The sequence below is a fragment of the Aotus nancymaae genome, unplaced genomic scaffold (assembly GCF_030222135.1).
Source record: "Aotus nancymaae isolate 86718 unplaced genomic scaffold, 86718_ANA_hifiasm-v0.15.2.pri h1tg000684l, whole genome shotgun sequence".
Taxonomy (NCBI): domain Eukaryota; kingdom Metazoa; phylum Chordata; class Mammalia; order Primates; family Aotidae; genus Aotus; species Aotus nancymaae.
In genome coordinates, this window is record NW_026989100.1 from 30,590 (window position 1) to 102,498 (window position 71,909).

The 71,909-nt window shown below is 47.6% G+C and overlaps 1 protein-coding gene and 1 long non-coding RNA gene across 5 annotated transcripts; both read right to left on the minus strand.

Moving 5' to 3' along the window:
* Positions 1–10,827: 10,827 nt before the first annotated feature.
* On the minus strand, positions 10,828–52,883 carry LOC110568547 (WASH complex subunit 2-like). 4 transcript variants are annotated; one of them, XM_064372138.1, is made up of 14 exons: positions 52,764–52,883; positions 51,779–51,947; positions 49,682–49,832; positions 41,015–41,089; positions 38,965–38,996; positions 32,865–32,953; positions 29,022–29,057; positions 28,426–28,477; positions 27,226–27,345; positions 23,440–23,606; positions 19,166–19,325; positions 16,063–16,215; positions 13,757–13,939; positions 10,828–11,493 (listed from the first exon to the last, which is right to left on the minus strand). In XM_064372138.1, exons 4-14 carry the CDS (start codon positions 41,085–41,087, stop codon positions 10,843–10,845), a joined length of 1,716 nt encoding a protein of 571 aa, XP_064228208.1. In that variant the 5' UTR covers positions 41,088–41,089; positions 49,682–49,832; positions 51,779–51,947; positions 52,764–52,883; the 3' UTR covers positions 10,828–10,842. The 4 variants fall into 4 exon arrangements, with proteins under 4 accessions (XP_064228208.1, XP_064228207.1, XP_064228206.1 ...); XM_064372137.1 differs by having other exon boundaries at positions 38,965–38,999; XM_064372136.1 differs by lacking the exons at positions 49,682–49,832; positions 51,779–51,947; positions 52,764–52,883 and adding an exon at positions 43,313–43,536.
* A 12,958-nt stretch (positions 52,884–65,841) lies between these two features.
* LOC135273262 (uncharacterized) lies at positions 65,842–71,774 on the minus strand. Its single transcript, XR_010341056.1, has 2 exons — positions 66,357–71,774; positions 65,842–66,215 (listed from the first exon to the last, which is right to left on the minus strand). It is a non-coding gene; the product is annotated as an uncharacterized LOC135273262 (long non-coding RNA).
* Between the last annotated feature and the right edge of the window lie 135 nt (positions 71,775–71,909).

Here is a 71,909-nt window from a genome sequence, read left to right on the forward strand (position 1 = left end):
CGAACTTGTGTATGCTGTATGCGTGTCACCGTGTGGCATGCCTGAGAGGCTAATTACAAAATTCTATAAAAAAACCAAAACTACAAAAACTAGCGCTGTATCAATGATTACGGTCAGCCGAGAAATACCCTTTACGTGACAAAACCACCTTTACAAAATACCCTTTACAAAACAGAAAAACACTTCTGAGTCAATGTTAAACTTACCAGTAAAAGAGCCTAATTATAATTACTAAGCTATGGGACATGCACGCAAAAAGCTAAACATAATCTGTGGCTCAAATGAGCCAATCAGATACCTTCCTTAACCTCAACACAAAAACATGTTGAGTCCCGTTACCTCAAAAATGTCATCTGTTGTTGATACGACATCGGGCCGACTATCGCGTCTTGACTCGTTCTTCCCGACTTTCTGATCTGTAGAGAGATCCTCCTCCTCTTCCAGGAGAGGAAAGGGACTTGTTTCCTTTGCCGGTTTTGGTTTAGCAGACTGAAAGAGATGGCCGTCACTGCTGGCCTCCCTCAGGGCAGGAAACGTGGGGCTCTCTTCTTCACCTCCCCCTGGAGGGCTGGCAGGATTCTCTGCTACCTCTGCCTTGGGTTTTGATCTCTCCACGGACTGAGATCCAGTGCCCGTGGAAAAGGTGTCCCTAGAGGCGCGAAGCTCGGCCTCCCCTCTGGAATGACCCAGAGACTTCGCAAAGGGGCTTCCGTCCACTCCAGGCACAGGACCACCTTCCCAGGGTGCAGTTGCAGCTTCCAGGGCCTCCTCAGTGCTGTCTTCTCCACTGGCCGCTCTGAGCTGTGGCCGATGGCCATTTGGGGAGATGGTACCATCAGCCCACTGCGCGGTGGGTCCCCCGGGGAGGCCCGTGGCCTCAGCCTCGCTTGACTCCTGGGCAGCCAGCCGCCTAGCCGCACGAGTCCGTCGTCTACGCCTCCTCCTCGTCTTGACACGGCCCTGCAATGGCAAAAAAACAACACGCTGATCTGGTGATACAGTGTTCAAACCTACCATGGCAAAGCATCAGTGACTCAAAATCCTGTAAGGTTATCCGGCCTACTTCAGTCAAGATACTATCTAAGAATACACAAGAGGTTATTTCTTAATGATTCCCAAGGAATGAGTTTAATAGCTCCTAGCACTCTGTAAGACTAAGTCATTCTTAATCCTTTAGCGTCCGCCTCCCAGATTCAAGCGATTGCCCTGCCTTAGCCTCCCCAAGTAGCTGGGACTACAGGCGTGCACCACGACACCCAGATAATTTTTGTATTTTTAGTAGAGACGGGGTTATACCACATTGACCAGGCTGGTCTCGAACTTGTGTATGCTGTATGCGTGTCACCGTGTGGCATGCCTGAGAGGCTAATTACAAAATTCTATAAAAAAACCAAAACTACAAAAACTAGCGCTGTATCAATGATTACGGTCAGCCGAGAAATACCCTTTACGTGACAAAACCACCTTTACAAAATACCCTTTACAAAACAGAAAAACACTTCTGAGTCAATGTTAAACTTACCAGTAAAAGAGCCTAATTATAATTACTAAGCTATGGGACATGCACGCAAAAAGCTAAACATAATCTGTGGCTCAAATGAGCCAATCAGATACCTTCCTTAACCTCAACACAAAAACATGTTGAGTCCCGTTACCTCAAAAATGTCGTCTGTTGTTGATACGACATCGGGCCGACTATCGCGTCTTGACTCGTTCTTCCCGACTTTCTGATCTGTAGAGAGATCCTCCTCCTCTTCCAGGAGAGGAAAGGGACTTGTTTCCTTTGCCGGTTTTGGTTTAGCAGACTGAAAGAGATGGCCGTCACTGCTGGCCTCCCTCAGGGCAGGAAACGTGGGGCTCTCTTCTTCACCTCCCCCTGGAGGGCTGGCAGGATTCTCTGCTACCTCTGCCTTGGGTTTTGATCTCTCCACGGACTGAGATCCAGTGCCCGTGGAAAAGGTGTCCCTAGAGGCGCGAAGCTCGGCCTCCCCTCTGGAATGACCCAGAGACTTCGCAAAGGGGCTTCCGTCCACTCCAGGCACAGGACCACCTTCCCAGGGTGCAGTTGCAGCTTCCAGGGCCTCCTCAGTGCTGTCTTCTCCACTGGCCGCTCTGAGCTGTGGCCGATGGCCATTTGGGGAGATGGTACCATCAGCCCACTGCGCGGTGGGTCCCCCGGGGAGGCCCGTGGCCTCAGCCTCGCTTGACTCCTGGGCAGCCAGCCGCCTAGCCGCACGAGTCCGTCGTCTACGCCTCCTCCTCGTCTTGACACGGCCCTGCAATGGCAAAAAAACAACACGCTGATCTGGTGATACAGTGTTCAAACCTACCATGGCAAAGCATCAGTGACTCAAAATCCTGTAAGGTTATCCGGCCTACTTCAGTCAAGATACTATCTAAGAATACACAAGAGGTTATTTCTTAATGATTCCCAAGGAATGAGTTTAACAGCTCCTAGCACTCTGTAAGACTAAGTCATTCTTAATCCTTTAGCGTCCGCCTCCCAGATTCAAGCGATTGCCCTGCCTTAGCCTCCCCAAGTAGCTGGGACTACAGGCGTGCACCACGACACCCAGCTAATTTTTGTAGTTTTAGTAGAGACGGGGTTATACCACATTGACCAGGCTGGTCTCGAACTTGTGTATGCTGTATGCGTGTCACCGTGTGGCATGCCTGAGAGGCTAATTACAAAATTCTATAAAAAAAACCAAAACTACAAAAACTAGCGCTGTATCAATGATTACGGTCAGCCGAGAAATACCCTTTACGTGACAAAACCACCTTTACAAAATACCCTTTACAAAACAGAAAAACACTTCTGAGTCAATGTTAAACTTACCAGTAAAAGAGCCTAATTATAATTACTAAGCTATGGGACATGCACGCAAAAAGCTAAACATAATCTGTGGCTCAAATGAGCCAATCAGATACCTTCCTTAACCTCAACACAAAAACATGTTGAGTCCCGTTACCTCAAAAATGTCGTCTGTTGTTGATACGACATCGGGCCGACTATCGCGTCTTGACTCGTTCTTCCCGACTTTCTGATCTGTAGAGAGATCCTCCTCCTCTTCCAGGAGAGGAAAGGGACTTGTTTCCTTTGCCGGTTTTGGTTTAGCAGACTGAAAGAGATGGCCGTCACTGCTGGCCTCCCTCAGGGCAGGAAACGTGGGGCTCTCTTCTTCACCTCCCCCTGGAGGGCTGGCAGGATTCTCTGCTACCTCTGCCTTGGGTTTTGATCTCTCCACGGACTGAGATCCAGTGCCCGTGGAAAAGGTGTCCCTAGAGGCGCGAAGCTCGGCCTCCCCTCTGGAATGACCCAGAGACTTCGCAAAGGGGCTTCCGTCCACTCCAGGCACAGGACCACCTTCCCAGGGTGCAGTTGCAGCTTCCAGGGCCTCCTCAGTGCTGTCTTCTCCACTGGCCGCTCTGAGCTGTGGCCGATGGCCATTTGGGGAGATGGTACCATCAGCCCACTGCGCGGTGGGTCCCCCGGGGAGGCCCGTGGCCTCAGCCTCGCTTGACTCCTGGGCAGCCAGCCGCCTAGCCGCACGAGTCCGTCGTCTACGCCTCCTCCTCGTCTTGACACGGCCCTGCAATGGCAAAAAAACAACACGCTGATCTGGTGATACAGTGTTCAAACCTACCATGGCAAAGCATCAGTGACTCAAAATCCTGTAAGGTTATCCGGCCTACTTCAGTCAAGATACTATCTAAGAATACACAAGAGGTTATTTCTTAATGATTCCCAAGGAATGAGTTTAACAGCTCCTAGCACTCTGTAAGACTAAGTCATTCTTAATCCTTTAGCGTCCGCCTCCCAGATTCAAGCGATTGCCCTGCCTTAGCCTCCCCAAGTAGCTGGGACTACAGGCGTGCACCACGACACCCAGCTAATTTTTGTAGTTTTAGTAGAGACGGGGTTATACCACATTGACCAGGCTGGTCTCGAACTTGTGTATGCTGTATGCGTGTCACCGTGTGGCATGCCTGAGAGGCTAATTACAAAATTCTATAAAAAAAACCAAAACTACAAAAACTAGCGCTGTATCAATGATTACGGTCAGCCGAGAAATACCCTTTACGTGACAAAACCACCTTTACAAAATACCCTTTACAAAACAGAAAAACACTTCTGAGTCAATGTTAAACTTACCAGTAAAAGAGCCTAATTATAATTACTAAGCTATGGGACATGCACGCAAAAAGCTAAACATAATCTGTGGCTCAAATGAGCCAATCAGATACCTTCCTTAACCTCAACACAAAAACATGTTGAGTCCCGTTACCTCAAAAATGTCGTCTGTTGTTGATACGACATCGGGCCGACTATCGCGTCTTGACTCGTTCTTCCCGACTTTCTGATCTGTAGAGAGATCCTCCTCCTCTTCCAGGAGAGGAAAGGGACTTGTTTCCTTTGCCGGTTTTGGTTTAGCAGACTGAAAGAGATGGCCGTCACTGCTGGCCTCCCTCAGGGCAGGAAACGTGGGGCTCTCTTCTTCACCTCCCCCTGGAGGGCTGGCAGGATTCTCTGCTACCTCTGCCTTGGGTTTTGATCTCTCCACGGACTGAGATCCAGTGCCCGTGGAAAAGGTGTCCCTAGAGGCGCGAAGCTCGGCCTCCCCTCTGGAATGACCCAGAGACTTCGCAAAGGGGCGTCCGTCCACTCCAGGCACAGGACCACCTTCCCAGGGTGCAGTTGCAGCTTCCAGGGCCTCCTCAGTGCTGTCTTCTCCACTGGCCGCTCTGAGCTGTGGCCGATGGCCATTTGGGGAGATGGTACCATCAGCCCACTGCGCGGTGGGTCCCCCGGGGAGGCCCGTGGCCTCAGCCTCGCTTGACTCCTGGGCAGCCAGCCGCCTAGCCGCACGAGTCCGTCGTCTACGCCTCCTCCTCGTCTTGACACGGCCCTGCAATGGCAAAAAAACAACACGCTGATCTGGTGATACAGTGTTCAAACCTACCATGGCAAAGCATCAGTGACTCAAAATCCTGTAAGGTTATCCGGCCTACTTCAGTCAAGATACTATCTAAGAATACACAAGAGGTTATTTCTTAATGATTCCCAAGGAATGAGTTTAATAGCTCCTAGCACTCTGTAAGACTAAGTCATTCTTAATCCTTTAGCGTCCGCCTCCCAGATTCAAGCGATTGCCCTGCCTTAGCCTCCCCAAGTAGCTGGGACTACAGGCGTGCACCACGACACCCAGATAATTTTTGTATTTTTAGTAGAGACGGGGTTATACCACATTGACCAGGCTGGTCTCGAACTTGTGTATGCTGTATGCGTGTCACCGTGTGGCATGCCTGAGAGGCTAATTACAAAATTCTATAAAAAAACCAAAACTACAAAAACTAGCGCTGTATCAATGATTACGGTCAGCCGAGAAATACCCTTTACGTGACAAAACCACCTTTACAAAATACCCTTTACAAAACAGAAAAACACTTCTGAGTCAATGTTAAACTTACCAGTAAAAGAGCCTAATTATAATTACTAAGCTATGGGACATGCACGCAAAAAGCTAAACATAATCTGTGGCTCAAATGAGCCAATCAGATACCTTCCTTAACCTCAACACAAAAACATGTTGAGTCCCGTTACCTCAAAAATGTCATCTGTTGTTGATACGACATCGGGCCGACTATCGCGTCTTGACTCGTTCTTCCCGACTTTCTGATCTGTAGAGAGATCCTCCTCCTCTTCCAGGAGAGGAAAGGGACTTGTTTCCTTTGCCGGTTTTGGTTTAGCAGACTGAAAGAGATGGCCGTCACTGCTGGCCTCCCTCAGGGCAGGAAACGTGGGGCTCTCTTCTTCACCTCCCCCTGGAGGGCTGACAGGATTCTCTGCTACCTCTGCCTTGGGTTTTGATCTCTCCACGGACTGAGATCCAGTGCCCGTGGAAAAGGTGTCCCTAGAGGCGCGAAGCTCGGCCTCCCCTCTGGAATGACCCAGAGACTTCGCAAAGGGGCTTCCGTCCACTCCAGGCACAGGACCACCTTCCCAGGGTGCAGTTGCAGCTTCCAGGGCCTCCTCAGTGCTGTCTTCTCCACTGGCCGCTCTGAGCTGTGGCCGATGGCCATTTGGGGAGATGGTACCATCAGCCCACTGCGCGGTGGGTCCCCCGGGGAGGCCCGTGGCCTCAGCCTCGCTTGACTCCTGGGCAGCCAGCCGCCTAGCCGCACGAGTCCGTCGTCTACGCCTCCTCCTCGTCTTGACACGGCCCTGCAATGGCAAAAAAACAACACGCTGATCTGGTGATACAGTGTTCAAACCTACCATGGCAAAGCATCAGTGACTCAAAATCCTGTAAGGTTATCCGGCCTACTTCAGTCAAGATACTATCTAAGAATACACAAGAGGTTATTTCTTAATGATTCCCAAGGAATGAGTTTAATAGCTCCTAGCACTCTGTAAGACTAAGTCATTCTTAATCCTTTAGCGTCCGCCTCCCAGATTCAAGCGATTGCCCTGCCTTAGCCTCCCCAAGTAGCTGGGACTACAGGCGTGCACCACGACACCCAGATAATTTTTGTATTTTTAGTAGAGACGGGGTTATACCACATTGACCAGGCTGGTCTCGAACTTGTGTATGCTGTATGCGTGTCACCGTGTGGCATGCCTGAGAGGCTAATTACAAAATTCTATAAAAAAACCAAAACTACAAAAACTAGCGCTGTATCAATGATTACGGTCAGCCGAGAAATACCCTTTACGTGACAAAACCACCTTTACAAAATACCCTTTACAAAACAGAAAAACACTTCTGAGTCAATGTTAAACTTACCAGTAAAAGAGCCTAATTATAATTACTAAGCTATGGGACATGCACGCAAAAAGCTAAACATAATCTGTGGCTCAAATGAGCCAATCAGATACCTTCCTTAACCTCAACACAAAAACATGTTGAGTCCCGTTACCTCAAAAATGTCATCTGTTGTTGATACGACATCGGGCCGACTATCGCGTCTTGACTCGTTCTTCCCGACTTTCTGATCTGTAGAGAGATCCTCCTCCTCTTCCAGGAGAGGAAAGGGACTTGTTTCCTTTGCCGGTTTTGGTTTAGCAGACTGAAAGAGATGGCCGTCACTGCTGGCCTCCCTCAGGGCAGGAAACGTGGGGCTCTCTTCTTCACCTCCCCCTGGAGGGCTGGCAGGATTCTCTGCTACCTCTGCCTTGGGTTTTGATCTCTCCACGGACTGAGATCCAGTGCCCGTGGAAAAGGTGTCCCTAGAGGCGCGAAGCTCGGCCTCCCCTCTGGAATGACCCAGAGACTTCGCAAAGGGGCTTCCGTCCACTCCAGGCACAGGACCACCTTCCCAGGGTGCAGTTGCAGCTTCCAGGGCCTCCTCAGTGCTGTCTTCTCCACTGGCCGCTCTGAGCTGTGGCCGATGGCCATTTGGGGAGATGGTACCATCAGCCCACTGCGCGGTGGGTCCCCCGGGGAGGCCCGTGGCCTCAGCCTCGCTTGACTCCTGGGCAGCCAGCCGCCTAGCCGCACGAGTCCGTCGTCTACGCCTCCTCCTCGTCTTGACACGGCCCTGCAATGGCAAAAAAACAACACGCTGATCTGGTGATACAGTGTTCAAACCTACCATGGCAAAGCATCAGTGACTCAAAATCCTGTAAGGTTATCCGGCCTACTTCAGTCAAGATACTATCTAAGAATACACAAGAGGTTATTTCTTAATGATTCCCAAGGAATGAGTTTAACAGCTCCTAGCACTCTGTAAGACTAAGTCATTCTTAATCCTTTAGCGTCCGCCTCCCAGATTCAAGCGATTGCCCTGCCTTAGCCTCCCCAAGTAGCTGGGACTACAGGCGTGCACCACGACACCCAGCTAATTTTTGTATTTTTAGTAGAGACGGGGTTATACCACATTGACCAGGCTGGTCTCGAACTTGTGTATGCTGTATGCGTGTCACCGTGTGGCATGCCTGAGAGGCTAATTACAAAATTCTATAAAAAAAACCAAAACTACAAAAACTAGCGCTGTATCAATGATTACGGTCAGCCGAGAAATACCCTTTACGTGACAAAACCACCTTTACAAAATACCCTTTACAAAACAGAAAAACACTTCTGAGTCAATGTTAAACTTACCAGTAAAAGAGCCTAATTATAATTACTAAGCTATGGGACATGCACGCAAAAAGCTAAACATAATCTGTGGCTCAAATGAGCCAATCAGATACCTTCCTTAACCTCAACACAAAAACATGTTGAGTCCCGTTACCTCAAAAATGTCGTCTGTTGTTGATACGACATCGGGCCGACTATCGCGTCTTGACTCGTTCTTCCCGACTTTCTGATCTGTAGAGAGATCCTCCTCCTCTTCCAGGAGAGGAAAGGGACTTGTTTCCTTTGCCGGTTTTGGTTTAGCAGACTGAAAGAGATGGCCGTCACTGCTGGCCTCCCTCAGGGCAGGAAACGTGGGGCTCTCTTCTTCACCTCCCCCTGGAGGGCTGGCAGGATTCTCTGCTACCTCTGCCTTGGGTTTTGATCTCTCCACGGACTGAGATCCAGTGCCCGTGGAAAAGGTGTCCCTAGAGGCGCGAAGCTCGGCCTCCCCTCTGGAATGACCCAGAGACTTCGCAAAGGGGCGTCCGTCCACTCCAGGCACAGGACCACCTTCCCAGGGTGCAGTTGCAGCTTCCAGGGCCTCCTCAGTGCTGTCTTCTCCACTGGCCGCTCTGAGCTGTGGCCGATGGCCATTTGGGGAGATGGTACCATCAGCCCACTGCGCGGTGGGTCCCCCGGGGAGGCCCGTGGCCTCAGCCTCGCTTGACTCCTGGGCAGCCAGCCGCCTAGCCGCACGAGTCCGTCGTCTACGCCTCCTCCTCGTCTTGACACGGCCCTGCAATGGCAAAAAAACAACACGCTGATCTGGTGATACAGTGTTCAAACCTACCATGGCAAAGCATCAGTGACTCAAAATCCTGTAAGGTTATCCGGCCTACTTCAGTCAAGATACTATCTAAGAATACACAAGAGGTTATTTCTTAATGATTCCCAAGGAATGAGTTTAACAGCTCCTAGCACTCTGTAAGACTAAGTCATTCTTAATCCTTTAGCGTCCGCCTCCCAGATTCAAGCGATTGCCCTGCCTTAGCCTCCCCAAGTAGCTGGGACTACAGGCGTGCACCACGACACCCAGCTAATTTTTGTATTTTTAGTAGAGACGGGGTTATACCACATTGACCAGGCTGGTCTCGAACTTGTGTATGCTGTATGCGTGTCACCGTGTGGCATGCCTGAGAGGCTAATTACAAAATTCTATAAAAAAAACCAAAACTACAAAAACTAGCGCTGTATCAATGATTACGGTCAGCCGAGAAATACCCTTTACGTGACAAAACCACCTTTACAAAATACCCTTTACAAAACAGAAAAACACTTCTGAGTCAATGTTAAACTTACCAGTAAAAGAGCCTAATTATAATTACTAAGCTATGGGACATGCACGCAAAAAGCTAAACATAATCTGTGGCTCAAATGAGCCAATCAGATACCTTCCTTAACCTCAACACAAAAACATGTTGAGTCCCGTTACCTCAAAAATGTCGTCTGTTGTTGATACGACATCGGGCCGACTATCGCGTCTTGACTCGTTCTTCCCGACTTTCTGATCTGTAGAGAGATCCTCCTCCTCTTCCAGGAGAGGAAAGGGACTTGTTTCCTTTGCCGGTTTTGGTTTAGCAGACTGAAAGAGATGGCCGTCACTGCTGGCCTCCCTCAGGGCAGGAAACGTGGGGCTCTCTTCTTCACCTCCCCCTGGAGGGCTGGCAGGATTCTCTGCTACCTCTGCCTTGGGTTTTGATCTCTCCACGGACTGAGATCCAGTGCCCGTGGAAAAGGTGTCCCTAGAGGCGCGAAGCTCGGCCTCCCCTCTGGAATGACCCAGAGACTTCGCAAAGGGGCTTCCGTCCACTCCAGGCACAGGACCACCTTCCCAGGGTGCAGTTGCAGCTTCCAGGGCCTCCTCAGTGCTGTCTTCTCCACTGGCCGCTCTGAGCTGTGGCCGATGGCCATTTGGGGAGATGGTACCATCAGCCCACTGCGCGGTGGGTCCCCCGGGGAGGCCCGTGGCCTCAGCCTCGCTTGACTCCTGGGCAGCCAGCCGCCTAGCCGCACGAGTCCGTCGTCTACGCCTCCTCCTCGTCTTGACACGGCCCTGCAATGGCAAAAAAACAACACGCTGATCTGGTGATACAGTGTTCAAACCTACCATGGCAAAGCATCAGTGACTCAAAATCCTGTAAGGTTATCCGGCCTACTTCAGTCAAGATACTATCTAAGAATACACAAGAGGTTATTTCTTAATGATTCCCAAGGAATGAGTTTAACAGCTCCTAGCACTCTGTAAGACTAAGTCATTCTTAATCCTTTAGCGTCCGCCTCCCAGATTCAAGCGATTGCCCTGCCTTAGCCTCCCCAAGTAGCTGGGACTACAGGCGTGCACCACGACACCCAGCTAATTTTTGTAGTTTTAGTAGAGACGGGGTTATACCACATTGACCAGGCTGGTCTCGAACTTGTGTATGCTGTATGCGTGTCACTGTGTGGCATGCCTGAGAGGCTAATTACAAAATTCTATAAAAAAAACCAAAACTACAAAAACTAGCGCTGTATCAATGATTACGGTCAGCCGAGAAATACCCTTTACGTGACAAAACCACCTTTACAAAATACCCTTTACAAAACAGAAAAACACTTCTGAGTCAATGTTAAACTTACCAGTAAAAGAGCCTAATTATAATTACTAAGCTATGGGACATGCACGCAAAAAGCTAAACATAATCTGTGGCTCAAATGAGCCAATCAGATACCTTCCTTAACCTCAACACAAAAACATGTTGAGTCCCGTTACCTCAAAAATGTCGTCTGTTGTTGATACGACATCGGGCCGACTATCGCGTCTTGACTCGTTCTTCCCGACTTTCTGATCTGTAGAGAGATCCTCCTCCTCTTCCAGGAGAGGAAAGGGACTTGTTTCCTTTGCCGGTTTTGGTTTAGCAGACTGAAAGAGATGGCCGTCACTGCTGGCCTCCCTCAGGGCAGGAAACGTGGGGCTCTCTTCTTCACCTCCCCCTGGAGGGCTGGCAGGATTCTCTGCTACCTCTGCCTTGGGTTTTGATCTCTCCACGGACTGAGATCCAGTGCCCGTGGAAAAGGTGTCCCTAGAGGCGCGAAGCTCGGCCTCCCCTCTGGAATGACCCAGAGACTTCGCAAAGGGGCGTCCGTCCACTCCAGGCACAGGACCACCTTCCCAGGGTGCAGTTGCAGCTTCCAGGGCCTCCTCAGTGCTGTCTTCTCCACTGGCCGCTCTGAGCTGTGGCCGATGGCCATTTGGGGAGATGGTACCATCAGCCCACTGCGCGGTGGGTCCCCCGGGGAGGCCCGTGGCCTCAGCCTCGCTTGACTCCTGGGCAGCCAGCCGCCTAGCCGCACGAGTCCGTCGTCTACGCCTCCTCCTCGTCTTGACACGGCCCTGCAATGGCAAAAATACAACACGCTGATCTGGTGATACAGTGTTCAAACCTACCATGGCAAAGCATCAGTGACTCAAAATATCGTAAGATTATCTGGCCTACTTCAGTCAAGATACTATCTAAGAATACACAAGAGGTTATTTCTTAATGATTCCCAAGGAATGAGTTTAACAGCTCCTAGCACTCTAAGATTAAGTCATTCTTAATCCTTTAGCTTTCGCCATTTTTTAATCTTTCCAGGGCAGTTTCAGTTCAGTTTCACAGAAAAAGCTTCATCTGTTGCTGGAAACCTGGAGAGTAGGCATGTTGCTGCTATGTTTCTCAGAACCCCTCCCTTTGCCCCTACTGAGCCCTCAATATAAACCTGGGTATCTTTCAAAACAAGAAAGAATCAGGGGGAATTCTGGTGCTAACTTTTGCTGGGGGGCTAGTCTAAATTCAGCCTCCAGGAGCAGGGAGAAATGTAAGACAATAAAAACAGGTAATCTAAGGTGCTGTTTTCTTCAAGTCATTAAATTCAAATGTTAAATATTCCACATAAGAAATATGGCTTAGAAATCAGAACTTTTAATATAGTCTCAAAACATGAATCACTTAGTAGCAATGACGCAGCGATAGTTTATGATATTTTCCAAAATACATAAACAAGTAGAATTATGAGAAGCTACGATCCACTTTTAGTAAAGTATGATTATGTTTGCCAACTTCAGGGGAATTTCATAATTTCATTTGCCAATTGAAACTTGACCACAAAAAAAAAAAAAAGCCAATAAAAAATGTAATAAAAGGAAGGATGTTGTATTTTCTACAAGGAAACAGATCTGGAAACATCTGAAATGAATCTGTTTGCCAGGGTTAGGTCATTCTGTCCTGTCACTTACTTGGAGATCAGCTAAGGATTTCGAGAGAAGGGAGAAAGAAAAAAAAAGGTTACTACTAGTAAAAAAAACTCTGTCTCAAGAAAAAAAATGTTACTACTAGTAACTTTCATAAGCTAGTTAACTGTTCATTACTAGCTTACAGAACTACGATTGATTTTCACATACTGATCTTACATCCTGCAATCTTAATGAATTTAGTTAGTTCCAATAGTCTTTTTGTAGATTCCTTAAGATGTTCTATATAAAAGATCACACCATCTGCAGATACAGATTGCTTTACTTTACTTCTTCTTTCCAATCTGAATGCCTTTTCTTCATTTTCTCACCTAAGTGCCCTGCTTAGAATCCCCAGTACGAGGTTGACTAGAATTGCCTAGAGTGGACATCATTGTGTAATTCATGATCTTAGGATTGAAAAGCATGCACTCTCTCACCATTAAGTATGATATCAGCTGTGTGATTTTACAGATGCCCTTTATCGAGTTCATTAATTTCCCTCCTATGCCTAATTTACTGAGTGCTTTTTATCATGAAAAGGTTTGGATTTTATTAAATGCTTTTTCTGCATCTGTTGAGATGATCATGTACCTTTTAATTCTGTATTTTATTGATTCATCTGTATTGATATAACATCAATTGATTTTTAGACGTCACTTCTCATGGTGTGCAATCCTTTTTACATTTTTGCCGGAATGGGTTTAGTAGTATTTTGTTGAGGATTTCGGCATCTACATTCATAAAGGGTATCTGTAGTTTTCTGGTAATGTCTCTGCCTAGTTTTAATATCAGGGTCATACTAATCTCACAGAATGACCATCACCTATTTTTATTAATACAATTTATTGGAACACAGTCATGCCCAACCATCTTCATCTTTCCTAGGGCTGCTTTCATGCTATCAATGGCAGAGCTAGGCAGTTATGAGAGAGCCCATATGATCTACAAAAGCTAAAATAGTCATTATGAGACCCTTTACAGAAAGAGTTTGTTGACATCCGATCAGTATGAAACGTCCATCTACAACACATATTTCTTAAAGTGAATGTTAGAAATACTTAACTGTACAGATTCAGCCTAATTTCTTTTTCCTGTTGCTTATATCCCATAACTGGTCAAGGGGCAAAGCTTTGCTAGAAGGAACAACAAGGTCTGTAAATTCCAGAAGAGGTGGGTAAAATTCTAATCCCCTATCCTAACATTGCTACTTGAGGTAAGAGTTCTTGATTAAGATTCCCAAATACATAAATGACTGCAGAGAATCATTAACATGCTGCACTGAAGGCTAAGATTCCTTTAGTAACTCACATGACAGAATGATCACCATGAGATGAGAGTCTTTTATCTCGTCTAGAGATTTGAACCACTACTGCTTTTTGCTCACCTTTCCTACTTCTTTCTGTGGAGCTTGGATAGTGTTTTGATCTTCCATTTTATCATCTTCCTCATCAAACAAGCTAAGAACAGCTCTGGTTCTAGCCTTGGTTCCTTTGTCCAATGGGGATGATGAAGAAAATAAATCAGAATGTTTGACTGCTTCCTGAGCAGATGTAGTCAAAAATCCTTCCTGAAAATGAAAATAATAAGGGAAAGAAAATAAGTAACACTTGGAAATGCAAATCCTACATGGAGCCTGCCAAGCTTCTCATTAATTCAGTAACTGCCACATTTGCATGATTCAAGGCACAGTCAATCACATTTGCTCCCAAGTAACAAAACACTGAGGTCAGTTCTTGATTGGCTGCTCCAAGAGACAGTTTTATACAATCATCCATAGCCAAAGATCATTTTTCCAAGCAGTTTAAGACCATGGGTCCCTCTCTGCTACCAAGTGACAGGACAGCTATAATCCTGATGCACATTGGTTGCTCTGGAGCTAGGAAGAACTTCTAAGTGGCAAAGATAACACAAATGCCAATCATTGGGAGTGGACCATGAATTCCTAGTATTTAATACATAAGCTCCAAGGAGGAAATCTAAAGGGCAAAATCAGACCCTTGAATTGCAGAAGGCTTTACACTGTATATGCAATTCAAGAAGAACCTCTCAAGTAATTCTAAAAGGCAACATTCATTCATTCAACAGGTAGCACATTTCAGGTAAGAAACGATTGATTATGAGGTACATTCCGATTTCAGAGTACCCAAACTATTCAAAAAATGCTCCTTTGAAGAAATACATAATTTATAACATAGTGCGTACCATGTGCAAGGTAATATGCCAAGTACTACAGATAAAATGGTGAGCAAAACAAACCTGGCCCAATCTGCAAGGGGCTTACACTCAGTGGGGGAGAAGGCAGTACAGCAACCAGCCAGTCAAGTGTGGACCACAATCGGAATAGGACTGGGGTCCTCACACAGCCACTGGGAAGAGAATGTCATGCAGGAACACAAGTACAAATAAAATGCTCGTATCACTGTAGCTCCAAGGAGCCTCAGCAGGAAATGCAAATGCAACGCTCTTCACACAGGCTCTGGGAGATACTAGACCTAAGCAGCTGGACACACAGCATATAAGAAAAGTTAGAGAAAGAGAGGAGGCCTATAGAGACTGCAGGAAACCACACGGCTGAATGGCCAAGCATGGCCAGCAGCATTACCCACAGGCTTCCTGCAAAAGATGGCAGACTGTCCAGGACACAAAAGCTAGTGTTTTAGAAAGAGTACAAATTTTAGTCTACTCTGTAATTCCTTGCCAACACCATCTGAAAGTAAAAGGATGCTGGGCCAGGCATGGTGGCTCACACCTGCAATCCCAGCACTCTGGGAGGCGGATCACAAGGTCAAGAGATCGAGACCATCCTGGCCAAAATGGTGAAACCCCGTGTCTACTAAAAACATGAAAATTAGCAGGTCATGGTGGCGCACACCTGTAGTCCCAGCTACTCAGGAGGCTGAGACAGGAGAATCTCAAACCCGGGAGGTAGAGGTTGCAGTGAGCCCAGATCTCATCACTGCACTCCGGCCTAGTGACAGAGTGAGACTTCCTCTCAAAAAACAAAAGAAGTAAAAGGATGCTAACTAACAACTCCTTAAAACTGACTGACTTTTTTTTTTTGAGACGGAGTCTTGCTCTTTTGCCAGGCCGGAGTGCAGTGGCATGATCTCGGCTCACTGCAACTTCCGTCTCCCGGATTCAAGCGATTCTCCTGCCTCAGCCTCCTGAGTAGCTGCGACTACAGGTGTGCGCCACCACACCTGGCTAATTTTTTGTATTTCAGTACACATGGGGTTTCACCATGGCCAGCATGGTCTCAATATCCTGACCTCATGATCTGCCTGCCTCAGCCTCCCATAGTGCTGGGATTACAGGCGTGAGCCACCAAGCCCAGCCTAAAACTGACATTTAAATTCAAGTACAGCTGGGGACCAAAGGAGAACCAAGGGTAACAGGAACGCTGCACAGAAGAGAACAAGTTAGAAAGGCAATGATGCCATGACATGACAGTAACTGCAGAGACAGTGGCAGGCACACCGCAGCGTACATGTGTCCTGTAGAAGGACCAGGAGGAAAGGCCCTGCAGAGGCTTCCTGCACTGTGGGGACACAGACTCCTTGTCTGTGTTTTCAAATCTGCCTACAAATATGCCATTTATTTTCTGTGGTCAAAAAACTTAAGGGGTTGTGTGTGTTTAAAACAACACATGAGAGACAAATGTATTCAAGTATACGAGAGAAAAAAGTCCACCTTTTCTGACTCGGCCACATCAGTTCTCCCAAATTCTGATGATTCCTTGGCACTCTCAACCTTCTTATCCACAGGCTTCCCTCCAAGTGGTGCCTCCTTCTCTTCTTCATTGCTAAACAGCAAAGGTGGTGCCTCAGAGACGATCTCTTTTTTCTACCAAAAGAAGAGCACACAACATCCACAACAATAAAAAAGTGTGTCTGATGAGCATGGCCATATTCAGAACAAGCCCAAACCATCCTCTTAGGGCTTCAGCTAAATGTGGTGGTGGAAGAGAAGACAGGATAGTGAAGACGGCACCAAAAGGGAGAAGCAACAAATATCACCACCCGGGACTTATGGACAGGGTACTTCATGCATCACCTGCATCGGTCTACTTGTATCTGTCAACCCCTACGCCTCCCTCACTCACATCCTTACCTCTGCCATCAGACGATTATGAGTCTCTCTCTCTGTCTCACTCCTGTGATATTTCAACTAGAAGACATCATCCAGAGTTGTCTTGATAAAACACAACTACTGGATCATGTCCTCTCCCACCCGAAACCTGCACTCCTTGAAGCAAATGACACTCAGCAGACACCCCATTCTTCCCTCTACTCATGTGCTTGCTATTCCTTAAAGTCACTGCAAACTTTCAAACTTCCATACCACACTGCCCTCGATGTCCGTAGAAACAAATCTTCCTCATCCTTCAAGCCCTGCTCAGACATCACGCACGGTCTTTCTGTTCCCATCAGTTGCTTTGTTGAATAAACATGGTATTTATCTCTCCACCTGACCCTTCCTTGACTTTCTTCCTAACTAACTGCTAGCACACATCTGTTTATCCGTTCATTTGAAAGGACTACAAACTGTATTTCCGTGGCCACTCCCAGCGTTTTACACCAACTGAGTGCTCAGTACAAGTCTGCAAGCACTTGAGCCCATTTCTCATCTCATCTTATCAGGGAGGCAGGAATTTGAGGGACTAGGAAACTGAGGTTCATGACTGACCTGGAATTCATGGCATCTTTGGGGCAAGTGACTTATCAACAAGTTCTTGAGAAAAAAAACTAAAGCTCTACTATAGTATAGTATAGATACAAATCTTACCATATGACACGAGAAAGTGTGCTTTGAGGCAATGCCTAAATCAAGTTCGGAAGGCAGATTTGGGAAACTAAGGAAGGGCATTGCTCATCATGATTTTAAAATGTGATGAAAGAAGAATGAACAGAGCAAGGGGATTTTCAGTTATTGTCAGGAAGAGATCATTAAAGTGCAAAACCATTTGAACTGGAAGATCATGAAGAATTTCAGAAGAGATCAGGCAACACTGAAGTGATTGAAGGAAAAGGCTTTTGTGGAACACGCTGCACTCACTGAAAACTATATAAAAATTCAATACAACTAGTTGATAAGGGAGATTTTTTAAAAAGAGACTTAAGTACGGCATATCATATTCTTCCTTCATGTATAACTAAGGTCCTAAAGCACAGAAAATGCTACCCAAAATACTAGTTTTAATTTTCTTGAAAACAAGCTAACTCCTCATCCTTGTCATGAAGTTTATTTTCTGTTTTTCTTTTTTTTTGAGACGGAGTCTCGCCCTGTTCCCCAGGCTGGAGTGCAGTGGCACAATCTCGGCTCATTGCAACCTCCATCTCCCAGGTTCAAGCAATTCTGCTGCCTCAGCCCCCCCGGTAGCTGGGATTACAGGCGTGCATCACCACACCCAGCTAATTTTTGTATTTTTAGTAGAGATGGAGTTTCACTATGTTGGCCAGTCTGATCTCACACTCCTGACCTCAGGTGATCCATCTGCCTCAGCCTCCCAAAGTGCTGGGATTACAGGTGTGAGCCACCATGCCTGCCCAAATTTACTTTCTTGATAGGTATCAGAAAATAAGTATGAAGAAAAAAAAATGTAATGGTCTAAAATGGCTGCATCTTGGCCACATGGGTAACAGAAACTGGGCCTATGAATGAAAGCTGAACCTCACCTGCAAGGCCAGAGCCTGTCCAATACCTCCCTGACATGTACCGATTACAACCTGCCTATAGGATGAAACACAAAGGCAGCACAGAATCAACCATCCCTCTCCTGACCCTGAGTCCCCCTACGTACTCATTAGGGTAAAAGGCTAATGAGTAAAATACGTTAACCACATATTTACTTTATCTTATATACAGTGTCACTGAGCACCAATCAGAACTGCTGAGGATGTCACCTTTGTTTCACTGCCCCCTTCTTCCATTTTCTATGTAACAGAAATGTATACATGCCTTGTCTTGTGTGGCCCACTCCGGGACACGTTCTCAGTTTGTGCAGATCTCATTCCTGGGCTAGCAGATCACAAGCTTGGCTCAGAACAAAACTCATATTACATTTCTTTAAGTTCTCCTGCTTCTTGTTCAGTCTTTTGGTCAACATAGGATTATAACTAAGTCACACTTAACTTACACTAAAATATCTCTAAAAAAAAATCTTTTATTTACTGTTGTCTAAAGATGATTATATTTCACAAATAATCAAAAATGTGCAGACTATTCAGCTACTTAACTTGTGTGTCTTGACCTCTTGTTTTATTTAATAATCAAAATTACCATAGGCTGAAAGAAGTTTTACAGCTCCAGAGCCTGCAAAATTTATTGCTCATTTATCCCTCCAGTATAGGTTTTTTATAATTTACAAAGAAAAACCAATCAGTTAATTTTGAAACTTTCCATTTTTTTCCTTTTTTAATCTTTTTGATTTCACTCCCGCTACTCAGGCTAAAGTGCAATAGCGCAATCTCGGCTCAACGCAACCTCCACCTCTGGGTTCAAGCAATTCTCCTGCCTCAGCCTCCTGAGTAACTGGGCTTACAGGCATGAATCACCACACCCAGCTAATTTTGTATTTTTAGTAGAGACTATTTCTTCATGTTGGTCAGCCTAGCCTCGAACTTCTGACCTCACGTGATCCACCCACCTCAGCCTCCCAAAATGCTGGGATTACAGGCATGAGCCACTGCACTGGGCGGAAGCTTTCCATTTTTCTAATCACAACTTAATATGACTTAGTCCCAGATGATGGCACTGCTGACTGCAAATCCACTTAGTAACTTCATAGTCTTACCTCCGGCTTCCGTGTTCTTTCTCTGTCAAGGAGAGAAAGAGGCAAACCCACGTGGTCCTGTGCCAAAGTGCAAAGATCAAAGTAGTATTTGGTGTAAATGCTGGCAGGAACTTGGACATTATAATCAATTAGCTTCAAGAACTGCCTTTCCAACTCATTCCTGGGGAAGGAGAAACACAACAAAACCAACACAGGACCATGTTAGTTCACTGGGCCAGCTTCAGAAACATCATTCTCATGTAAGAAATGTGGTAAAGCCATCATGTGCTCTAGTTTATTAGAACGCATGAAAGAACTCACACTGGAAAGAACGCTTTCAATCGAAGAAATACAAGAAAGCATGCAACTTTCCCAGCTCTCTTTGAAAATAGAAAAAACTTGTATTGGAAAAAAACATGGATATAAAAAAATGTGTCAATACACTTGATTTTCTATTTCTGTGAAGAATGTCATTGTTTTTGCAGACTTGTGGAGGTACTACATTGGTGGTCTCGGATAAGACCTGGAGGAATTCTCTGTATTAGCAGACAGGCTCCCTTCTTCCATTACTTTCCCACAAATGAAGTCTGTCTCTCTGTGCTACGCTGCCTGGAGCTGGGAGAGGAGCGATACAAGCACCCTTGTGGCCACGACCTCTGGAACAGCACTAGGTCTGTCCAGATGGCACTAGGTCTGAAGTCGACACAGCACTGTGACTGCACAAGGCCCACTGTAAAATCTACCTGCTGCCACTTATGTCACTCAAGGCCCCGGGGCTCTACAATTAGCAGGTAGTGAAGATAGCCAGGCTTCTGTCCTTCCCTTAAGTGCAGTAAGTTGCCCTGGTCCCTATGTGATAACCTGCTTTTCATTGGCTTATACCGACTCTCTCTTTCTTAGCTGAGAGCTGTTCAGGCTTCATGTTAGCTTCTTGAGCCAGACAGACTCCACCTTCGTGTCTTCATTTTAGTTATTCCCCTCATTAAGTAAGTAAATGCAGTATGTAGCTGGGGCAGGATGACACTGGGCACATCCCGGAGTGCATCTGCTGATAAGGGCCTGAGTTAAGCAGTTCCAGCAGAGCCTGGGAATGCAGTTGCTGTTGAGTACCCAGAGCCCCCATATGTATAAACTGGATGTCTTTTTATGACAGCTCTAGCCCTTGCACCTGGTACTGTTTTATTTCTCATGTACCAGTTTATCTTTTAACTTTTTTGCTTACTCTGCTTCTGTGAAAAAGTTGCTTCAGCTAGGTTCCCCCCTCCCTTTTCAAACTAGGGTATAAGAAACCCCTTAACTCTTTCTTGAGGGCCGAGAGAATTTTGGGTGTTAGCCACCTCTTGGTCACTGGCTAAAATAAAGGACTCATAATTCAACCTCAGAGTGTGGCTCGTTCCTTGACTCACTTGGGTATAACACCTGGATGGGTTCAAAGGTGCTGCCTGGGAGCCTAGGCTGGAGTCATGAACCTTAGACATCTACCTGGTGTTCTGTTCTACCATGGCTGAGCTGGCACTGAATCCACCAGGCAAATCCCCTTCCCGCTCTTCCCTCCTTTTTCCCTAGGCAGAGTAGTCAGTCCCCACGCACATCATTGCAGTCCCATGGAGCTTAGTGCCAGGTCACCACGGATGTTCACTTAATAATACCCCACGGATGTTCACTTAATACCCCAAGGTATTAATCGGCTTGTGAGTGCTGCCTTCCCTGGAACTCATTCTTCAGGGCTGTGGGCTCCCCTCTGGCCCAGGGTCGGTCCAGAGAGAGATGCCATCCAAGAGCCAAGGCCTGAATCGTGGACTCCTACAGCTCACCTGGTGCTCCTCTGACTCTAGCTGAGCTGGTATCTAAGCTCAAGAAAACTCCTCTTTACTCTTCCCTCAGCATTTATCAAGCAGAGGGAGTCTCTCCTTGGAGCCACCGCAGCTGACCCAGCACATCTCTGTCTCACTCCAGGCCCATGGCATGTACTACCTGGTCATCACTGATGATGCTTCAGGGCCCAAGGGCTCTTTCATCAGAAAGAGATGAATCTTGCCATTACTGAGTCCTAGCAGGTTCCCTTCTGGCCCAGAGTTTGTCTAGAGATGCTATCCCAAAGCTGGGACCTCAAATGGGGGTTTCGTGACTCTGACCAGTGCCCTCTCCCACTGTGGCTGAGCTAGTATCCGAGTTGCAAGACAAAGTCCTCTTTCCTACCCTCAAGCCGAAAAAAGAGGTCTTTGTCAGAGCTGCGAGCTGCACTGTCAAGGGCTGAAGGAGGGGTGGGCAAACACTCCCTAGCTGTCCCAGCTGCTGTCTCCTAGGGTCACATCCCCCCCACCCCGACACACTGGTTCCAAGCGCAGCACGGCACTTGAACTTGCCTAAGAGTTGCAGTCCTTGTGACCTAGACAGGCTTTCAGGTTTATTAAGGACCCCAGAGTACTTTATCCCACAGCAGCCAGGCTTTCACAACTCAAGTTCCATCCACTGGGATGAACAACTCCCCTATGGCTGGCGCTAGTCTAAATGTTTTTTTTTTTCGGTGGGTGGGCATTGGGTGAGTTCAGCCTTGTTGTGCTTTCTGCTATGACAAGGGAGCACTGAGTTCAGGAAAAGTCCCACAGCTGCTGTGCTCTCCCTGCCCCAAGCATGTAGCCTCTCTCCTTGCCACAGGTTCACAGGGTGGCATCGGCAATTCAAGACTGTCTTTTCTACCCTGTTCAGTGCCTCTTTCAGTGATATGAAGTTAAACCCAAGTACTACGATCACTTACCTGATTTCTAGTTCTTATGAAGGTGCTTTTTTATTTAGACAGTTGCTAAATTTGTTATTCCTATGGGGAGCACAATTGGCACCGATTTCTACTCAGCCACCAGGCTCCACCTCTGTGACTGCATACATTCTGAATGACAGTCTTATCTGGAGTAATAGGCAAATGTGAAAAAAAAAAGAAAACCAAAAACCCAAAACCTCTTGCCGGTGCCTGTCATAATCTTGATTTTCATATGCTGCTAAATGTCACCAAGAGGTGTTTTTTCAGATTTTTCTAAGTGTCACCCACAAAGCCATTCTCTCTGTCTAGTGGACACTGTGAGAGCCTCTGCTGGAAATGCCTCCCTGGCTCACCCTGCCAACTAGCTCCAAGGCCCTTCCCTTTACAGCACTCAGGAGGCCAGAGTGGAAGAAAGACCCATGAAGCTTTTCTTTCAGTGTCATGTTGGTGCCATCTGGTGCCAACTCCATGACTCAGCAAGATTTCTTGCACTCGCATGGATAACTTGCCCCCCCACCCGCCGCAAATGCTGCTGTGGTTGCACGAGTGCCCTGGGAACCTCCTGAGTGTGGCGAGCATTGGGTGATGCTCCAGCAATGTTTCTCAGACTGCCTGAGGGGAACACTGGAACTTCTAACTCATCAGCCCAATGATGCGACACTCTGAAGAGGGAGGGGACAGGGACACAGGGATCTGTGGCTATTCTGTATCTCAAGGTTTCTATAAAACAGATCTTCAGATAAAAGCAGGGAGAACACCAGCAAAAGCAAGTACACAATGTATGACTCAGGGTGAAGCTATACATTTTCCCCAGTCCACAGGCCCCAGACCTGTCAATGGCCAAACAATTATTGCAAAGGCCAGACATGTGCTCCTTACAAAGAGACTGGAACTTGCAGACAGCTTGTAAAAAGCCATAAGGATATTTACTGTACTATTATTTTCTGGTAGTACACTGGTAAAATGTTTGCCAAAAATATCCACAGAAAAATATTTTTCAATTTATGAGCAGATTATTACAATAACAATTTACCAAGAACTACCAATGAGCAATGAAAATATGAACAGTTGTTCTAAAATGTGATGTTTATGCCCATTTCCATTATCAGTACAATGTAAACTTTTAAAATAGTTCTTAAAGTGTTAAGTTTATGGGACCAAAAAGTACTGAAAAATGATTAGAAAGTTCACAAAGACAGCTGGGCATAGTTGCTCATGCCTGTAATCCCAGCACTTTGGGAGGCCAAGGCAGGTGGATCACGTGAGGCCAGGAGTTTGAGACCCGCCTGGCCAAAATGGTGAGACCCCGTCTCTACTAAAAATACAAAAAGTTAGCTGGATGTGGTGGTGGATGCCTGTAATCCCAGCTACTCGGGAGGTTGAACCGCTTGAATCTGGGAGGCGGAGGTTGCAGTGAGCCGAGATCATGCCATTGCACCACAGCCTGGACAACAAGAGTGAAACTCCATCTCAAAAAAAAAAAAAAAAAAAAAAAAAAAGAAAGGAAACAAAGTTCACAAAAACCATACGAACTCACATTTCTTCAACTGTAACACTGTCGAAGAGCGTGCAGTAGTCCGCATTCCTCAAAGCTGCATCATTCCAAGCCTTGGCGGCAATAAGAATGGCTCCCGTGACAATCCTCCTCCAGTTGGTTGGACAAATGTCGATATAATTGTAACTCACGAGTCTTTCTATGTAAATCTGCAAAACATAGCAAACACTGGCCTTTGATTTAACTCCGTTTAAGTGCTGTGATAAGAACTCTTATGAATGACAGATTCCTTGTGGTCTTGACCAGAAAGTAAGTGCCTTTTATTCTTATGTTCTACAGAGACTTGATCAGGCCAGGCAAGCGGCCATATCGCAATCATAGGTCAGATACTTCTGCTACTTACTCTGCCCATAGAAATTTACAGCCCAATTTTGGTCACAAGAATGACTGTACGTCTCAGCCAAGGGCATCATAAAAAGAGGCAGTGTTGTCACCTTCACACTCATGAGAGAGAGCACACACACACACATGCCCAGTGTGGATTAAAGTTGTTCAATAAATCCTCAAGTGCCTATCAAATATAAGATCTCACATCTAGCTAGTAGGCAGATGGGAATTTTACAAATATGTCAAACTTGAATATGTAAAACCTATGTGATAGCAAATATTAACCTCCTTATCACAAAAACTCACCCTTCTGGGGCACTAGCTTAAAAAACTGCTGGTCAAGAGAGCCTCCCAGTGGCTGCTGTGCAGAGCAGCATGGCGGACACAAGTCTCGGGGGTTGCAAAACATTCCACATATGCAATTGCTCACTTGATAAGAAACACACATGTACAAAGGAGAGTCCTTCCCACAGCCCCTATTTTTCACCTCTTCATGATCACTTCATGCAAATTTATTATGTCTTACATCATCTGCAACTTAAACAATTCTGTTGGTTTTAAAGTGGAAAAAGCTGCCAATCTCAGTATCCCTGGGATTCCTCTAAACCTGCTGCCCAGCAGTTTGTGAAACAATTTCATGAATTACTTTACATCTATCAAACATCGGTCCTACAAAGAATTGGGCAAAGTGAACAGCTGAGTAAAGATTAAAGGTGAGCTGTGAGGTGTTGTTACCTCAGAGGGTGCTCTGCGGAACAGTATGTCTGTGAGCTACTTGAACTCTTTACATCTTAACAAAAGGATGAAACTTTATTTATTTATTTTTTAAAAACAGGTGAGTTTATTTCTTGTATGCAGGTTATCCAATTGGAAAACACTGCCAGATCTGAGCTGCCAAACTCAAGTATGTTTTCAAAAACAAATGGCTATTGAACATGACATGTTTTAAAGATTCTGCTCCCTTTCTCCCAAACTGCACTCTCAAGTATTTCAAGAATGAATCTCCCTCCCTGGGTTCAACTGCATAGGAATCAGAGAGCACTGAAACATGGCAAGGCTTCAACTTCCCATCCCCTTTCCTGCTGAGCCGCTGAGCTGCTGAGCTGCTGACACTCATTCATGCCACAAGCCCTCCTAGGTGAGTTTGAGAAAAATTCTTTATTCCCACTGACGTCAACTCTTCCCTCAGCGCAGTTGACCCCATCTCACTTTTGCAGAATACTCTTCCCACAGTCACCTCTTTCTGAAGATTTTCTTCCTCTCTACCAGAGACTTCTCCCAAATGGTGTTTCCTTTGTCCCCATTCCACTCCTCACTGCTCTCCAACTATGTCCTCTCACTGGTGCGCACAACACCATAACCTCATGCCAGTTCATCTTCCAACTCTCCTTCACCTACGCTGCCTGCCCTGACAATCCTGCTTCCTGTAATGTCAGCACTCTTTCTCGTCATACATTTAGTTGGGTCCGTTCCAATGTCAGCTCTCTAGAGAGGCTCTTCTTACCATTCTACCTCAAATAGCCCCCAATCACTCTGTGTCCCTTTATCCTGCTTTCTCTTTCTGCTGTTTCATACTACCTAAAAAAATACTTAAGTTCAATCCACCTAGAACACAAGCTCATAAAAACAACAACTGTGTTCCACCTGTCCTCTCCTCTACCCCAGCACTTAGAAGAGCAGCACAGAGTCAGCATCCAGTGAGTGTTCACGAATTAAGCACCGCTCGGCAGCATTCAGCACTGTGACCACAGATGCTCCTATCTTGAATTCTTTCTCCTTTTATTATCCTCTTCTGCTTTTCCTCCTCCCACGCTAGTAGCCGTTCTTCTGGGGGCTTGTCCCTTAAATCATAACAGTCCTTACTGACCTATTTTCTGTCTGCTTTACTGTTTTTGAGACAAGGTCTCACTCTGTTGCCCAGGCTGGAGTACAGTGGCATAGATACAGGTCACTGCAGCCTCCACCTCCTGGGCTCGAGTGATCTTCCTGCTTCAGCCTGCCATGGACCTGAGGCCACAGGCATGTGCTACCATGTCCAGGTAATTTCTTGATTTTTTTTTTTTTTTTTTTTTTTTGGTAGAAATGGGTCTCACTTTACTGCCCAGTCTGGTCTTGAACTCCCACAGTCGAGCAATTCTTTCAACTTGGCCTCCCAAAATGCTGGGATTATAGGCATGAGATACTGTACCTGGCCTTACTTTTTCTTCTCTTAAAATACAGGGTCTCATCCTCTGGCCAAGGCTGGACTTAAACTGCTGGGCTAAAGTAATTCCGTCACCTTAGCCTCCCAAATAGCTAGGACTAAAGGCATGAAACCACCAGGCCTGGCTTGTCCAGTTTCATTCTACACACTTTCTTGGTATTTAAACAGCCACTGTTGCTCTTCTTTCTGTAGCTCTACATCAGATTCATGCTCTAGCCCTGTATATCCAAATGAGGACTAGACTCTGCCACTCTGCTCTCTCAAAGGCACATTGAGCTTATCCCATGTACAAAACTCTCCCTTTTACAATCCAGCTTTCCTTCCTACATCACCTATCTCTCTGTATCTGGAAGCACCACTCCTGCTTCCCTCCAGCACATGCCAAGAGCTCCAAATGATTTGCAGCTCCTCTAGAAGGTCTGTATTTGGTCCAGTGCCCATTGCCTTTGATTCAAGTGTACAGCAGGAACCTTCTCCCCTAGACTCTAACTAGATGCTAAAGAAGTACTGATCGAAGTATTTTTTCCTTCCTGGCCATGAAGTTGACTTTACTCTGTAGGTTTGCTGTGGGGAGGAATAAGACTAATTTTAACAATTTGAACAGAATTTATTATTTAAAATAATAGTTTCATTAAAAAAATTCTGTAGGGATGATGTAAATGTAATGACACAGCTATGACGTGGTAGACCAACTGGCAAAGCCTGTGTCCAAGTGCTACTGGAACCACATTCCTGGGCAACTTCATGAGCAGGCACAGGCGATCAGCAGGGGTGGATTAACACTCATCATCCAAGGAACAATGAATTTAGGGCAGCAGCTCACAATCACAGCAAGCATCAGAATTGCCTGGGGATATAGCCTGGGACTCAGCTTAGACCTATACTGGCCATCTATTCCTGCCCATCAACTGGATGGTTTTGTTACCACTCCCCATTCCAAGTCCTCCACGTGCCCTGGATGTGTGTGCACTGTGTATGCATGTGTGCACTGAAGTGTGCGGGGAGAAATCGAAATCCGTCCTGCTGTCTTTAATAGCAATTGTTCTGCGATTAGAAAAGCAATTGAGACATTCTAAGCCAAAATGATGATTCAACTCAATGTGTATATTTGCTCTCATAAGTTTCTCTTAACATTCTGAGATAATTTCAGAAACTTACTGTTATTTAAAAACATGACCATACCACCCTGTTTACAAGACAAATTGCTAACGATGCTTTATAAAAAGAAAATATCTTACCAGACTCACGATTGCAAATTCAGTTGTTAGCCTTAGAGCTTCAAACAGAGGTCTAACAAATCTGAAAATCACTTTGTATTCAGGATCATACTTCAAGTAGTCCTCTGGAAGCTGTTCTTGCTGAAAGAAGAAAGGATGCGATGTAAGTATCCATTGAAGAAAAAATCTCAAGTGCTCTTAAGACAGCAGTGTTCACATTGGTGCCCATGTATCACTTACAATAATTTTGACTGGTGAGATGTCTTTCAGTTTTTTTAATATGAGCAGTAGGATCTTAAAATACCATAATGATTTAACACTCACCAACATTCACTTAAAAAATAGGATGAGCTGAGGCTCAGAAAATGTTTGTTCTTTTTTGCTGTTTCCCCCACATAATTGTATCCAAATGTAAGCTACTCTTAGGCTTTAATGTCTTACTGACCATCTGCCATTCTGCTCTGCAATAAACTTTGAGAAAATAGTTTCCTGTAACCATGAGACTCTAAGCCTATGCTGTTAAATACAATAATCACTAGCCACATGTGGCTATTATGTGCCTGAGGAAGTGCATTTTTAAATTTTTACACCATGTAAAATTGATAACAACTTAAGTTTTTTAACTCTCTTCATAAAAATGCTTCTGTTAAAAGTATTTACATATTCTTACATTGCTTGATGCTACTGACAAGTATCTTTCCAAAAGATAGATTTTGTGTTACTTGGATAGTATATTTACTCACACTAGCTCACTAATTAAACAGAGCTGCAGATCAGATCTTATTCCAGCATGTTTTTATAACACTTTTGAAATAAGATGACTAGATGTAACATGAAATGGGGATCGAGACTTAAAGAAAGATGCCTTTGACTTTGGCATGAAACAGATAAAAGTCTCTGATGAAAATACAACCTCAACAAAAGTGACACTTGCTGGGCCAGGCACGGTGGGTCATGCCTGTAATCCTAGCACTTTGGGAAGCCAAGGTCAGGAATTTGAAACCAGCCTGTCCAACATGGTGAAACCCCATCTCTACCCAAAATACAAAATTAGCCAGGCATGGTGGCCGGCACCTGTAATCCCAGCTACTTGGGAGTCTGACGCAGGAGAACTGCTTGCACCTGGGAGGTGGAGGCTGCAGTAAGCCAAGATGGCACCATCGCACTCCAGCCTAGACAAGAGCTAAACTCCGTCTCAAGAAAAAACAAAGTGACACTTACTGTAAATGGATGTAACTCTTCATCAAATATGCCCAAAGATCTATCGGCATCTCTATAAAATAAGAATGTGCATTACTTCAAAAATTGTTAGTATCTTAGTATACTATCTGTTTTGTAAAAGAATGCCTCCTACGTGCTTTGGTGTTTACTGCACCAAAGCAAACAGTTTTTACAAATTCTTCTCCTGGATCCTGACCTGCAGAGGTTTTCCTGACCTCTTCTTACTCAGCACTTCATGTCCTCTACTGGAAAGTCTTTTATATGATAACCAGTCAGGACAAGGCATTATCTAGCTCATGATATCAACAGTGGTAAAGCTATGAAATCTAAACTAAAAACAGATTTTGAAAAAAATCTCAATTTTATATTTCTATCACAGTGAATACCAATATAATCAATATAAAAACATACTCAGGATTCTCAGTCATTTAAGAATCAAAAGAGGCTGAAGGATCAAAGAAAACATAAATAATTTGCTTCAATATTTCAGCAGGCACAATATAGCTTATGATATCTAGAGCTGTGACCTAACGCTGAGCTTGATAGCTTGCAAAGTAATCAGCCAGAATAACAAGACAGGATTTTAAACAGCTCACCTTCGCTTGATATGATAATGTATCGCGAAGGTCACACTGTGGAAGAAAAAACATTCGTCACAATAGATGTTATCATTTGTTAGGCCTGAAGACATTTTTTAAAAAGGGTACAGAGGAAACTCTCCTAGTGGCCCTGAAATTAAAATCTTCTAGTTCAGAACAGTACCACAAGGGCACTTTCTTGCTTTCGTTTCTTAGCTTTTAGCAAAATGCAAGGCAGTATGCTCTTAGAAGACATGTTTCTGTTGATGATTATAATATATAAATAATAACATATTTGCCTGTTATATGCCCTTCTACCTACAAAACCTTCTGTCCCACGCACTTTATTTTATGTCTTTCTCTGTTGCCCAGACTGGAGTGCAGTGGCGCAATCTTGGCTTACCACAACCTCCACCTCCTGGGTACAGGCAATTCTCATGCCTCAGCCTCCCGAGTAGCTGGAACTACAGGTTTGCACCACTATGCCCAGCTAATTTTTGTATTTTTAGTAGGGAAGGGATTTTGCCATGATGGTCAGGTTGGTCTCAAACTACTGGCCTCAAGTGATCTACCTGCCTCAGCCTCCCAAAGTGCTGGGATTACAGGCGTGAGCCACCGCATTCAGCCTCATGCAATTTATGTCTATATGCCCATATGTTTAAATTTAACCCATACAGTAGTGGTTTCTTTTTTAAGATGTTAGGCCCAGGATGGGGGAGGTGGCTCATGCCTGTAATCCTAGCACTTTGCGAGGCCAAGGTGGGCAGGTCATGAGGTCACGAGTTCGAGACCAGCCTGGCCAACATAGTGAAACCGTCTCTACTAAAAATACAAAAAAATTAGCCGGGCATGGTGGTGGGTGCCTGTAATAGCAGCTACTCAGGAGGCTGAGGCAGAAGAATTGCTTGAACCCAGGAGGTGGAGGTTGCAGTGAGCTGAGATCATGACATTGCACTCCAGCCTGGGGGAGACTCTATTTCAAAAAAAAGATGTTAGGCCCTGCATTTTAGTTTAGTTTACTATCTCCTACCCACCCAATTTGTATTATTTCCCGAAAATTATGCAAAATCACTTTTGCATAATTATTAAAAGATACATTAGTAAATATTAGCACACAGGAAATCAATGATACGTACAGTGATCCTAAAATAAGCAGTGCTAACAAGGCAGTGTAACATGACACAGTGTAATATGAATGGCAGGTACCTTCAATTAGTTTAACTGAAATACTTATGAACAGATACAGCTCTTCAGATATATGTAACTGTATTCCTAAGTTCCCCACTGATGCTGTGAATCAGAAAACAAGAGGTTCTACAGAAAGCAAGAGGTTCTCTTATGTAAGTTATGTGCTTTCATTTGCCCTCAGCATCTAGAATGAGGCTCAAAATAACTGAGGGAAGGCAAATCTCAATTTTAGTAATAGGTCTATATAATATTAGCACTTTTTAAAAAGCCTGTAACATTAGCACTTAAGATGGATATGTCTATAGTCCTTCAAGTAGTTTTCATCTCTGAAATAATTTTAAAATCACAGAATTTGAAGTTATAGGCTGGAAAGGACCAAGAAATATGGAACTGTGTAATCACATTTAATCCAATACTCATTTTACAGATCAGGAAAACAAACCTTAAAACTGACTTGCCCAGGGTCCTACCAAATAGGAGCAGTTTCTTGTCCTAAACTCAAATTAAGCAGCGGCTCTCAGACTTTGCTGCACATTAAAATCACCTGAGGAGCTTTAACAACTGCCTCATTTTCTACATAAAACATTTTAATTTACATTAGCACTGGGGATGACTTTGGGCATCAAAGTTGTTGTTAAGTTTCCCAGGTAATTTCAATGTGCAGCAAAGTTTGGAATAATGGAGTTGGGGTGAAAATCAGAATCTTCTGGGATGCTTTTCTTCACATAAAGAAGCCTCACAGCCATCCCTGTTTTTCAGCTGTGAATCCATCTGTTCCTGGGCTTTTTTGGTGACTATTAATTACTGCCTTAATTTCAGAACTTGTTACTGGTCTATTCAGGGATTCGACTTTTTCCTGGTTTATTTTTAGGAGAATGTATGTGTCTAAAAATTTATCCATTTCTTCTAGATTTTCAAGTTTATTTGTGTAGAGGTGTTTATAGTATTCTCTGATCATAGTCTGCATTTCTGTGGGATCAGTGGTGATATCCCCTTTAGCATTTTTTAGTGTGTCTATTGGATTCTTCTCTTTTTTCTCCTTTATATCAGTCTGGCTAGTGGTCTATTTTGTTAATCTTTTCCAAAAACTAGTTCCCGGATTCACTGATTTTTTGAAGGATTTTCGTGTCTCCATCTCCTTCAGTTCTGCTCCGATCTTAGTTGTTTCTTGCCTTCTGCTAGCTTTTGAATTGGTTTGCTCTTGCATCTCTAGTTGTTTTAATGGTAATCTTAGGGTGTCGATTTTAGATCTTTCCCACTTTCTGATCTGGGCATTTAGTGCTACAACTTTCCCTCTAAACACTGCTTTAGCTGTGTCTCAGAGATTCTGGTACACCGTGTCTTTGTTTTCATTGGTTTCAAAGAACTTACTTATTTCCGCCTTAATTTTGTTATTTACCAAGCAGTCATTCAGGAACCAGGTAATTCAGTTTCTGTGTAGTTGTACGGTTTTGAGTTTCTTTTTTTCTTTTTTCACATAGCACTTATTCTAAAATGGACCACATAATTGGAAGTAAAACACTCCTCACCAAATGCAAAAAACAGACTGAGAGACTGTTACGACTTTCATTCTTTTGCATTTGCTGAGGAGTGTTTCACTTCCAATTATGTGGTGCTGAAAAGAATGTATGTTCTGTTGACTTGGGGTGGAGAGTTCTGTAGATGTCTATTAGGTCTGCTTGGTCCAGAGCTAGTTCAAGTCATGAATATCCTTGTTAATTTTCTGTCTCATTGACCTAATATTGACAGTGGGGTGTTAAAGTCTCCCACTAGTATTGTGTGGGAGTCTAAGTCTCTTTGTAGGTCTCTAAGAACTTGCTTTATGAATCTGGTTGCTCCAGTATTAGGTGCATATATATTTAGGATAGTTAGCTCTGCCTGTTGCACTGATCCCTTTACCATTATGTAATACCCTTGTCTTTTTTGATCTCTGTTGTTTTTAAGTGTGGTTTATCAGAGAGAAGAACTACAAACCCTGCTTTTTTTGCTTTCCATTTGCTAGGTAAAGATTCCCTCATTCCTTTATTTTGAGCCTCTATGTGTCTTTGCACATGAGATGGGTCTCCTGAATACAGCACACCAATGGGTCTTGACTCTATCCAGTTTGTCAGTCTGTGTCTTTTAACTGGGGCATTTAGCCCATTTACATTTAAGGTTAATATTGTTCTGTGTGAATATGATCCTGTCATTAAGATGCTAGCTGGTTATTTAGCAAATTAGTTGATGCAGTTTCTTCATAGTGTCATTTGTCTTTGTATTTTGCTATGTTTTTGCAGTAGCTGGTACCGATTTTTTCTTTCAATATTTAGTGCTTCCTTCAGTAACTCTTGTAAGGCAGGCCTAGCCATGACAAAATCCCTCAGCATTTGCTTGTCTGTCAAGGATCTAATAAAGTGTCCTTTTCATTGCAGTCAACATTGTCTTAAGGCATAAAGGCACCAAAAAAACAGCTATACTTTGCTGGGATTGCTTATCTGCTAACTGATTTTTCCTTCTACCATGACATCTAAGATTTTTTAAAAGAGAAATTGATACTTAATATTTAGAATCTGTATATCAATATATAGTTGACATCACTTTCTTAAAATGACTGCTGAAGAGGACAACCAAATGGCTGAAATAATTAATTTTAGAATAAAGGAATCTGTCCCTTGACACTATGGTTGTACTCACAGCTTTAGTGCCGTTTTAAGATGACGTTGACTGGCTGTGCTGTCGTCAAGGAAAACTGTCGAACATGAACGATACAGCCTAGTAGATACCTGAAGGGGAAGGAAAGAAAGTGTAAGTTAAACTTATCAAGGTGTATTTTTTTATTGGTTAAAATGTCAAATGACAAAGCACTAGGATATTTCTTACACTCTGTGAACTGCCTGAGTGTGGCATCTTGTGCACTCTATAGAGAACTCATTGGAGGCTCTTAACTTCCAGAGATGATGTTTGAGATACAGGTTATAAAATGCTGCCCTAAATAAGGTACCTGTCATCAAACCCAACAAGGATTTTATGAATTCCCTTTAAAAATAATGAGAAAAGTTTAACATAAGATTTTATTTTTTTCTATAGTGATATAAAACAGCTGAGAATTCCTATTTCTATTATTTATTTACTACAGTAAAATGTAATGTATTAAATAGCATCGTAGAAGAACATTTTATTGCAGTGAATACAAGACTAATACATTTACTAAATTACTAATCCTAAATGTATTATTTCAGGTGACAAAACAAGTTTCAGATTCAGAGACTCTGTGTGCCAGTGTTGCTAGACCACCAACAAGTGAGGAAGCCATAGGTTTCTCTAGTCCTGTTTTCTTATGTGGAGGATAAAATTAGTAACAATTTAACATTCTCTCACACCCTGAAAACAGATGACAACTTAAAAATTTTAACTTTTGGCTGGGCGCGGTGGCTCAAGCCTGTAATCCCAGCACTTTGGGAGGCCGAGGCGGGTGGATCACGAGGTCAAGAGATCGAGACCATCCTGGTCAACATGGTGAAACCCCGTCTCTACTAATATAAAAAATTAGCTGGGCATGATGGCGCGTGCCTGTAATCCCAGCTACTCAGGAGGCTGAGGCAGGAGAATTGCCTGAACCCAGGAGGCGGAGGTTGCGGTGAGCCGAGATCGCGCCATTGCACTCCAGCCTGGGTATCAAGCGCGAAACTCCGTCTCAAAAAAACAAAACAAAACAAAACAAAACAAAAATTTAACTTTCCCTTCAAGTTTAAATAAGACAGCCATGACATGACTCAAATGAGACTCTTCGACAATACTTGCCATTAATTTCAAAACTTAATTTCATTCTATAAATCATTTGAGCTGCACCCTAGGCATTTTCCTGCTATACCCTACTCTCTGCATAGAATACCACTTTTCTCTTTCCTTGTTTCAGCAACTTTGACTACATCTACCCTCTTGGATCTGTTTGCCAGCAGCCATACCAAAACATGTTTCTTTGGTACACTAATGAGTCAGACTGACCACTGGTTACAAGAGACTAAGTATTCTCATGAGAAAGTATGCCTCTCTATAAAAGTAACAGTGGGCCCTAACTGTTCCTACATCCAGCTGCTGAGCATAGAATTCTGAATAAATCAAAAACTTCAACAAGTGTTTGACAAATTAACTGAGTCATCATTTGGACTAAACATCTTACTACATTTAATTAAAACAAAAACACTACTAACAGATCACTCTTTATAGGTATTATTTACGGTGTCACAAAATAGAAACAAATCATCTAACTTCAGTCAGCATAAATCAGAGTATGAAATGCTATGATCTTTAACAAGAAATGGAAGGGCTTACTTAGTGGTTTTAAGGTATAATAACAAAAACTAGAAAATAATCATACCTAGTAATTTAACAAGTCAAAACTAAAGCCTTACCATCAAAGGTCCAGTTCCCCTTGGATACCAGTGCCCACCCACTGACTTCTTCCATTGTACCTGCTGCCTCTCATTTTAACCCATTAAAAACACTAAAATTGTTTTCCTTGTAGAGATCTTAAACCTCCTTGGTTAGGTGTACCTTTAAGTATTTTACTTTATTTTTCAGCTATTGTAAAAGGGGTTGAGGTTCTTAGTTTGATTCTCAGCTTGGTAGCTGTTGGGGTGTAACAGACCTACTGATCTGTGTACATTAATTTTGTATCTTGAAACTTTGCTGAATTCATTTATCAGTTCTAGGAGCTTTCTGGAGGAGTCTTTAGGGTTTTCTAGGTATACGTTCATATTATCAGCAAACAATGACACTCTGACTTCCTATTTACTGATCTGGATGCCCTTTATTTCTTTCTCTTGTGTGATTACTCTGGCTAGGTCTTCCACTAACTATGCTGAATAAAAGTAGTGAGACTGGGGCATCCTTGCCTTGTTCCAGTTTTCAGGGGTAATTTCAACTTTTCGCCACTCAGTATTATGTTGGCTGTGGGTCTGTCATAAATGACTTTATTACATTGAGGTATGTCCCTTGTATGCCAGTTTTGCTGAGGGTTTTAATCATAAAAGCATGCTGTCAAACGCTTTTTAAACCTTTTAATCATAAAAGGATTTTGTCAAATGCTTTTTCTGCATCTATCGAGATGATCATGTGATTTTTGCTTTCAATTCTGTTTCTGTGATATATCACATTTATTGACTTCCATATGTTAAACCATCCCTGTATCCCTGGTATGAAATGCCTTTTTGATATGCCAATGGGAACTATAAAACATAGCTGAATGAAATCATGGATAACACAAACAAATAGAAAGACATCCCACACTCATGAATGGCTTAAATAAATATTGTAAAAATGACCACACTGCCAAAAGCAATCTAAAAATTCAATGTAATTCCTAACAAAATGCCATTATCATTCTTCACAGAAAAAAAATAATAATAATAATCCTAAAATTCATATGGAACAAACCAAGACCCTACTTAGTCAAAACAATACTAAGCAAAGCCAACAAATCTAGAGCCATCACGTTACCTGACTTCAAACTATACTATAAGGCCACAGTCACCAAAACAGCATGGTACTGGTATAAAAATAGGCAAACACACCAATGATACAGAATAGAGAACCCAGAAATAGACCCAAATACCTATAGCCAACTAAAACATAATGTGAAAAATTAAACCATATACGGTTTAATGCCTGGAATCATTGGCAAGCTACATGCAGGAAAATGAAACTGGATCCTCAATGCTCACGTATACAAAGATCAACTCAAGATGGATCAAGGATATAAATCTACAACCATAAACCATAAAAATTCTAGAAGATACCATTTGATAAACCCTTCTAGACACTGACTTAGGCAAAGACTTCATAGCCAAGAACCCAAAAGCAAATGCAACAAAAACAAAGATTAAGCAGGTGAGACTTAACGAAAAAGCTTCTGTACAGGAAAAGGAACAATCAGCAGAGCAAACAGACAACCACAGAATGGGAGAAAACCTTCACAATCTCTACATCTGATGAAGGACTAATACACAGAATCTAAAAAAAAAAAAAAAACAAATGGACAAGAGAAAAAAAAAATCCCATCAAAAAGTAGGCGGACATAAATAGACAATTCTCAAAAGAAGATATACCAATGGCCAACCAACATATGAAAACATGCTCAACATCATGAATGATCAGGAAAACGAAAATCAAAACCACAATGTCATACTACCTTACTCCTGCAAGAATGGCCATAATCAAAAAATACAAAAATAATAGATGTTGGTGTGGATGCAGTGAAAAGAAAACACTTCTCTACACTGCTGGTAACAATGGAAACTAGTACAACCACGATGGAAAGCAGTGTGGAGATTCCTTAAACAATTAAAAGTAGAAACACCATGCAATCCCGCAATCCTGCGACTGGATATCTACCCAGAGGAAAAAAAGGCATTATACAAAAACAATCCTTGCACATGTATGTTTGCAGCAATACAATTTGCAAGTATAAAAATATGGAAGCAGCCCAAATGCCCATCAATCAATGAGTGGATAAAGAAACTGTCATATGTCTATGTATAATGTGTGTGTGTATATATATAGAAACACACACACATATATATATACACACACACATACACATGTATATATCATAGAACACTACTCAGCCATGATAAGGAATAAATTAGGGGCATTCCCAGCAACCTGGATGGAACTGGAGACATTATTCTAAGTGAAGCAACTCAGGAATGGGAAACTAAACACTGTATGTTTTCATTCATACCTGGGAGCTAAGCTACGAAGATGCAAAGGCATAAGAATGATACAATGGACTCTGGGGACACAGTGGAAAGAATGGCAGTGGAATGAGGGATAAAAGACTACAAACTGGCTTCAGTGGATGCTGCTCAAGTGATGGGTACATCAAAATGTCCCAAATCACCACTAAAGAATTTACTCATATAACCACCTGTTCCCCCCAAAACCTATAGAATAAAAATATGTAAATAAATCAACGACAGCATTTTTGCCAGCAAACATAAAATAAAATGAAAACTAAAGTTTATGTTTTTCTCTCTCCTTTCTGGCAGGACAAATTTTAGATATGTTTTCTAAGAATAACATTTTTCCTTTTTCTGAGTCAGGGTCTCACTTTGTTGGCCCAGGCTGGAGGGCAGTGGTGCAATGATCGTTAACTGCAGCCTCAATCTCCTGAGCTCAAGCAATCCTCTACCTTAGCCTCCTGAGTAGGCAAAACTGAAGGCACATGCCACCATACCTGGCTAATTTGTTATTTCACCTTTTTGTAGAGATGAGGTCTCGCTATGTTGACCAGGCTAAAAATAAATAAATCTTAACTAACTTAAAATATTTCTAAGACTCTGGGCATTCATGAAAAAAACTCCATCTATAATAATAAGGTAAACTGAAAAACAGAAGGGGAAAAATTAAAAACCAATGCAGGTATACTGGTCTAAGCAGCCTAGTGTACGAATAACAAGACTATCAGAAATAAAGTAACAGAGAAAGTAAAACAAATTATCAAGCACAGACAGTCTGCAGACTTAGTAGCCTCAATAAAATGTAAAGAGTCCCACTGAGCTGTTGTTACAAAGTTTCAGAATCTCAGAGAGATAGAAGCTCCTAAAAAAGTTTCTACAGATATATAAAAGCCAACTACAAACAATGTATCACACAATGGCACCATTGTAAGAACAACATTGTAAAGCGAGCACATTGTAGAATATCTTCAGAATCATAAAATTTAGATTCAACCTAGAGGTTTACTCTCTATCAAAAAAGAGGGATTTTAAGTCTGGGCAGATCTCTCAACATCTCCACCCAGGATAACAGGACTGAAGGAAACACAGAATCTAGGACACAGGTGATCCCACACAAGACAGCAGTTATGAGAGGATCCCAAAAGACTTTAAGGAGATGTCACAGAAAGAATCAGAAAAGCAAACATCGAGCACTGTATATTGAATTACGATGACAAAAGGCCAAAGTAAGTTGTCACCCCACCCCCACAACAACGAAAAATGGAACAGATACATTTTAGCAGATGGAAAATAGTTGGAAAGGCACATGATAGATGCTACAACACTTGATGGGGAAAATGGCTGTTAGAAAACAGGCAAACGAATAGTCAGAAAATTAGTTTCATGCTAAAAATAATGGTTTTGAAAGCAAACAGACCAGCCAGGGGCTACTTACTGCATTTGGCTGGGTAAAGTAACACAGGCTAGGAAGAAAGATGATCCAGAAGAAGTGCAGAAGTGCTCAGATTTCAGAACTGGTTCAGAGAAAAAATGAAGGAATATGTAATGCAGAGGCACAATGACAACACCGTATGACTTAGCACTGAATAATATTTGCATAGTCATAATCATGTAAATATTAGATTTAATGGAAAAGTGTGCTACAATTGGAAGAAACAGAGGGAGAAAAATAAGGTCATGGTGTAGTGAGGAAGCTATGCTTGCATCTGCTATGGCAGAAAGTCAATACACAGTGCTTACAATTAACTAAAAGACAGTGCTGACAATTAACTTAGCTAAATTAAAAATATGACTCAATATTTAAGGCAGATCTTTATACCACAATCAGACTATTGAAATTTAACTTAAATGTCAGACATTCTTAAAAGGTGGACACACTAAGCTGAAGACTTTTCTGAATACATTTGATACTTAGGAAAATGTAACAGATTTAGAAAAGCCACAAAAAAGTCCATGCTATCAGCATGGGGTCCTCATTATAATTTAAAGTAATTAAGAGAGACATACTTTTATGTCAAACTATCAGTTTTTTAACTTTTTGACTGTTTACTTACATGCTTTGTATAGTTGCCTTTTCTTATTTCTTCTACTAAGAAAGAAAAAAGAACAAACAAACTGGTCACTTCTAATACAAATACCATAAAATAAAACTAGTTGTTAACGTCTTATTGATTACTCCTAAATAACATGGGAACAAATTCAATTTTAAAAAATTATTTCAACAATTCATATTTAAATTAGCTGGCATGATACATCTCATAAAGCAAAATATAAAAACTTTGTTTCACTTTTTGGACTAGTTTACTTTTTGTTTCTATTATATACAAATGAAAGAAACCTTGTATACAAAAGGAAAGGGCCAAAAAATGAGGCCAGATGAAAAAATTAGCTAATAAAAAAGTTTAACTGTTGCATATATGAGCCATGATCCATTAGCATTTTCTCATTCTGTATTTACACATAGCTTACTTTTTTACCAGAATTTAAGAGCTAACAGCTCTAGGAACTACTTCCTGGCCAGGCACCTATCTCTAGATGCACCAGAATCCCAGTAAGCATTTTGAACCACACTTAGTGGTCACCTACTAATATGTCACTAAAAACAAAACAAAACCAAAAAAGAGTCTTTACACAACAGGAAAGTAACCTTTTTAAGTTTAGATTTTAAAATGAGTATATAAACCTCATTGAACATGGTGTCTGCAGCACAAAAAGTCATTTTTTTTCCCTAAAAAAAAGGCCAGAATAACAAAAGCTCCAAGAGTGACCTAGGCCATGCTTTGTTTCCTACACTGCCTCTGCCTTTAAAGCTAAAAGGGCCTTGTAGGCAAACATTGCTATCACTGAACAGTGAGGGACACACAGTAGCTTTTTTTTTTTTTTTTTTTTTTAACTGCTTCCATGCTCTCTACGTGTGAGAAGCCCATGGCTCTAGAAGGAACTGGGGAAACAATTCTGATATGGTTTGGATATTTCCCCCTCCAAATCTCATGTTAAAACGTGATCCTGAATGTTGGAGACAAGGCCTAGTGGGAGGCATTTGGGTCATGGTGGATTCCTTATGAATGGCTTGGTGCCATCCCCATGGTAATAAGCGAATTCTCGTTCTGGTAGTTCAAAAGAGCGTGGCACCTTCCCCCTACCCCCGCCCCACCCTCTCACAGTGTGGAACCACCTGCTTCCCCTTTGCCTACCATCATGATGGTAAGCTTGCGGAGGACCCTACCAGAAGCAAATGCTGAAGCCATGCTTGTACAGCCTGAAGATCTATGAGCCAATTAAACCTCTTTTTGTTATAAAAGACTCAGCCTTAGGTATCTCTTTATAGCAATGCATAAATGAACACAAATTCTAGACAGAAATAACTGACTCAAGACAGGCAAAGTCTACTCAAACTACAAGAAACAAAGGTTACAAACTCCCATTATTTTACTGTGCTGCATCACTTCACATACGATTATAGATCCTCACTTGTATTCTTGCTGCTTAAATCAACAGGAAAACTTGGCTGTGTATGGCTTTTTAGCAAACAAACAAGGATTTAACATAACACTGAGGAAAATAAGCAGGAGTAGGGCATGTTTAAATTTACATTACATCAAATTAAAAGGTTAATAGAAGTTTTGATTAGCATAAACTTGGATGTGATAAATGCATGTGGTCGGAGGACTGTGGAAGAGGAGGCCAAAATCACAGATTCAATCCTTGTTGATGAACAACTATTTCTTTTTTTTAAATTTGTTTAAATGGAAACCAAGGTGAAGCCTAAGTTCTATCAGTCAACTTTAAAATGTACTCTCTGGAGCAAGGGAAAAGGGACAAAGAATTATTAAATAAAGATAAATCTACAACTCCTCCATCACATGACAAATGGTGTTGATAAAAAGATGGTAAACTGTACAAATAAAAAGTTTACATGTTTTCACTAACACAATAACAATTAAAGTATATCACATGGTAAAATAAGACAAGACAAGTGAATATGTGAAAAATTGAAAAATTTAAACCAATGTGAGTTTTTCTAAAATACTTTCTACAATACATTTGATCAAATAAGAAGTGTTTTCACTCTTTTTCTTGGTGGAAAACACAATGGTGTCTCACCATCTGTTCGAGATTTTCTCAGGAATATTGTGCTTGTCTCTGGATCGTCAGAAGGGTTGGGCTCCAAATCCATACCTATAGAGGGAGAAAAGAAAAAAGACGTGATCACTTTTAACAGTTTATCAACTCATTTCTTCGACTGCTGTATGTAGGCCATTTCACTACCTCTACCTTTATTCTTATCCACTGAAATGAATATGTAGACATAAGATGGAGCCAGGCAAGATGGCCCATGTCTGTAGGGCTGAGATGGGAAAATCCCTTAAGGCTAGGTCAGGAATTTGTGGCTAGCGTGAGTAACATAGTGAGACCCTCCGAAAGAAAGAAAGAAAGAGGTAAATGTTTCCTTTGAGTTGTGTAAAATCAACTACATAGAAAAAACAAGATGGCCGTACGTTTTAAAGACAGGTCTATTTTATAGGCAAAATATATTATTTATTCTGGAGCTCAAACATTTAAAAAAAAAGTAAATTTAGCATATCTGTCACTTCCATGTCACTCTGAGGACATAGAACCTTAGTTCCATTGAGTAGCTATCTTCCACAGTAGTGTAAGATCTCTAAGTCTTCATTAGCAATATATAGGGAGAACATACACAGGCCTTTGGATTGGAAAGGGATAAATGAGACATACATAAACTGTGTTGTAATCCTAAAGAATGACAATAAAGAGCCTTTTTTGGGCTCTCATCCAACACTACCAGTCTATGAACTGGTATGTAAAATCACTCACAGGCTTTCCTTACACCAGCAACCAGAGTATAAGTTTACACAAGTACTGACATATTTTGTGTATAAAAATATAATCAACTCACATATCTGTTTATTCTAAATCCTTAAACATCTTGAAAAGTGAGTATAGTACTCCAGGTTACAAAGTCACACTCATCATGAGTCTTAATTATCCTACCTCCGAAAAAAATTAAGAGCCCAACTAAATTTTTTTTGTTTTTTTGTTTTTTAAGTTCTGAGAAACATGTGCAGAACGTGCAGGTCTGTTACATACCTACACATGTGCCATGGTGGTTTGCTGCACCTATAAACGCATCATCGAGATTTCAAATCCCACATGCATTACGTATTTGTCCTAATGCTCTCTGTCCCCTTAACCCCTGGCCCCTGAAGGGCCCCAGTGTGTGATGTTCCCCTCCCTGTGTCCATGTGATCTCACTGTTCAACTCCTACTTATGAGAGAGAACATGCGGTGTTTGCTTTTTGTTCCTGTGTTAGTTTGCTGAGGATGATGACTTCCAGCTTCTTGAGCTTTAGTTTCTTATCTTTGAACAACATGCTATTGTCAGGAGAGGGAAGGACAAAGGGGAAGCCATGGCAACAGACACTCTTACACAGGCAAGGTCTGGCATTTTAACCTTCAATCTTAGTATCTTACACATTAAAAGTCTACCTTTACAGTTCATGTCTTTTGAAAGTTTTGACCACGAACCATCCCCTACCTCTCTTTTAGAACAAGAAGGTAAATAAAGTCTGTTAAGTCACCAGAATAAATCTAGAGATACATTCTGTGTTAAAGTAAGAATTTTAAAGTAATCAGAGCTTCATGGGTAAAGTACTTTGGGGGGGAAAATATCCATTTTTTTGTAACCCTGTCCATGACATTTCATACCTTTCACAATTATTTTAAGCACCTTCCATTTTCTTTCCTTTTGTGTTCAAATTACAGTTAGAAGAAACAGTGCCTATTAAGATGACTTAAAGCAACCCATTGAGAATACCCTATTATCTCTCCCATGGCAACCTTCGTTCTGATTTTAAATAAGAAATCCCCAAATATTTCAGTATGAATTGTCTTCAGATTTAGCTACTTTAACACAGGAAATAATTAGGCACTTAGCTGGTTCCTTCACTTAGGTACCATCTGGATAGGTACAAAGAAAGAATGGGATGGATACTGGAAAGTTGGAATATTTAAGTTTGTATTGAAAAAGGGAAGAGAATATTCCAAAGAAGCCTCAACAAAGTCCCACAGAATAATAAATAGAGCTACCGACAAGACGAGCCATAAATAAAAGGTCCCATGCCAGCCTGAGAGAATGAGATGAGGGAGCAAGAACTGGGTGTTTGGGAGGGGAGGAGAAAAGAAATTGACTGGACTCCGTGGAGAAAGACTGAGCGGTGGGAATGGGAATGCAAGGCAGAGCCAGCCTTTGCTCCTGGCCAGCCCTGGAAAAGCTGGTTACAGGTAAAAAGGAGCCTGAGGTTCGGGATGTCCCCCAGGGAACCTTGGGGACAGCAGCAGCCAGCGGTGTGGCCAGGGCAGATGGCACCGTCACCTCCTTACCTTCAGGCATCTCTCGGTCACGGATGTGGTGGACGTGAAGTCCTACATCAGCTTCAACAATCAATTCAGCAGGCTCTTCAACAGCAGCCATGGGCGCTGCTGCTATTGTGTCCTCAGCTGATGCCTCACAGACCTCAGATTGAGGGGGACACCCTGACCCCTCATGCTGTTCCAACTCAGGGCTGGCCTTGGGGCACACACAACAGGTCAGTATGCACCCCATTGGACTGTCTGCCGCCACCTGTGCCTCTGCTCACAGTGTTGGCCACGCACTCCCGCTGCCCTAGGCCGAGGTTATGCTGCACTTGGCAGAGATGGTATCACCGCTGCTCGCCTGCCCACCCCACAGCTCAGCCCCAGCCCCAGCCCCAGCCCCAGCCGGGGCTCGGGCCAAGGCCCGCACCCTGCCGCCTCCCTTGAGTTGACTTGCTTGGGAGAGTGAAGAACAGCCGACTTATTTAATAGGTTGTCAACCCAACGAGCGCTGGGAGACACAACAACTGCCTCAAGACAGTACAAAAGGAGCTCCTCCTCCTTCTGCAGTCACCTACAGACTGAAGCCCACTGGCCCACTGGCCTCAGAATGCCCCGCCCCATAACTCACAATGCCCCACCCTGGATTCCGCCCCTCCCCCGCAGCCTGGGCTGCCCCACCCTGTGGTTTATGATGCTGCTGCTCTCCTGGCTCCTCATGCAGTGCCAGTGGGACTAAGGTTTTCATTCATCACCAGTTTCCTGAGCTTTTTAGTCCTAAGAAAAGCACAGGGTGGTTCATTACTGGAAGCCATCTTACCCTATGAGTTCTATACAAAGTCTCAGTTAGTAGAGTGGGTCCCATTAGCAACCAAGTTGAATAACTTTTATTTGCTAACTGAATGTAGATACAACTGAATTGTTCACTGCGTTTGTAATGAAATACTCCTCTCCTGTCTTCCAAAGAGTGGTAGTTTTTGTCTGCAACTTGATCACAGCAATACCTGGGGCCCTAGCTCTACTCTCACTAAAGAGTTATGGCTGTGTGTCTTGAATGACACCTTGGGACCTATCCTGCCTCCACCTCCTTCTCCATAAAATAGAAACCTTCTGAAATGCTGAAACTTACCAACTCCCTTTTTTCCCCCCGTTTCTTCCTTCCACGTAGGGACTTTCAGATTTTCTTTTACTAACAAAGCTCTAAGTATGATTTTGTTAGACAAAATCAAGAGCCATAAAGTGGGGTACCACAGTCCTAACTCAATAAAGATGAATACTCGACATCTGGCAAGCAGTATGTGCCTGACAGTGTTCCAAGAGGGCTATGCTCATTTAGCCCTCAGAAACAATCTCACAGATTTTAGAGAAGACATTGAGATGGAGAAGGTAAGTTATCTCCCCAATGTTACATGACTCTCAGGCTGGGGCCATTATTTAATCCAAGGTAGTATGAATTCCCCAATTCCTCAAGTGTGATTATCAGAAAGTGGATTGCTTCATGTTGACACTGCTATAAAGAAATACTTGAGGTTGGGTAATTTATAAAGGAAAGAAGTTTAATTGACACATTCCACATGGCTGTGGAGGCCTCAGGAAACTTACAATCATAGCAAAAGGGGAAGCCGTCACTTCTTACATGGCAGCAGGCCACAGAGTGTGTGTAAAGGAGCAACTGTCAAACACATATAAAACCATCAGATCTCAGGAGAACTGACTATCACAAGAATAGCATTGAGGAAACTGCCCCCATGATCCAATTACCACCCACTGAGTCTCTCCCTCAACATGTGGGGATTATGGGGATTACAATTCAAGATGAGACTTAGGTGGGGACATGACCAAATCATATCAGAAAGAACAGGTAGAAGTCAAGGTTGGAGGGGAAGTGACATTATAGATTGGCATATTTTTTTAAAAAAACTTTTTTTAATGTGAATTTTAAAATGCCACTTCTTCATTCAACACCGATGAAGTCCCTTCTACATGCCAGACACCGTATGTATTAAACAGTCTCAAATCTCAGTGAGAACTAACTGAAACAGATTTACGAGAAAAAAGCAAAAGTGGTAGAAAGATACGAACAGACACTTTTCAAAAGAAGGCATATATGAGGCCAACAAACATATGAAAAAGTGCTCATCATCACTGGTCATTAGAGAAATGCAAACCGAAACCACATTGCGGGACCATCTCACGTCAGTTAGAATGGCGGTCATTACAAAATCTGGAGACAACAGACGCTGGAGAGGATGTGGAGATATAGAACACCTTTACGCTGTTGGTGGGAGTGTAAACTAGTTCAACCATTGTGGAAGACAGTGTGGCAATTCCTCAAGGACCTAGAAATAGACATTCCATTTGATCCAGCAATCCCAATACTGGGTAATATACCCAAAGGATTATAAATCACTCTATTAGAAGGACACACGCACACGTACGTTCATAACGGCGCTGTTTACGATAGCAAAGACCCGGAACCGACCCAAATGCCCATCGACGATAGACCGGACAAGGAAAATACGGCACATATGCACCATGGAATACCATGCAGCCCTAAGAAACGATGGGTTCATGTCGTTTGTAGGGACGTGGATGAATCTGGAAACCAGCATTCTCAGCAAACTGACACAAGAACAGAAAATCAAACACCACACGCTCTCACTCATAGGCAGGCGTTGAACAATGAGAACACGTGGACACAGGGAGGGGAACATCACACACTGGGGTCTGTTGCAAGGGCCGAGGGAGGGACAGTGGGGGACGGTGGGGAGGTTGGGGAGGGGTAACATGGGGAGAAATGCCAGATGTGGGTGACGGGGAGATGGAGGCAGCAAACCACATTCCCATGTGTGTACCTATGCAACAATCCTGCATGACCTGCAAATGTAACCCAGAACCTAAAGTACAATTTAAAAAAAAAAAAAAAAAAAAAGATTTGCAAGGAATCAAAAAGCATTTAAGTATCCACATGAAGATATTTATCAGCAAGACTGATACTGCAAAAAAAAGAAAATCAAATCAGTGATTTCAAGACTACGTTGGAGAAGTTCTCCAAGAACATAGAGGAAAAGGATAACTGAATCAAAGTGATGAGAAGGAGAGCTCTGTGAAACCCAATTTTAAAACTCCAATATTAATATAATAAAATTTTCAGAATAGAGTAGAACAACAAGCTAATGAAAAACAACAACAACAACAACAACAACAACAACAACAACAACAAAGAGAACACTTTTTCTTGACCTTTAAAAAAATCATGTTCTATAAAAAGAAATCCTCACATAGACATATCCTGGCAGAATATGTATTGAAATGCTGGAAAACTTTAAACCATTCCAGGATCTGAGACAAGTACCTAGAAATGAATGCAAATCAGACTGACCCTGGCTTTTCCTCTGTGATAGAAAATTCAGGGAAACACTAGAATACCATCTACATAGTTGAGGGGAAGGGTTAGAAACCCAAGTAACCAGAGATTTTGAAAACACAAAATCTCTGAGCAGACGCCCGCCTCTGCCTTCCCAAGCACAGGGTCTAGGGCTGGAGAGGGCTTTATGCTCCTGGGGGCAGTTCCAGAGACAAATGCACATGACAGAGACGTGCTGTGAGACAGCGTGGGTCTGGGAAGGGACAGTGTGCAGCCTGAAGCTGGGGGCTGGGGCTTGGGAGGTGCAGGGACTGGGTGGGAATCCCAGCTCTGCCTGAGGCGCACCCCACAGTCACGTTGTTTGCGCACTGCAGGGGTCCCCACCACAACATGCTGTGGTTGCACTGGTCCCGTGTCCAGCCTGGGCTTCCCTTGGGGGTCTGTTCAGCATCCATGGCCTGGCTGTGCCCCCCACCCCCCGGAGTCTGACTTGAGATGGATCAACATGCAATCAAAGCTATAGCTCTGTATGCTAGACAGAAGCCCAGAGGTGTGTGGGGAACGCTGAATGAAAGGGTCAAGGGGGCTTCTGCACGAGGAGGTAGGGGCTGTCCTTACTCCCCGGGCCCCAAGGCAGCTCAGGGCCAGAATTGAAAGCTGAATCCTCAGTGCAAAGAAAAACCCTCCATACGTCACGAGAAGCTACCGAAGTAAAAATTCCATTTCTAATGATCTGAGACAGTGAAGCTTAGAAGCCAACCTCCCCATTCCAAGCTAGGTCAGAAAGCTGCTTTGGAAACTTCCCCGGGCCTTGGGGACCAGTCAGCTGCTATGATCCCAGTCAGACCTCCACGAGGCGGCCAGCCTCAGGGCCACAAGTTCAACAGCACCAACGATCACAAGGCCAAAGCCATCACCTCAGGTCCCTCTGTGGGGTGTGCAGAGGGGGACCCGGGCTATGGGAGCTGTGATGACGACGACGTGTGTGTGGAGGGACCTCCCCAACACTCCAACGTATGAATGGAGGTAAATTTCATCAGCCTAGCGTTCACACGCACGGCCCAGTTCCCCTAAGTCCACTCCCCCAGGGGCGTCAAAGGTCTCAGCCTTGCACGAGAGATTTCCCGACTTCCCAAACTTTCAAGTTTGGAAAGCCTTCGAGGTTTGTCTTCCTGGGTGGGTTTCTGCTGTGCCTGAGAGGTGGCCCAGGGCCACGTGACGGGGGGAGAAACTAGCCCAGCAGGCCTGGGTTCGCCTACCACTCTGCCTCTCACCTGCTGTGTGACCTGAGGTAAGTTACCAGACCTCTCTGAATATGTTTTCCTAGCGGAGCTTTTGATAGCTGGCTGGTGTGGGGCGTGCGGTCAGGAAATGCTGTTTCCCTGCCACTTTTCAAGGTTTCCTCTTCTCGGCCAACATTTAAAACAGTTCCCACAGGCTGGGCGCAGTGGCTCACACCTGTAATCCCAGCACTTTGGGAGGCCAAGCAGTAAGTGCCCCACGGGCAACAGATGTGCTGCCTGGGGTGGGGGTGGTTTGCTGTTGGGTCTGGGAACCGGAAGAAGGGGCCAGGGAGGAAGCACCCTGGAGCTGTCTGGGAAGCAATGCTGGAGGCTGTGCCCGCCTGGGCAGATGGTCAAGATGAGGCGCCCAGCCGCAGACAAAGCTGCTGAGGCTGTCGGGCTCTGTGCCTCTGTGCCTGCCTGGCACAAGATATGGAGCCAGGACTGAGTGGGCCTCTCTGTGCTCTGGGCTAACCAAGGATGAGACTGGGGCATGCTGGAGAGAGAGCTGACTCCTGACAACTTGGGCTTTGTGTGGAGCAGGTAAGGGAGCCCCCTCCACTCGTCTCCCCATGCCAGTGGTGCAGTGCCCAGAGCCTGCAATCCTCACTCTGGGCGTGGGCCAAGAAAGAACGGACCCTTTGGCTGGTGCACTAGGCGACCTTCAGGCTATCTGGGACCAGCTCTGACAGCCTCTGCTCTGGGATCAGCTGCCGCAGCAGCCTACACATGCCATGGGGCAGCAGCGGTGGCATCCCTGGACACTGGCCCCAGTAGCATGGAACCCAGGAACAGATACTGCCACAGTCAGCCCGCAGATGCAGGAGGGCAGGAGGTGCTCAGTCACAACTCTGTGTCTACTACAGTGCCCAGCGCCTGCAAACCTGTGCTCTGGGCCAGGCCCAAGGAAAAGTGGACCCTAGGGTGGGGGATGGCGCGGTACACTCCACGGCCCTCAACGCCCTCGGGGAGCAGCCCTGCCAGAATCTGCCAGGGGCTCAGCTACAGCTCCCACCTGGAGACGGCGCAAGTCACTATCGGTGGCAACCCCTGGCCCTGTCCTCCCCCACCAGCAGCAGGAAACCCGGGACCGGATGTCACCACGGCGCCTAATCTAGGTTGTCGGCGGCACAGCTGCAAGGTGATGGAAACCGGTGCTCAGCCTCATCGTGGGTGCTGCAGTGGGCCCAGAGCCCGCGACCCCACACTCTGGGCTTGGGCCAAGGATGCACGGGTCGTAGGGTTAGGGGGAGGTGCCTTGGGCGACCCCCAGGCTGTCTGAGACCAGCCCTGCAGCCTCCCGTGCGTTCTGCTGCACCTGCCACTTATAGATGGCATTCAGCAGTGTGGTGGCAACCCAGGATCCTGCCCGCCTCCAGCAGCAACGCGGACCCAAGGGCCAGACCCTGCTGCGGTGCCTAAATCAGGCCTCGAAGCAGGAGGAGGACTGGAACTGGCATCCAGCCCCATCTCAGTGGCTGTAGGGTACGCAGCACCTGTGACCAGCACCCTGAACCAGGGTCGAAAAGGAAAAGGAGGAGGGCGGGAACAGGCACTGCCACCCTCTGCCACGGGCTCAACCGTAGCTGCCACCTGCACACGACGCGGCAGAAGCGGTGGCAGCCCCAGCTCTGCCTGCAGTAACCAGCAGGGGGAGACCCGGGGACTGAGGCCGCCTCAGAGGCTGCCACCTGGCCACCTCTGCACCCCTGTCCCTGCCCCGGTGGCAGCCAGCCACGCTCCTACCTCTCCGGCGCTCTGCAGTCTCCGTCGCTGCCACCCACCGCAGCGAGGCGAGCCGTGGTGCCACAGGCTCCAGGCTCCAGCCTCCAGCATGCAGCAGATGGATCTGCCTTCTCCTGGCATGGAGCAGCTGGGCGGGCAAAGCCAGAAAAGCCTAGAACGGGACACGGAGAGTGGTAGCGTTAGACCCCCACCTTGTCCTGCTGGCCACTGGGTGGCACGGGCCAGTTTCAGTGAAGGCACTCACACCCACCCTCCACAGTCCACAGCATCTCCTTTTGGCCCAAACTGGCTAGGGAGTGGAGACTGGAGACACGATGGGGCCTGGGCTTCCCGCTCCACAGGAACCACCGGGACCACCCAGGCTGTGCTCGGGAAGCAGGAGCAGCAGAAACTCAGACCCAGCCAGCCCTCCCCACCAATGTGCCGGTTCCCACTCCTGAGACCTCCACCCACAGGGCCCTGTCACCCCACGGTGTCTGCTACTGCATGCCTGGGCATCCCTGGCAGGCTCTGCAGCACAGAATGTGAGGGCTCAGGCCTGGGAACCATGATGGGTCTGGGTGCCCTGCTGTGATCAGGATTTTCACAGAAACATGTGCCCGCCCCGCGGGAGGAGATGGTCCTTTAGAGTTGAGAGTCCGGGGAGAGCAGGACCACTCCTCTCTCAGAGACCACCGCTGTCACCGAAACCTCCATCGCCTGCCACTGGTAGTGCAGCTTCCGACAGAGCCCCTAATCCGCTGCCACCGGCAGCGTAGCCCCAGGATAGTGTCAAAACCCCATCCCCCACCACCAGCAGTGTAGCCCCAAGACAGTGCCAACACCCCATCCCCCACCACCAGCAGTGTAGCACACGATGGCAGCCCCTAACCTGCCCCCGCCCCTGCCTTAGACACTGCAGCACTCGATGGCACCCGCAAACCAACCCCCTGCCACGGGCAGCACAGCCCGGGAGAGCGCCCCAACAGGCTCCCTGGGGTGGGCAGTGTAGCCACAGATAGGGTCCCCAAGCAGACCCCCACCGCAGGCAGTGATGCCCCCATATGGCACCCAAACCACCCCCCACTGCGGGCACTGCAACCCTGAACAGTGGGTGCCCTAACTCACTCCCCGTCGGGACCAGTGCGGCCCTGGATAGAGCCCCCAACCAACCCCCTGCCTTGGGCAGTGCAGCCACAGACAGCACTCCAAACTCCCTCTCCACCTTGGGAAGTACCACCATGGATAGCTCAGGTAGCCCGACAGTGCACCCAACCTGCCCCTGTCACAACCCACGCAGCCTGAAATAGCACACTCACCCACTCTTTGCCAGGCAGTGCAGATCCCTGGGAGCACCTGACCCACCCGCCGCCTCTCCACCACTCGGGCTGTGTATCCGGCCCCCACAGTTCCCCCACCAACCCTCTACCCCCCTCCACAGGCAGTCCAACCCTGTGTAGCTCTCCCAACAAGCCCCCCAACCTCTGTCTCAGTGTAGTCCCCATGGCGCCTTTAACACCACCCCTCCACCCCACCGGAACCCTAACCCATCCTCCACCGCCAGCACTGCGGCCCCGGATAGTGCCCCCAACCTGCTCCCCGTGTGGGCAATGCAGCCTTGGATGGTGCCCCCAAACAGCTCCCAGACACAGGCAACGATGTCCTGGATAGCACACCCCCCACCCACTGGGGGCAATGTAACACCTGATAACACCCCCAACCCATCCCTCACCGCTGGCAGTGTTGCACCCCACAGTGCCACCAACCCATCCCAGACGAGGGCATTGCAGCACCTGATAGCTCCTCCAACTCACCCCCTACCTAGGGCAGTACATCCCTGGACAGTGCCCACAAGATACCCCATTGCTGCTGACAGTACCGCTTGGGACAGGCCCCACCCCAGCCCCCAGCAATGGGCAGCACATCCCAGGAAAGGGCCCCCAACCCTCTCCCCTATGCGGGCAGTGGCGCCTCAAATAACCCCCCAACCAGCCCCCGCAACACCAGCAGCGACACCCTGGATAGTGCCCACTGCCCATGGCAGGGCACCCGCAAGCCGTCCCCCATGCCTCAGGCTGTGCGGGCCAGGACGGCGAACCTATCCCACCATCTTTTTACCTTTCCAGCTGCGCTGTAGTCTCCGTCACCGCCACCAACCGCAACCGCAACAGCGAGGCGAGGCGAGGGGATACTGCAGACTCCAGGCTCCAGCCTCCAGCATGGGCAGCTACTACTCCTTCAACTCTAAGCCGGCTCGGAGCAGGTAGGCCCACGTACTCAGAAGGATCTGAAACGGTGAGACCAACGTGTACACACACACAGAAAAACACTACCAAGTAGCAGAAAAATCCAATCTAGAACCTGACCAGGCAATCCTGCAGACATAAAATCGAAAAACAGGTAAGAGATTACGTCCTCAAAATGAGCTATTCATTAGGAAAACGTAATTCGCCCGGCAAGGTGGCTCACGCCTGTGATCCCAGCACTTTGGGAGGTCTAGTTGGGCGGATTATCTGAGGTCAGGAGTTTGAAACCAGCCTGACCAATATGGTGAAACCCCACCTCTACTAAAAACACAAATAGTAGCCAGGCGTCATCGTGGTGGGTGTCTGTAGTCCCAGCTACTCAGGAGGCTGAGACAGAACTGCCTGAACCCGGGAGGTGAAGCTTTCAGTGAGCTGAGATTGCGGCACTGCACTCCGGCCTGGGTGACAAGAGCCAGACTCAGTCTCTTAAAAAAAAAAAAAAAAAAAAAAAAGAGGAGGAATGCAGGTGTGGTTTTAGAAAAAAGGAACTCATACACTGTAGGTAGGATACTCCAGCTCAGAGGGCCGTGGGGCTCGGAGGGATCCAGGTCCCAGACTTCACCATGGCTCAGGGCCTGTGCACTCCTAGACACTGGATGCAGGTCTAGGATGCATGGACACAGCCTTCCCGGCAGGGTTGTGGACGCTGTCACAGCCAGTACCCTACAACCGCCCCCACACGGACGACTGGGGCCCAAATGCCCACAAAGAAGTCAGGACTGGAAAGCACGGAGCCGCGGAGAAGGAGCAGGGAGGTCGGGAGGATTCCCGGTGGGGTACAAGTCCCCGCCACTTACCGCAGAGATGTGTGTAGTCCTCAACCATCACGTGGAAGCCACCACGGCTTCTGCAAAGAAACTCGCTCTGACCGCGCCGCGGCCTCTGCTGACTACTTCTGGCCAGGCCGGGCTGCCGCCTCCGCTGACTCCCTCCGGCCGGGCCGGGCCGGGCCGGGCCGGGCCGGGCCGGACTGCCGCCTCCGCTGACTCCTTCCGGTCGGGTCGGGTTGCCGCCTCCGGTGACTCCCTCCGGCCGGGTCGGGCAAGGCTGCCGCCTCCGGTGACTCCCTCCGGCCGGGTCGGGCAAGGCTGCCGCCTCCGGTGACTCCCTCCGGCCGGGCCGGGCCGGGCCGGGCCGGGCCGCCGCCGCCTCCGCTGACTCCTTGCGGTCGGGTCGGGTCGGGTCGGGTCGCCGCCTCCGCTGACTCCCTCCGGACGGGCCGGGCCGGGCCGGGCCGGGCCGGGACACCACCTCCGCTGACTCCCTCCGGTCGGGCGCCGCCTCCTCTACTTCCGGGCGGGGCGGGGCGGGGCGGGGCGGGGCGGGGCGGGCCGCCGCCTCCACTGATTCCCTGAACCCGGAAGGCGTTCATCGCAGTGATCTGCGATTGTGCCATTGCACTCCAGCCTGGGCGACGGAGCAAGATCGTGCCTTTAAAAATAAAAGCTTTTAGGCCGGGCGCGGTGGCTCAAGCCTGTAATCCCAGCACTTTGGGAGGCCGAGGCGGGTGGATCACGAGGTCAAGAGATCGAGACCATCCTGGTCAACATTGTGAAACCCCGTCTCTACTAATACAAAAAAATTAGCTGGGCATGGTGGCGCGTGCCTGTAATCCCAGCTACTCAGGAGGCTGAGGCAGGAGAATTGCCTGAACCCAGGAGGCGGAGGTTGCGGTGAGCCGAGATCGCGCCATTGCACTCCAGCCTGGGTAACAAGAGCGAAACTCCGTCTCAAAAAAAAAAAAAAAAATAAATAAATAAATAAATAAATAAATAAAAGCTTTTAAAAAGGAAGTATGACTGTGTGTCTGTGTCACAGCATGCAAATTCGACAAGTATGTGTGTATGAGAGAGCAACACACACACACACACACACACACACACGATGGAAAGAATGAGGACAGTTAAAGGAAGGACACACACACACACACACACACACGGCCTCGGCCAGAGTGGCACTGAGAGGCCTGGCCCACCGGCTGGGGAGGCTCAGTTGTTTGAAGTGGCTTGGGTTGAACCAAATAAACAAATGTCACAGCTCTAGAACTGGCACACCCATCACCCCATTGAATTTTCATTTTTGTTTTTTTAACAAAACAGGGTCTCACTGTTTCCCAGGCTAGTCTCAAACTCCTGGGCTCAAGTGATCTAATCGCCTTGGCCTCCCAAAGTGCTGGGATTACAGGTGTGAGCCACCAAGTTTCATCCACTGAATTTTCAGAAAAGCGCCATGAGGTCGTTCTTCTAACCCATGTTACATCTGGTGGGGCTAAGGCTCGGGAGGGGAAGCCTGCTGCTCAGGGTTACTTGTGACACTTGATGAGTCACCGGTGAGCCAATTCACCCCAAGCACAAGCCCTTCTCCCAGGCACCGGCATGTCCAGGTCCCTCAGCAGCAAAGGCACATGTGGGGGCCTCTCATCTGAGGGTCTCTTCAGGCCTTTTTCACACCCCACAAGTGGCATATTCATACATTGACTCATTCCTTTGTATGTGCGTTCATTTACTAAATCCTTGGTGAGTACATTCACTCATTCATTCATTTGTGAGCATTCATTCATTCACTCTTTGTTGTGTGCATGCATTCCTTTATGTGTATTCATTCATTCCTCTGTGTGTGCATTCATTCACTCATTTCTTGGTTTGGGCATTCATTCACTCACTCCTTTGTATGCGCAGTCATTCACTGCCCCCTTCCTCCCTCCCTCCCTTCCTCCCTGCCTCCCTGCCTCCCTCTTTCCCTCCTGTGCTTCCTTCCCTCCATTCCCTCCTTTCCTCCCTCCCTCCCTCCCTTTCTTCCTCACACACTTTTGACCCCTCAGGGCTATGCTCATTCCATGTGCTTACTGGCTCCCATCTAGGTCGTACTGGGTAAGAACAGAGAGAGGACAGTTCTGCCAGGCCATCGGCTGGGACCTAGTCCAAGGCAGTGAGCTGTAAGTGGGAAAGGGCCACCATGCAAGAGCTCAGCAGGAGCTGGAGGCCTGACAAGGCTGGGGGGTGGGAGGAACACATCCTGGGTACCTTCCCCAGCCTCCCCCCCCCCCACCCCTACTCATTCACTCAACACCTACCAGGGGGCTGCTCGGGGCCTGGCCCCAACTGCCCTCCTGCAGCTCGCAGGGCCAGGGTGCCCAGAGAGAATTACAGGACCAGGTTGGGTGCGGTGGTTCATGCCTATAATCCCAGTACCTTGGGAGGCCAAAGCGGGTGAATCACTTGAGGTCAGGAGTTTGAGACCAGCCTGGCCAACATGGTAAAAACCTGTCTCTATTAAAAACACCAAAAATTAGCTTGGCGTGGTGGTGCATACCTGTACCCCAGCTACTAGGGAGGTTGAGGCAGGAGAATGACTTGAACCTGGGAGTTGGAGATTGCAGTGAGCTGAGATCATGCCACTGCATTCAAGCATGGGTGAAAGAGCAAGACTCCATCTTAAAAATAAAAGAGAGGCTGGGCGAGGTGACTCAAGCCTGTAATCCCAGCACTTTGGGAGGCTGAGGCAGGCAGATCACGAGGTCAGGAGATAGAGACCATCTTGGCTAACACAGTGAAACCCCATCTCTACTACAGACACAAAAAAATTAGTGGGTCATGGTGGCAGGCTCAGGCAGCAGAATCGCTTGAACCCAGGAGGCAGAGGTTGCAGTGAGCCGAGATCTCACCACTGCACTCCAGCCTGGCAACAGAGCAAGACTCCATCTCAAACAAACACACAAAAAAAGAATTACAAGAGCATGAAAGGACAAGCAGAGAAGCTCACTCAGGCACAGAGTCTGACACTGGGCAAAGGGGTTGCCTACATTTTACTTAAATGTTTTATTTAATTAGTTTTGGGGGAGGAGGGGCCTGACAGACAAGGCTCTCCTGAGTTGAGGACTGTTGAGGTGGATTTTGAAGAGTGAATAGGAGTTCTCTGAATACACGAGTAGAATGATAATACTGTTGTTTCCATGGAGAGAAGCAAAGGGAACAAACTTGGCTTAGAGAGACACAACCTTTGCTCTACGAGTAAAGAGAAGTTTTGGGCAGAATCAACGGAATAAAGAGGCAGCCCACAATATGGGAGAAAATATCTGCAAACAGTGTATCTCATAAGGATTAATATCCGGGATATGCAGACACCTTCTAAGAGTCAACAACAAAGACTGGCGAAGTGACTCTCACTCGTGATCGCAGCTAGTTCCCCCAGCCCTTCTATAAGGCACTAATCTGTAGGTTCATGCTCTCTTGACCTAATTACTTCCCAAATACAAGACATTAGCTAGGAGTGGTGGTGGGCACCTGTAATTCCAGCTACTCAGGAAGCAAAGACAGAAAAGTGCTTGAATCCAGGAGGCAAAGGTTGCAGTGAGCCGAGATTGTGCCACTGCGCGCCAGCCTAGGCAACAGAGCAAGATTCTGTCTCACGAAAAAGAAAAAAAGAAAAAGAAAAAAAAGAAAGAAAAATGAAATGGAAGGAGATGAAAAGGAATATATGTAACATAGGCAAGGACTTCATGACTAAAACACCAAAATCGCTGGCAACAAAAGCCAAAATACACAACTGGGACCTAATTAAACTCCAGAGCTCCTGTACAGCAAAAGAAACAATCAACAGAGTGAACCAGCAACCAACAGAATGGGACAAAATTTTGCAATCTACCCATCTGACAAAGGGCTAATAGCCAGAATCTACAAAGAACTAACTGAAACAGATTTACGAGAAAAAAGCAAAAGTGGTAGAAAGATACGAACAGACACTTTTCAAAAGAAGGCATATATGAGGCCAACAAACATATGAAAAAGTGCTCATCATCACTGGTCATTAGAGAAATGCAAACCGAAACCACATTGCGGGACCATCTCACGTCAGTTAGAATGGCGGTCATTACAAAATCTGGAGACAACAGACGCTGGAGAGGATGTGGAGATATAGAACACCTTTACGCTGTTGGTGGGAGTGTAAACTAGTTCAACCATTGTGGAAGACAGTGTGGCAATTCCTCAAGGACCTAGAAATAGACATTCCATTTGATCCAGCAATCCCAATACTGGGTAATATACCCAAAGGATTATAAATCACTCTATTAGAAGGACACACGCACACGTACGTTCATAACGGCGCTGTTTACGATAGCAAAGACCCGGAACCGACCCAAATGCCCATCGACGATAGACCGGACAAGGAAAATACGGCACATATGCACCATGGAATACCATGCAGCCCTAAGAAACGATGGGTTCATGTCGTTTGTAGGGACGTGGATGAATCTGGAAACCAGCATTCTCAGCAAACTGACACAAGAACAGAAAATCAAACACCACACGCTCTCACTCATAGGCAGGCGTTGAACAATGAGAACACGTGGACACAGGGAGGGGAACATCACACACTGGGGTCTGTTGCAAGGGCCGAGGGAGGGACAGTGGGGGACGGTGGGGAGGTTGGGGAGGGGTAACATGGGGAGAAATGCCAGATGTGGGTGACGGGGAGATGGAGGCAGCAAACCACATTCCCATGTGTGTACCTATGCAACAATCCTGCATGACCTGCAAATGTAACCCAGAACCTAAAGTACAATTTAAAAAAAAAAAAAAAAAAAAAGATTTGCAAGGAATCAAAAAGCATTTAAGTATCCACATGAAGATATTTATCAGCAAGACTGATACTGCAAAAAAAAGAAAATCAAATCAGTGATTTCAAGACTACGTTGGAGAAGTTCTCCAAGAACATAGAGGAAAAGGATAACTGAATCAAAGTGATGAGAAGGAGAGCTCTGTGAAACCCAATTTTAAAACTCCAATATTAATATAATAAAATTTTCAGAATAGAGTAGAACAACAAGCTAATGAAAAACAACAACAACAACAACAACAACAACAACAAAGAGAACACTTTTTCTTGACCTTTAAAAAAATCATGTTCTATAAAAAGAAATCCTCACATAGACATATCCTGGCAGAATATGTATTGAAATGCTGGAAAACTTTAAACCATTCCAGGATCTGAGACAAGTACCTAGAAATGAATGCAAATCAGACTGACCCTGGCTTTTCCTCTGTGATAGAAAATTCAGGGAAACACTAGAATACCATCTACATAGTTGAGGGGAAGGGTTAGAAACCCAAGTAACCAGAGATTTTGAAAACACAAAATCTCTGAGCAGACGCCCGCCTCTGCCTTCCCAAGCACAGGGTCTAGGGCTGGAGAGGGCTTTATGCTCCTGGGGGCAGTTCCAGAGACAAATGCACATGACAGAGACGTGCTGTGAGACAGCGTGGGTCTGGGAAGGGACAGTGTGCAGCCTGAAGCTGGGGGCTGGGGCTTGGGAGGTGCAGGGACTGGGTGGGAATCCCAGCTCTGCCTGAGGCGCACCCCACAGTCACGTTGTTTGCGCACTGCAGGGGTCCCCACCACAACATGCTGTGGTTGCACTGGTCCCGTGTCCAGCCTGGGCTTCCCTTGGGGGTCTGTTCAGCATCCATGGCCTGGCTGTGCCCCCCACCCCCCGGAGTCTGACTTGAGATGGATCAACATGCAATCAAAGCTATAGCTCTGTATGCTAGACAGAAGCCCAGAGGTGTGTGGGGAACTCTGAATGAAAGGGTCAAGGGGGCTTCTGCACGAGGAGGTAGGGGCTGTCCTTACTCCCCGGGCCCCAAGGCAGCTCAGGGCCAGAATTGAAAGCTGAATCCTCAGTGCAAAGAAAAACCCTCCATACGTCACGAGAAGCTACCGAAGTAAAAATTCCATTTCTAATGATCTGAGACAGTGAAGCTTAGAAGCCAACCTCCCCATTCCAAGCTAGGTCAGAAAGCTGCTTTGGAAACTTCCCCGGGCCTTGGGGACCAGTCAGCTGCTATGATCCCAGTCAGACCTCCACGAGGCGGCCAGCCTCAGGGCCACAAGTTCAACAGCACCAACGATCACAAGGCCAAAGCCATCACCTCAGGTCCCTCTGTGGGGTGTGCAGAGGGGGACCCGGGCTATGGGAGCTGTGATGACGACGACGTGTGTGTGGAGGGACCTCCCCAACACTCCAACGTATGAATGGAGGTAAATTTCATCAGCCTAGCGTTCACACGCACGGCCCAGTTCCCCTAAGTCCACTCCCCCAGGGGCGTCAAAGGTCTCAGCCTTGCACGAGAGATTTCCCGACTTCCCAAACTTTCAAGTTTGGAAAGCCTTCGAGGTTTGTCTTCCTGGGTGGGTTTCTGCTGTGCCTGAGAGGTGGCCCAGGGCCACGTGACGGGGGGAGAAACTAGCCCAGCAGGCCTGGGTTCGCCTACCACTCTGCCTCTCACCTGCTGTGTGACCTGAGGTAAGTTACCAGACCTCTCTGAATATGTTTTCCTAGCGGAGCTTTTGATAGCTGGCTGGTGTGGGGCGTGCGGTCAGGAAATGCTGTTTCCCTGCCACTTTTCAAGGTTTCCTCTTCTCGGCCAACATTTAAAACAGTTCCCACAGGCTGGGCGCAGTGGCTCACACCTGTAATCCCAGCACTTTGGGAGGCCAAGCAGTAAGTGCCCCACGGGCAACAGATGTGCTGCCTGGGGTGGGGGTGGTTTGCTGTTGGGTCTGGGAACCGGAAGAAGGGGCCAGGGAGGAAGCACCCTGGAGCTGTCTGGGAAGCAATGCTGGAGGCTGTGCCCGCCTGGGCAGATGGTCAAGATGAGGCGCCCAGCCGCAGACAAAGCTGCTGAGGCTGTCGGGCTCTGTGCCTCTGTGCCTGCCTGGCACAAGATATGGAGCCAGGACTGAGTGGGCCTCTCTGTGCTCTGGGCTAACCAAGGATGAGACTGGGGCATGCTGGAGAGAGAGCTGACTCCTGACAACTTGGGCTTTGTGTGGAGCAGGTAAGGGAGCCCCCTCCACTCGTCTCCCCATGCCAGTGGTGCAGTGCCCAGAGCCTGCAATCCTCACTCTGGGCGTGGGCCAAGAAAGAACGGACCCTTTGGCTGGTGCACTAGGCGACCTTCAGGCTATCTGGGACCAGCTCTGACAGCCTCTGCTCTGGGATCAGCTGCCGCAGCAGCCTACACATGCCATGGGGCAGCAGCGGTGGCATCCCTGGACACTGGCCCCAGTAGCATGGAACCCAGGAACAGATACTGCCACAGTCAGCCCGCAGATGCAGGAGGGCAGGAGGTGCTCAGTCACAACTCTGTGTCTACTACAGTGCCCAGCGCCTGCAAACCTGTGCTCTGGGCCAGGCCCAAGGAAAAGTGGACCCTAGGGTGGGGGATGGCGCGGTACACTCCACGGCCCTCAACGCCCTCGGGGAGCAGCCCTGCCAGAATCTGCCAGGGGCTCAGCTACAGCTCCCACCTGGAGACGGCGCAAGTCACTATCGGTGGCAACCCCTGGCCCTGTCCTCCCCCACCAGCAGCAGGAAACCCGGGACCGGATGTCACCACGGCGCCTAATCTAGGTTGTCGGCGGCACAGCTGCAAGGTGATGGAAACCGGTGCTCAGCCTCATCGTGGGTGCTGCAGTGGGCCCAGAGCCCGCGACCCCACACTCTGGGCTTGGGCCAAGGATGCACGGGTCGTAGGGTTAGGGGGAGGTGCCTTGGGCGACCCCCAGGCTGTCTGAGACCAGCCCTGCAGCCTCCCGTGCGTTCTGCTGCACCTGCCACTTATAGATGGCATTCAGCAGTGTGGTGGCAACCCAGGATCCTGCCCGCCTCCAGCAGCAACGCGGACCCAAGGGCCAGACCCTGCTGCGGTGCCTAAATCAGGCCTCGAAGCAGGAGGAGGACTGGAACTGGCATCCAGCCCCATCTCAGTGGCTGTAGGGTACGCAGCACCTGTGACCAGCACCCTGAACCAGGGTCGAAAAGGAAAAGGAGGAGGGCGGGAACAGGCACTGCCACCCTCTGCCACGGGCTCAACCGTAGCTGCCACCTGCACACGACGCGGCAGAAGCGGTGGCAGCCCCAGCTCTGCCTGCAGTAACCAGCAGGGGGAGACCCGGGGACTGAGGCCGCCTCAGAGGCTGCCACCTGGCCACCTCTGCACCCCTGTCCCTGCCCCGGTGGCAGCCAGCCACGCTCCTACCTCTCCGGCGCTCTGCAGTCTCCGTCGCTGCCACCCACCGCAGCGAGGCGAGCCGTGGTGCCACAGGCTCCAGGCTCCAGCCTCCAGCATGCAGCAGATGGATCTGCCTTCTCCTGGCATGGAGCAGCTGGGCGGGCAAAGCCAGAAAAGCCTAGAACGGGACACGGAGAGTGGTAGCGTTAGACCCCCACCTTGTCCTGCTGGCCACTGGGTGGCACGGGCCAGTTTCAGTGAAGGCACTCACACCCACCCTCCACAGTCCACAGCATCTCCTTTTGGCCCAAACTGGCTAGGGAGTGGAGACTGGAGACACGATGGGGCCTGGGCTTCCCGCTCCACAGGAACCACCGGGACCACCCAGGCTGTGCTCGGGAAGCAGGAGCAGCAGAAACTCAGACCCAGCCAGCCCTCCCCACCAATGTGCCGGTTCCCACTCCTGAGACCTCCACCCACAGGGCCCTGTCACCCCACGGTGTCTGCTACTGCATGCCTGGGCATCCCTGGCAGGCTCTGCAGCACAGAATGTGAGGGCTCAGGCCTGGGAACCATGATGGGTCTGGGTGCCCTGCTGTGATCAGGATTTTCACAGAAACATGTGCCCGCCCCGCGGGAGGAGATGGTCCTTTAGAGTTGAGAGTCCGGGGAGAGCAGGACCACTCCTCTCTCAGAGACCACCGCTGTCACCGAAACCTCCATCGCCTGCCACTGGTAGTGCAGCTTCCGACAGAGCCCCTAATCCGCTGCCACCGGCAGCGTAGCCCCAGGATAGTGTCAAAACCCCATCCCCCACCACCAGCAGTGTAGCCCCAAGACAGTGCCAACACCCCATCCCCCACCACCAGCAGTGTAGCACACGATGGCAGCCCCTAACCTGCCCCCGCCCCTGCCTTAGACACTGCAGCACTCGATGGCACCCGCAAACCAACCCCCTGCCACGGGCAGCACAGCCCGGGAGAGCGCCCCAACAGGCTCCCTGGGGTGGGCAGTGTAGCCACAGATAGGGTCCCCAAGCAGACCCCCACCGCAGGCAGTGATGCCCCCATATGGCACCCAAACCACCCCCCACTGCGGGCACTGCAACCCTGAACAGTGGGTGCCCTAACTCACTCCCCGTCGGGACCAGTGCGGCCCTGGATAGAGCCCCCAACCAACCCCCTGCCTTGGGCAGTGCAGCCACAGACAGCACTCCAAACTCCCTCTCCACCTTGGGAAGTACCACCATGGATAGCTCAGGTAGCCCGACAGTGCACCCAACCTGCCCCTGTCACAACCCACGCAGCCTGAAATAGCACACTCACCCACTCTTTGCCAGGCAGTGCAGATCCCTGGGAGCACCTGACCCACCCGCCGCCTCTCCACCACTCGGGCTGTGTATCCGGCCCCCACAGTTCCCCCACCAACCCTCTACCCCCCTCCACAGGCAGTCCAACCCTGTGTAGCTCTCCCAACAAGCCCCCCAACCTCTGTCTCAGTGTAGTCCCCATGGCGCCTTTAACACCACCCCTCCACCCCACCGGAACCCTAACCCATCCTCCACCGCCAGCACTGCGGCCCCGGATAGTGCCCCCAACCTGCTCCCCGTGTGGGCAATGCAGCCTTGGATGGTGCCCCCAAACAGCTCCCAGACACAGGCAACGATGTCCTGGATAGCACACCCCCCACCCACTGGGGGCAATGTAACACCTGATAACACCCCCAACCCATCCCTCACCGCTGGCAGTGTTGCACCCCACAGTGCCACCAACCCATCCCAGACGAGGGCATTGCAGCACCTGATAGCTCCTCCAACTCACCCCCTACCTAGGGCAGTACATCCCTGGACAGTGCCCACAAGATACCCCATTGCTGCTGACAGTACCGCTTGGGACAGGCCCCACCCCAGCCCCCAGCAATGGGCAGCACATCCCAGGAAAGGGCCCCCAACCCTCTCCCCTATGCGGGCAGTGGCGCCTCAAATAACCCCCCAACCAGCCCCCGCAACACCAGCAGCGACACCCTGGATAGTGCCCACTGCCCATGGCAGGGCACCCGCAAGCCGTCCCCCATGCCTCAGGCTGTGCGGGCCAGGACGGCGAACCTATCCCACCATCTTTTTACCTTTCCAGCTGCGCTGTAGTCTCCGTCACCGCCACCAACCGCAACCGCAACAGCGAGGCGAGGCGAGGGGATACTGCAGACTCCAGGCTCCAGCCTCCAGCATGGGCAGCTACTACTCCTTCAACTCTAAGCCGGCTCGGAGCAGGTAGGCCCACGTACTCAGAAGGATCTGAAACGGTGAGACCAACGTGTACACACACACAGAAAAACACTACCAAGTAGCAGAAAAATCCAATCTAGAACCTGACCAGGCAATCCTGCAGACATAAAATCGAAAAACAGGTAAGAGATTACGTCCTCAAAATGAGCTATTCATTAGGAAAACGTAATTCGCCCGGCAAGGTGGCTCACGCCTGTGATCCCAGCACTTTGGGAGGTCTAGTTGGGCGGATTATCTGAGGTCAGGAGTTTGAAACCAGCCTGACCAATATGGTGAAACCCCACCTCTACTAAAAACACAAATAGTAGCCAGGCGTCATCGTGGTGGGTGTCTGTAGTCCCAGCTACTCAGGAGGCTGAGACAGAACTGCCTGAACCCGGGAGGTGAAGCTTTCAGTGAGCTGAGATTGCGGCACTGCACTCCGGCCTGGGTGACAAGAGCCAGACTCAGTCTCTTAAAAAAAAAAAAAAAAAAAAAAAAGAGGAGGAATGCAGGTGTGGTTTTAGAAAAAAGGAACTCATACACTGTAGGTAGGATACTCCAGCTCAGAGGGCCGTGGGGCTCGGAGGGATCCAGGTCCCAGACTTCACCATGGCTCAGGGCCTGTGCACTCCTAGACACTGGATGCAGGTCTAGGATGCATGGACACAGCCTTCCCGGCAGGGTTGTGGACGCTGTCACAGCCAGTACCCTACAACCGCCCCCACACGGACGACTGGGGCCCAAATGCCCACAAAGAAGTCAGGACTGGAAAGCACGGAGCCGCGGAGAAGGAGCAGGGAGGTCGGGAGGATTCCCGGTGGGGTACAAGTCCCCGCCACTTACCGCAGAGATGTGTGTAGTCCTCAACCATCACGTGGAAGCCACCACGGCTTCTGCAAAGAAACTCGCTCTGACCGCGCCGCGGCCTCTGCTGACTACTTCTGGCCAGGCCGGGCTGCCGCCTCCGCTGACTCCCTCCGGCCGGGCCGGGCCGGGCCGGGCCGGGCCGGGCCGGACTGCCGCCTCCGCTGACTCCTTCCGGTCGGGTCGGGTTGCCGCCTCCGGTGACTCCCTCCGGCCGGGTCGGGCAAGGCTGCCGCCTCCGGTGACTCCCTCCGGCCGGGTCGGGCAAGGCTGCCGCCTCCGGTGACTCCCTCCGGCCGGGCCGGGCCGGGCCGGGCCGGGCCGCCGCCGCCTCCGCTGACTCCTTGCGGTCGGGTCGGGTCGGGTCGGGTCGCCGCCTCCGCTGACTCCCTCCGGACGGGCCGGGCCGGGCCGGGACACCACCTCCGCTGACTCCCTCCGGTCGGGCGCCGCCTCCTCTACTTCCGGGCGGGGCGGGGCGGGGCGGGGCGGGGCGGGGCGGGCCGCCGCCTCCACTGATTCCCTGAACCCGGAAGGCGTTCATCGCAGTGATCTGCGATTGTGCCATTGCACTCCAGCCTGGGCGACGGAGCAAGATCGTGCCTTTAAAAATAAAAGCTTTTAGGCCGGGCGCGGTGGCTCAAGCCTGTAATCCCAGCACTTTGGGAGGCCGAGGCGGGTGGATCACGAGGTCAAGAGATCGAGACCATCCTGGTCAACATTGTGAAACCCCGTCTCTACTAATACAAAAAAATTAGCTGGGCATGGTGGCGCGTGCCTGTAATCCCAGCTACTCAGGAGGCTGAGGCAGGAGAATTGCCTGAACCCAGGAGGCGGAGGTTGCGGTGAGCCGAGATCGCGCCATTGCACTCCAGCCTGGGTAACAAGAGCGAAACTCCGTCTCAAAAAAAAAAAAAAAAATAAATAAATAAATAAATAAATAAATAAAAGCTTTTAAAAAGGAAGTATGACTGTGTGTCTGTGTCACAGCATGCAAATTCGACAAGTATGTGTGTATGAGAGAGCAACACACACACACACACACACACACACACGATGGAAAGAATGAGGACAGTTAAAGGAAGGACACACACACACACACACACACACGGCCTCGGCCAGAGTGGCACTGAGAGGCCTGGCCCACCGGCTGGGGAGGCTCAGTTGTTTGAAGTGGCTTGGGTTGAACCAAATAAACAAATGTCACAGCTCTAGAACTGGCACACCCATCACCCCATTGAATTTTCATTTTTGTTTTTTTAACAAAACAGGGTCTCACTGTTTCCCAGGCTAGTCTCAAACTCCTGGGCTCAAGTGATCTAATCGCCTTGGCCTCCCAAAGTGCTGGGATTACAGGTGTGAGCCACCAAGTTTCATCCACTGAATTTTCAGAAAAGCGCCATGAGGTCGTTCTTCTAACCCATGTTACATCTGGTGGGGCTAAGGCTCGGGAGGGGGAGCCTGCTGCTCAGGGTTACTTGTGACACTTGATGAGTCACCGGTGAGCCAATTCACCCCAAGCACAAGCCCTTCTCCCAGGCACCGGCATGTCCAGGTCCCTCAGCAGCAAAGGCACATGTGGGGGCCTCTCATCTGAGGGTCTCTTCAGGCCTTTTTCACACCCCACAAGTGGCATATTCATACATTGACTCATTCCTTTGTATGTGCGTTCATTTACTAAATCCTTGGTGAGTACATTCACTCATTCATTCATTTGTGAGCATTCATTCATTCACTCTTTGTTGTGTGCATGCATTCCTTTATGTGTATTCATTCATTCCTCTGTGTGTGCATTCATTCACTCATTTCTTGGTTTGGGCATTCATTCACTCACTCCTTTGTATGCGCAGTCATTCACTGCCCCCTTCCTCCCTCCCTCCCTTCCTCCCTGCCTCCCTGCCTCCCTCTTTCCCTCCTGTGCTTCCTTCCCTCCATTCCCTCCTTTCCTCCCTCCCTCCCTCCCTTTCTTCCTCACACACTTTTGACCCCTCAGGGCTATGCTCATTCCATGTGCTTACTGGCTCCCATCTAGGTCGTACTGGGTAAGAACAGAGAGAGGACAGTTCTGCCAGGCCATCGGCTGGGACCTAGTCCAAGGCAGTGAGCTGTAAGTGGGAAAGGGCCACCATGCAAGAGCTCAGCAGGAGCTGGAGGCCTGACAAGGCTGGGGGGTGGGAGGAACACATCCTGGGTACCTTCCCCAGCCTCCCCCCCCCCCCACCCCTACTCATTCACTCAACACCTACCAGGGGGCTGCTCGGGGCCTGGCCCCAACTGCCCTCCTGCAGCTCGCAGGGCCAGGGTGCCCAGAGAGAATTACAGGACCAGGTTGGGTGCGGTGGTTCATGCCTATAATCCCAGTACCTTGGGAGGCCAAAGCGGGTGAATCACTTGAGGTCAGGAGTTTGAGACCAGCCTGGCCAACATGGTAAAAACCTGTCTCTATTAAAAACACCAAAAATTAGCTTGGCGTGGTGGTGCATACCTGTACCCCAGCTACTAGGGAGGTTGAGGCAGGAGAATGACTTGAACCTGGGAGTTGGAGATTGCAGTGAGCTGAGATCATGCCACTGCATTCAAGCATGGGTGAAAGAGCAAGACTCCATCTTAAAAATAAAAGAGAGGCTGGGCGAGGTGACTCAAGCCTGTAATCCCAGCACTTTGGGAGGCTGAGGCAGGCAGATCACGAGGTCAGGAGATAGAGACCATCTTGGCTAACACAGTGAAACCCCATCTCTACTACAGACACAAAAAAATTAGTGGGTCATGGTGGCAGGCTCAGGCAGCAGAATCGCTTGAACCCAGGAGGCAGAGGTTGCAGTGAGCCGAGATCTCACCACTGCACTCCAGCCTGGCAACAGAGCAAGACTCCATCTCAAACAAACACACAAAAAAAGAATTACAAGAGCATGAAAGGACAAGCAGAGAAGCTCACTCAGGCACAGAGTCTGACACTGGGCAAAGGGGTTGCCTACATTTTACTTAAATGTTTTATTTAATTAGTTTTGGGGGAGGAGGGGCCTGACAGACAAGGCTCTCCTGAGTTGAGGACTGTTGAGGTGGATTTTGAAGAGTGAATAGGAGTTCTCTGAATACACGAGTAGAATGATAATACTGTTGTTTCCATGGAGAGAAGCAAAGGGAACAAACTTGGCTTAGAGAGACACAACCTTTGCTCTACGAGTAAAGAGAAGTTTTGGGCAGAATCAACGGAATAAAGAGGCAGCCCACAATATGGGAGAAAATATCTGCAAACAGTGTATCTCATAAGGATTAATATCCGGGATATGCAGACACCTTCTAAGAGTCAACAACAAAGACTGGCGAAGTGACTCTCACTCGTGATCGCAGCTAGTTCCCCCAGCCCTTCTATAAGGCACTAATCTGTAGGTTCATGCTCTCTTGACCTAATTACTTCCCAAATACAAGACATTAGCTAGGAGTGGTGGTGGGCACCTGTAATTCCAGCTACTCAGGAAGCAAAGACAGAAAAGTGCTTGAATCCAGGAGGCAAAGGTTGCAGTGAGCCGAGATTGTGCCACTGCGCGCCAGCCTAGGCAACAGAGCAAGATTCTGTCTCACGAAAAAGAAAAAAAGAAAAAGAAAAAAAAGAAAGAAAAATGAAATGGAAGGAGATGAAAAGGAATATATGTAACATAGGCAAGGACTTCATGACTAAAACACCAAAATCGCTGGCAACAAAAGCCAAAATACACAACTGGGACCTAATTAAACTCCAGAGCTCCTGTACAGCAAAAGAAACAATCAACAGAGTGAACCAGCAACCAACAGAATGGGACAAAATTTTGCAATCTACCCATCTGACAAAGGGCTAATAGCCAGAATCTACAAAGAACTAACTGAAACAGATTTACGAGAAAAAAGCAAAAGTGGTAGAAAGATACGAACAGACACTTTTCAAAAGAAGGCATATATGAGGCCAACAAACATATGAAAAAGTGCTCATCATCACTGGTCATTAGAGAAATGCAAACCGAAACCACATTGCGGGACCATCTCACGTCAGTTAGAATGGCGGTCATTACAAAATCTGGAGACAACAGACGCTGGAGAGGATGTGGAGATATAGAACACCTTTACGCTGTTGGTGGGAGTGTAAACTAGTTCAACCATTGTGGAAGACAGTGTGGCAATTCCTCAAGGACCTAGAAATAGACATTCCATTTGATCCAGCAATCCCAATACTGGGTAATATACCCAAAGGATTATAAATCACTCTATTAGAAGGACACACGCACACGTACGTTCATAACGGCGCTGTTTACGATAGCAAAGACCCGGAACCGACCCAAATGCCCATCGACGATAGACCGGACAAGGAAAATACGGCACATATGCACCATGGAATACCATGCAGCCCTAAGAAACGATGGGTTCATGTCGTTTGTAGGGACGTGGATGAATCTGGAAACCAGCATTCTCAGCAAACTGACACAAGAACAGAAAATCAAACACCACACGCTCTCACTCATAGGCAGGCGTTGAACAATGAGAACACGTGGACACAGGGAGGGGAACATCACACACTGGGGTCTGTTGCAAGGGCCGAGGGAGGGACAGTGGGGGACGGTGGGGAGGTTGGGGAGGGGTAACATGGGGAGAAATGCCAGATGTGGGTGACGGGGAGATGGAGGCAGCAAACCACATTCCCATGTGTGTACCTATGCAACAATCCTGCATGACCTGCAAATGTAACCCAGAACCTAAAGTACAATTTAAAAAAAAAAAAAAAAAAAAAGATTTGCAAGGAATCAAAAAGCATTTAAGTATCCACATGAAGATATTTATCAGCAAGACTGATACTGCAAAAAAAAGAAAATCAAATCAGTGATTTCAAGACTACGTTGGAGAAGTTCTCCAAGAACATAGAGGAAAAGGATAACTGAATCAAAGTGATGAGAAGGAGAGCTCTGTGAAACCCAATTTTAAAACTCCAATATTAATATAATAAAATTTTCAGAATAGAGTAGAACAACAAGCTAATGAAAAACAACAACAACAACAACAACAACAACAACAACAACAACAAAGAGAACACTTTTTCTTGACCTTTAAAAAAATCATGTTCTATAAAAAGAAATCCTCACATAGACATATCCTGGCAGAATATGTATTGAAATGCTGGAAAACTTTAAACCATTCCAGGATCTGAGACAAGTACCTAGAAATGAATGCAAATCAGACTGACCCTGGCTTTTCCTCTGTGATAGAAAATTCAGGGAAACACTAGAATACCATCTACATAGTTGAGGGGAAGGGTTAGAAACCCAAGTAACCAGAGATTTTGAAAACACAAAATCTCTGAGCAGACGCCCGCCTCTGCCTTCCCAAGCACAGGGTCTAGGGCTGGAGAGGGCTTTATGCTCCTGGGGGCAGTTCCAGAGACAAATGCACATGACAGAGACGTGCTGTGAGACAGCGTGGGTCTGGGAAGGGACAGTGTGCAGCCTGAAGCTGGGGGCTGGGGCTTGGGAGGTGCAGGGACTGGGTGGGAATCCCAGCTCTGCCTGAGGCGCACCCCACAGTCACGTTGTTTGCGCACTGCAGGGGTCCCCACCACAACATGCTGTGGTTGCACTGGTCCCGTGTCCAGCCTGGGCTTCCCTTGGGGGTCTGTTCAGCATCCATGGCCTGGCTGTGCCCCCCACCCCCCGGAGTCTGACTTGAGATGGATCAACATGCAATCAAAGCTATAGCTCTGTATGCTAGACAGAAGCCCAGAGGTGTGTGGGGAACGCTGAATGAAAGGGTCAAGGGGGCTTCTGCACGAGGAGGTAGGGGCTGTCCTTACTCCCCGGGCCCCAAGGCAGCTCAGGGCCAGAATTGAAAGCTGAATCCTCAGTGCAAAGAAAAACCCTCCATACGTCACGAGAAGCTACCGAAGTAAAAATTCCATTTCTAATGATCTGAGACAGTGAAGCTTAGAAGCCAACCTCCCCATTCCAAGCTAGGTCAGAAAGCTGCTTTGGAAACTTCCCCGGGCCTTGGGGACCAGTCAGCTGCTATGATCCCAGTCAGACCTCCACGAGGCGGCCAGCCTCAGGGCCACAAGTTCAACAGCACCAACGATCACAAGGCCAAAGCCATCACCTCAGGTCCCTCTGTGGGGTGTGCAGAGGGGGACCCGGGCTATGGGAGCTGTGATGACGACGACGTGTGTGTGGAGGGACCTCCCCAACACTCCAACGTATGAATGGAGGTAAATTTCATCAGCCTAGCGTTCACACGCACGGCCCAGTTCCCCTAAGTCCACTCCCCCAGGGGCGTCAAAGGTCTCAGCCTTGCACGAGAGATTTCCCGACTTCCCAAACTTTCAAGTTTGGAAAGCCTTCGAGGTTTGTCTTCCTGGGTGGGTTTCTGCTGTGCCTGAGAGGTGGCCCAGGGCCACGTGACGGGGGGAGAAACTAGCCCAGCAGGCCTGGGTTCGCCTACCACTCTGCCTCTCACCTGCTGTGTGACCTGAGGTAAGTTACCAGACCTCTCTGAATATGTTTTCCTAGCGGAGCTTTTGATAGCTGGCTGGTGTGGGGCGTGCGGTCAGGAAATGCTGTTTCCCTGCCACTTTTCAAGGTTTCCTCTTCTCGGCCAACATTTAAAACAGTTCCCACAGGCTGGGCGCAGTGGCTCACACCTGTAATCCCAGCACTTTGGGAGGCCAAGCAGTAAGTGCCCCACGGGCAACAGATGTGCTGCCTGGGGTGGGGGTGGTTTGCTGTTGGGTCTGGGAACCGGAAGAAGGGGCCAGGGAGGAAGCACCCTGGAGCTGTCTGGGAAGCAATGCTGGAGGCTGTGCCCGCCTGGGCAGATGGTCAAGATGAGGCGCCCAGCCGCAGACAAAGCTGCTGAGGCTGTCGGGCTCTGTGCCTCTGTGCCTGCCTGGCACAAGATATGGAGCCAGGACTGAGTGGGCCTCTCTGTGCTCTGGGCTAACCAAGGATGAGACTGGGGCATGCTGGAGAGAGAGCTGACTCCTGACAACTTGGGCTTTGTGTGGAGCAGGTAAGGGAGCCCCCTCCACTCGTCTCCCCATGCCAGTGGTGCAGTGCCCAGAGCCTGCAATCCTCACTCTGGGCGTGGGCCAAGAAAGAACGGACCCTTTGGCTGGTGCACTAGGCGACCTTCAGGCTATCTGGGACCAGCTCTGACAGCCTCTGCTCTGGGATCAGCTGCCGCAGCAGCCTACACATGCCATGGGGCAGCAGCGGTGGCATCCCTGGACACTGGCCCCAGTAGCATGGAACCCAGGAACAGATACTGCCACAGTCAGCCCGCAGATGCAGGAGGGCAGGAGGTGCTCAGTCACAACTCTGTGTCTACTACAGTGCCCAGCGCCTGCAAACCTGTGCTCTGGGCCAGGCCCAAGGAAAAGTGGACCCTAGGGTGGGGGATGGCGCGGTACACTCCACGGCCCTCAACGCCCTCGGGGAGCAGCCCTGCCAGAATCTGCCAGGGGCTCAGCTACAGCTCCCACCTGGAGACGGCGCAAGTCACTATCGGTGGCAACCCCTGGCCCTGTCCTCCCCCACCAGCAGCAGGAAACCCGGGACCGGATGTCACCACGGCGCCTAATCTAGGTTGTCGGCGGCACAGCTGCAAGGTGATGGAAACCGGTGCTCAGCCTCATCGTGGGTGCTGCAGTGGGCCCAGAGTCCGCGACCCCACACTCTGGGCTTGGGCCAAGGATGCACGGGTCGTAGGGTTAGGGGGAGGTGCCTTGGGCGACCCCCAGGCTGTCTGAGACCAGCCCTGCAGCCTCCCGTGCGTTCTGCTGCACCTGC

Coding starts and splice junctions, on each gene's coding strand:
- LOC110568547 (XM_064372135.1), bottom strand. CDS start 43,535: ATGGGGTGCATACTGACCTGTTGTGTGTGCCCCAAGGCCAGCCCTGAG. Junction 28,478..29,021: donor CATTATCATATCAAGCGAAG/GTGAGCTGTTTA, acceptor CTTATTTTATAG/AGATGCCGATAGATCTTTGG. Junction 13,940..16,062: donor ATGTGGCCGAGTCAGAAAAG/GTGGACTTTTTT, acceptor TTTCATTTTCAG/GAAGGATTTTTGACTACATC.